Here is a 72,089-nt window from a genome sequence, read left to right on the forward strand (position 1 = left end):
TGGAAAATATACCTTTTTAAACTCTAGGCTGGGGTGCTAATTTTGTGTTGTTGTCCAGATATTCTACTTTTTCTGAATATGAAATTTGTACTTTGGCAAGAGCAGATCATGAAACTATAATCTCTGTGTTGCATAATTCCAAAAGTAAAAGTGAGAGCAAGAAGCAAAAATTAGCATTGGGTCCTCTGCTGGTGTATGTTTCATATAAGTTTCCAAATGAATGAGGTAAACAGTAGATGGGAAATTAGAAGAAACTCAGCAAAATAACCAATTTTAAATTAACTCTTGAATCAGAATTATAATCAGAATCAGAATTTACTTTATTGGCAAGGTACACTGATGTGTACTAAGAATTTGTCATGATAGCATTGGTGCAACATACAAAGACAACACAGAATACAAAAGATAAATATACGAAGATAAAATATAAAATGATAAAATATGATGCAGCATACAAGGGCAATACAAACAATAAATAGATGCTAGAATTAGAATGTCCAAACAGTCTAGTGTGAAGCTCATACCTGATTAGTAAGGATAAGTGCATGTGGAAAAAAACTGTTTAGGGTTGTTTTAGCTTTCACTGCATGAAGATGTTTGCTGGAGCAAAGTCTTTGATGCCCTGGGTGAGTCGGATCAGCTATAACCTTCCTTACACTGGACTCGTATAGGACTTCAATGTGTGGTAAGTTAGAGCCTATGATCCTTTAACAGGCTCTGAAACTAGACAGTTACAGTCATATGAAAAAGTTTGGCCAAGAAAAATACAGGAGTGGCATATGCGCAATATTGTGAGAATGGTTGCAGACAACCCACAGATTACCTCCGAAGACCTGTAAGAACATCTTGCTGCAGATGGTGTATCTGTACTCCGTTCTACAATTCAGTGCAATTTGCAAAAAAAAATCTCTATGGCAGGGTGATGAGAAAGAAGCCCTTTCTGCACTCATGCCACAAACAGAGTCGCTTGTTGTATGCAAATGCTCATTTAGACAAGCCAGATTAATTTTGGAACAAAGTGCTTTGGACTTTGGATGAGACAAAAATTGAGTTATTTGGTCATAACAAAAAGCGCTTTGCATGGCGGAAGAAGAACACCGCATTCCAAGAAAAACACTGTCAAATTTGGTGGAGGTTCCATCATGCTGTGGGGTTGTGTGGCTAGTTCAGGGGCTGGGGCCCTTGTTAAACTCGAGGGTCGGATGAATTCAACCCAATATCAACAAATTCTTCAGGATAATGTTCAAGTATCAGTCACAAAGTTGAACTTATGCAGGGGTTGGATATTCCAACAAAACAATGACCCAAAACACAGTTCAAAATCTACAAATGCATTCATGCAGAGGGAGAAGTACAATGTTTTAGAATGGCCGTCACAGTCCCCTGACTTGAATATCATCAAAAATCTATGGGATGATTAGAAACAGGCTGTCCATGCTCGGCAGCCATCAAATTTAACTGAACTGGAGAGATATTGTGTGGAAGAATGGTCAAAAATACCTCCATCCAGAATCCAGACACACATCAAAGGCTGTAGGAGGCGTCTAGAGGCTGTTATATTTACAAAAGGAGGGCTGAACTAAGTTTTGATGTAATATCTCTGTTGGGGTACCCAAATTTATGTACCTGTCTAATTTTGTTATGATGCATAGTGCATATTTTCTGTTAATCCATCCATTTTCCAACCCGCTGAATCCGAACACAGGGGTCTGCAGGGCACAAGGCAGGAACTAATCCTGGGCAGGGTGCCAACCCACTGCAGGACACACACAAACACACCAAGCACACACTAGGGCCAATTTAGAATTGCCAATCCACCTAACCTGCACATCTTTGGACCGTGGGAGGAAACCGGAGCGCCCGGAGGAAACCCACGCAGACACGGGGAGAACATGCAAACTCCACGCAGGGAAGACCCGGGAAGCGAACCCAGGTCTCCTAACTGCGAGGCAGCAGCACTACCCACTGCGCCACCATGCCGCCCTTTCTGTTAATCCAATAAACTTAATGTCACTGCTGAGATACTACTGTTTCCATAAGGCATGTCATATATTAAAAGGAAGTTGCTACTTTGAATGCTCAGCCAATGATAAACAAAAATCCAAAGAATTAAAAGTGGTTCCCAAACTTTTTCATATGAATATGTATAGATGCGGTCAGAATGGACTTGATGATGGCTGTGTAGAATTGAACCAATATTGCTTGAGGGAGATTGAATTTCCTCAGCTGACACAAAAAGAACATTCAGTGATGGTCTTTCTTAATAATGCATGTGATGTTATTGTCCTACTTAAGGTTAATTTAAATGACCCATTTGTAGCAAGTGATAGGTGAGCAGGTGACTGTTTTCTGAAATCTGTGATCATTTCAAGAGTTTTTTGAATGTTAAGGTCCAAATCATTATGGCTACACCACAATGTCAGCTATCCACCTCTTGCCTGTATATGGACTCATCATTATTTGAAGTGAGGCCTATTAATGTTATGTAATCTTCAAATTTGACAGATGACTCGCCAGAGGTACAGTCATTTGTATAAAGTGAGGAAAGTAGTGGAGAAAGGACACTGCAGTACTATAGGTTAATAGGTCAGACATATGGGTGCCCAACCACATGTACTGTTTGCTTTCTGTAACAAAGTCTGTGATCCAATAGCAGGTTGAACTAAGTGAGTTTCTTATCTAGGAGCTCTGGAATGATTGTACTGAAAGCAGTGCTAAAGTCCACAGACAAGATCCTCACATATGCCCCTGGCTTATCAAGGTGTTGGTAAATAAAGTTCAGATCTAAATTCACTGCATCATCCACAGACCCGTTGGCTCGGTGTGCAAACTGAAATGGATGCAAGAAGTCTTTTGTAGTATTCTTGATGGAATTCAGAATAAGGTGTTCAAAGGTCGACAGAAGTTAAAGATACTGGTATGTAGTCATTTAGGCCTGTGACCTTTGAATTTCTTGCTACTGGAATGATGGTGGAGGTCTTGAAGCAGGCAGGGACAGTGCACAGATCCAAAGACTGGATGAAAATGTCTTCACATACTGTAGACAACTGTTCTGCATAGTATATAATTAAACTATGTTCCCATATGTATGTTATGATTAGCAATTATTTTCTTCATGTTTTGCATTAGTATTGCTTTTCCGACCATCATTAGGAGTTTTATGGGTCACAGTGCCCAATTCTGGAATCAGCTTTTCAATTTTTATCCATTTTAGATGTACTAAAATATTTTTGTGTCTTCCTGTCACACCATTTTGACCAGTCTTGTCCATTTTTTTCTGCCTATGAGGGGTGCCTTTCTTTACCAGTGGCATAACAATGTACGCTTCTAAAAAATACTTTAGCACATGTCACTTCTTAGGAAACAACTAAAGTGAGAATGGTTGAGGAACTCTGGATGTCTCAGTTTATTCTCTTCTTTTTTTACAGGGAAGCACAGGAACTACTACCTGCCCAAAAAGGTTGCTAGAATATAACCATCCACTTCTGGTCAGTTAACTTCCACTGCTCCATATAAAAGGAGCTTTATTCAAATTGTGCAGCAGTTATGGTGACTAAAGGTAGAGGAACACAACCATGAGCTTTGCACAGGATTGTTTACGTTAACAGAGAGAATCTAATCCTATAGAACTAGGGAGGAAGTCAAGTAGGCTGTGGACTAGCCAACACTTGAAGTCACTCTTGATGAGCTTATTCTGTTCTGTTACTTTGGAAAAAAAATCTAAAGGCATGTCAGAATTAAACAAATGGAAACCTTACTTAGAAAGTTTTTTGATGGACATGTCAAAGTTTTTAGTTAGTTTCATTGAAAGTCATGTAGTTTCAGGGTTTGACAATGTGTGTTGGTTGGTGGTACTTTCACATGTGGTTACACACTATAACAGTTAATTTGACGCTGACGATACTATTGTGATTATTTAATCTGGGATCAGTAACATCCTACTGGGTATTACAAATGGGTGGTCTGGTGTTCTTGCATACATAACACAATGTAATTTGAAAACAGCTTTAAATACTCAGCAAAATATTCTTATCTGTCAGCACATTTTCAAAATGGATTGGATATTAAGCAACTCTTGATTTTTTAAGGCAGCCAATAAGACTCTGTGGTGAAGGTGCCGCACAGATATTCTTGCTAGGGCATCCCACACCATTTGTGAATTGACCTATTATTGATTTGTTAACAGGAAATTGAAAAAAGTCAAAAAGCTGCTTTGCTTCTTCACCTCACTTTGGCTTTATTCTGAGTTTAATGCCATCAGGTCCCAAAGGAATCATTTTTGAAAGGGATAAGAATTCTTGTCTGTTGTGCTCAGGCCTTCGTATTTTCACCAAGGCCGTAACCTCTGCATTTACCCTGAGTGCTTTTGAATTAAACATTGATAGCTGAACATGGATCGATAGCCCTGCACAAAAGCATGTACTACATCAAAAAAATGTCTAAATTCCAAGAAGGGCAATGGGGATGTCATGTGTTCTGAAGTACTTATTCATATGCCTAGAAAGAACTTTATTTTATTGGCTTCCCCAAAATACATGTAACTAGTTAAAAAAAATATGTCTCTGTGCAATATAACATTGTACTCATATTGTGCTAATCATAGCTCACACGTTTTCTTTGGTTTTCAAGACACCTTGCTAAATAGCACAGTTGCACCCAGAAGCAATGGTCAGATTTACCTTAAAGGAGAATACAATAATTGCAACATAAGAATAATATATATATATATACAGTAATCCCTCCTCCATCGCGGGGGTTGCGTTCCAGAGCCACCCACGAAATAAGAAAATCCGCGAAGTAGAAACCATATGTTTATATGGTTATTTTTAGATTGTCATGCTTGGGTCACAGATTTGCGCAGAAACACAGGAGGTTGTAGAGAGACAGGAACGTTATTCAAACACTGCAAACAAGCATTTGTCTCTTTTTCAAAAGTTTAAACTGTGCTCCATGACAAGACAGAGATGACAGTTGCGTCTCACAATTAAAAGAATGCAAACATATCTTCCTCTTCAAAGGAGTGTGTGTCAGGAGCACAGAATGTCACATAGATAGAGAAAACAATCTCTAGCAAATAAATCAATAGGGCTGTTTGGCTTTTAAGTATGCGAAGCACCGCGGCACAAAGCTGTTGAAGGCGGCAGCTCACACCCCCTCCGTCAGGAGCAGGAAGAGAGATAGAGAGAGACAGAGTTTGTTTTTCAGTCAAAAATCAATACGTGCCCTTCGAGCTTTTAAGTATGCGAAGCACCGTGCAGCATATCCTTTCAGGAAGCAGCTGCACAAAAGATAGCAACGTGAAGATAATCTTTCAGCATTTTTAGACGAGCGTCCGTATCGTCTAGGTGTGCGAACAGCCCCCCTGCTCAATCCCCCTACGTCAGGATCAGAGAAAGTCAGCGCAAGACAGAGAGAAAAGTAAGCAATCTAGCTTCTCAGCCATCTGCCAATAGCGTCCCTTGTCACTTGCCAGCTCTGCTTCTTTTACCTCATCCTGACACCTCTCATATGTATCCTGGTTGTGGAGGTCTGCTTTGGTTTTGTACAGATATACTGTATATATGTAAAGAAGCAGAGCTGGCAGTTCATGCCGCTACTGTACTGTATCTGCTGTGACATGAAATGGTACAGGTGCCACATGATGTACTTTGGCATCTCCACAATCCTCATTTACTTAGAGTGAGATGGGGAAAGATACTAATGTAAGGTAAGCATTCTTTGGAGAGGGCAGCAGAAGATATCTAGTTGGAGATTGTCCTTAGATTGTTCTACCATAATAGCTTGTTTTTTTCATGATTTACTATTTTTGAGAGTAATGTCTGATTCTAAACTAATATTGTTTGTTTTTATTATGTGCTTCTAATACTTATAACGGTTTTGTTTGTTTGTTTTGTCGTCCTTTTTTTGATCAACATGTCAATATTTTTCATTAGGTTCATTGAAAGTCATGTTGTTGTTATCAATGCAGGGTTTGACAATCAAGCCTTCACGTAACTTCCTGGTTTTTCAACCTTCAGCCTATCGATGGACTACAAATTCACTTTCTCCCATTTATTCTTCCAGTTCCTAAAACAATGTTCAGTTCTAGTCTCTTTTCTTGAAATACTGTAAAAGTTTTAATGCTTGACAAAATTTCCTTGACATAAAAAAAGTCAGCTGTTTTCATATAAGATGGCATCCCACACCATGACATCGGCCATTTTGTTGCCATCCCGTTTCAGAAACATTTTCTTGATAACAGTATATTTTTTGCATACCCTAGGGGTGTCCATCTCTGATCATGGAGAGCTACCATGATTACAGGTTTTCATTGTGACCATTTTCCATTAGTGGCCAGTTTATATTGCTAATTAAATTCTTTCACCTTAATTGTAATTGACTTGCTATTTTTGACTCCTCATTTGTTTCTTTTTTCTTAATTAGCAGCCATAATGAAATATAAAATGAGCCAACACATGACTAGCTAATCTGTGTCTATTATACTATATCTGAGAACAAAGGGTGAAGGTCTCAGAAATATTGGCCTACTCAGGTCCACAAAAAAAGTTGTGAAAATGTTTGCTGTACAGGATGAGAGCACCAATAAGTCATAGAATTTAAAAAAACAAGTTTAATTAACAAGACACATTGCATTTAATCAAGAATGTGATGAAATTGGTTGGAGTTTGAGGTTCCGACTTGGTCATCTGCTGGCTCATTTCACATTTCATTTTTGTTTGCCTGCCATTTAAGGAAAAAAATAATCAATTCAGAAGACAAAGCCTTCCAGGATCGGTATACCTCCAGTATACCACATATTTGAACACAATGATGTTAAGCTCCAAGTTTTACGCAGGATTATCTGATAAAAGTGATTGGATACCAAGCCATGACGTTCTGCATTCTTCATATGGCTGACATGGTAATGAACACTAATGGTGTAATGCTGCAATGGTAAGTATTCGAAAGAGGCTTTTCTACATCTAATGTCTATTCATTAAGTTTGGAGCCAATTTAAAAATTCTGTTTCTATCAAACAAAGTTCTTAATAACCTTACCCTTCTGTACATTACAGATTTTTTTAATGTCTGTTCTGCAGTAGTCAGAATAGGCTACAGTTAAAAATGTCTAAACTGTGGAATAATTTCCCTGCTTAGTGTTAGAGATGCCTCATCTCTCATGATCTTTGATTTTCAAATTATTTATTCTCTTTCAGAGTGCATTCCAGACACTTCATATTATTCATATAATATATCAGAGGTTTTGACAAGCAAGGATTCTGATGGAATCTGGTATATTTAAAAAGTTCATATTTTGGATTTCAAACCCTAAAGTTGTGTGTTCAAATCCCTCTGCTGACACTGTGCTCCAACTGGAATGCCAAAAGAAATGTAACCAACTGTATCATAAATGTTATACGTTGCCTTGAATAAAGGTGTCAGCCAAATAAATAAATGTAAATGTAAATATTTTGTGTACATTTTACCGCGTCGCCATAGCACTGCTATTTTGGAGGTTCTGTATTTGCTGCCTCCCTGGCAACAGTTCCCAGAGTGCTTTGTGACATGCTCGTTGGTCACATCATTAGAGCAATAGCTTAGAGATTGTCCTCAGAGGTTGTGGGGTATCCGAGTTTGACAGATAAACCCTGGTTCACCGTTCTAAAGGTCTCTCTGCTTTTTTTTTGACATTTGACCACGTTATTTCACAGTTCTGACATTTGGTTCCATTCTCTGACTATGATTCTTCAGGCCATTTTTTATTTTGTCTTTTACTGTCTATCATGATTCAGTTCATTTTCATTCTCAATACTTAAATCTAGTCTGGAGACTCATTACCATAGGATTTTGTATTGTTATTCAAACATACAGGGACAAACTAGACAACATAAATAGCTGACACTCAAGCATAACATCTTTTTGTAAAACGTACTGGGATAGCCAGGCTACAGAACACAAGAGAAGAAAGGGCATGTTTGGAATTGTATAATTTTGGGGCTGATTTTGTAAATAATACTTGAATAAAATATAAAAAAGGGAACACACTCTTCTGATATGTTGTATTTTCTATTAAATAAATTGAAGTTCTATACTTTAATACATTCTTTTTTGGAAAGTGGTGACATGGTGCATGTTAGTTGAACATGCAAGTAAGAATTTCACTGTAGTCTGTACACATGACAATAGTACTACAACTGCTACTATTAAAATTCTCATTCTGGCTGTTTATGAATATTCTTTAGGTCTTTGTCTAAATTAAAATTCCATTTTCTATTTGTTCTCTATTTCCTGTTGTCGCATTTTGCATCACTGCTACCCCGATCAAGCTACTCCTTCATTCCATTTGAACAAGATCTCTGACAGAGAAAGAAAATAGCATATGAATCAATACGCATGGCATCAGATTAGTGTATGTGTTTACTGCAATAATACAAGTAAGCATTGTAGTTTATTGTAGAATTGTCATGGAGGAACTGGCAAGACTGCTGGCTTACAACAATGGTCAATTTAAGTGTTTCTGCATACTACAAAAGACATTATTCTCTCAGAGCTCTGTGTTTTGTAAGAAGTGGCTCACCTTGAGTTTTTCCTCTAACTTTTTATTGCCTGCTGGTTATATAATCACATGTGCCACATTACCCTAATTTATTTTTGATTAATTTTCTCATTAAAAAAGTATTAATCCATCCATCTGTTATATTTATTTAGGGCCATGGTGGGGTGGTGGTGGTGGGGGGGGGGGGGGGGGTGTAGTAGTGTAGTAATATAGCAAACGGTGCATAGTGTTATATTTCCTTTTATTACTTTTCTGTTATTGCTATATATTTTAACATCTGCAAGCCTACATTTGAACATTGTAAACCTGTTTGCTGAGAATAGTCAAATAAAAGTGTACTCTTTTTCAATTTGTCCATGTAATGGGACTACCAAGGTAACTCCTGAAAGTATTATTACATGGACAAACCAAACAATGAGTACTCTTATTATGCAAAATCTGAATTTGTAGTTTGTTGTAGTTCTATGGAATATTATAGAATCTATATTTATAAAATGCTAAGGTCTGTCTGTCTGTCATGCAATTACTTGCAAACTACTAGGACTAGAACTTTGATCTTCGTCCTAAATCAAAAGCTTATTAACTAATCTGTTCTGGAAATTCAAAAAAATTTTAGGTAGCAGCAACCTTGGTGAAGTGACCTGTGGTTGTTCATTTATTACAGCAAACTGACCGACAAACCAAGTGACATGACAGAAAGTAAAAGAAGAGCAATAACATCTGCTGAGCATCAAGCACACCACAGAAGTTGATTAAGTGATGAACAACAAGAAAGAATAAGCACAGAAGATGCTGAAGCACATGGATGAGCAAGAAGTAATGATAAATACAGCCAGTCAGTTAGTTCTTGAAATTGAAAAAAAAATAGGTCATGGCTACTTGGTGGCCACTTTACTGGTGGGCAGAAAAGTTTATTCTAAGAAAGCCACAGTCCCTGTGAGTACATCTATTGATAATCCCTCATACGTGGTCAGAATTCATAATCAAGTGTAAGTATTATGTTTATTAATCATTAAGCATCAACCTTTAGTAAATGTAAATACAGGACTACAAAGTGACCTGTGGTCATATGTTTATGGCAAAGTGATTGGAACATCAAGTGATAACCACCATAATGACAGAAAGAATAAGAAGAGCAGCAACATCTGCTGAACACCACACAAACACTACTACTTAGCCAGATTACATTAGCGATGCGATTAATGTCACACTGTATGTTTAAATTAGCCACAAGAACTAATAAAATAAATTATGCTTTCCGGATGAACTTAAACAAGTAACTATTTAGAAAATAGTCAGAACAGCTCCTTATCTTTAACTTGGTTTTTACTTGCATTTTATTTTAGGGTTGTGGGTATATATATTTTACTAGTATTCAGTAAAATTCAGTAAAAAGTGTATTACATGCAAACATGTTTGTTATCATGTAAATGCTGATGACACACAATGATTTTCAGCAGTGAATGTGTTAATACTGTTTATCCTTATGCTTAAAAGAAATGGAAACCCTTTTAATGGGTGGGAATGCCACACATAGACATGGGATTCTGTTAGCAGTAACAAGGCCATGATTTGAATCCAGTCTCCTTGAGGTTTATGAATAACTTTTATGCCACTACATCACTAAGAGACCTAATAAAGTTCTCCAAAATTCAAAAACGTACTGATTAAATAAACCAGCATAATTACAGTTGGGTGCATATTTATGGTAAAGTACAGTCTAGACATAAGTAGGAAGCACCCTTCATAGAAACAAGTTACTTGACTCTGAAACATATCACTGAATTATGCAGTTGATTAAGGGAACCTGAATTTCTAAATGAGATATGAAACAACATGGCTAATGATTACCTAAGCAAGACTGAAGCACTGATTGCTCTTGTCTCATTACAAAATTATTCTTATATTGCTGACCTTGTAAGTGAGTGTACATCATTATAGACTCTCACAGTTCAGATTTTCTTATAAATTCATAATTAAAAGGAGCAGAATCTTTATTAATATTTGTCCATCAATATATATATTTTTTGGATCTCATTCTTGGGGTCACAAGCCAGCAGAACCTACCCCTTATTATAATAATGGCAACATTTGGATTGATCCATCAGCAAATGTGACAATGCACCATTAGTCTGAACATTTTAGATTACTGATTTAGGCCAAGTCTACGCTTATTAGAGAGACTGATATCTTATATGTTTTGAATTTTAGATTTAGTGTCATTCTTTCCACTTGTGCTTACTACCTTTCATTTTAACTGTATTATGGCTCCTTCAGCCTTGGACATAGTCTCACAGCATATTAGTGGAGTGATGTCAATGTCACAGGTTTGGACTGTTTTGATGGTGTATTGTTAGACAGCTCATAGACTGCTAGCTTATGTTTTAACTGTGGCTGACATTTTGGAATCTTTACTCTAAGCTACACGTTTGCATATAACATATGCTATAAATTATTATTTTGCCATCTTTCTCACTTTATATACTTAATGCTTTTGATTGAGGTTTCAAAGATTTGAGCCATGTCTTCAGGTAAAGAACACTACATAAAACATATTTTTGTTGAAATTTACTTTTAGGTCTGCTAAAATGGATGGGAAGTTATTTCAGTATAACTTGTTAAATGAAGTTATCTTAAAATTATTTCTCATTTCAGAATTTTTTTCTTCTTTTGATATACCTACTGTAAACAAGGCCAGTGTGAGTCAAGGTTATTATCATTAACAAGCACTGTCAACTAAAATCACTAAAAAGTTTTTTTTAACCAAATTAAAAAGCTAAAAATGCAAACTAAAGTGAAACAGAAACCACATAATTAAAAACTCACCTGACATAAAATTAAAATGAGTTCAAATGAAAATACATTGTTTCCATTCTTTAATAAACCCTTTGCCTTGAAGGATTCTGTTGAATGTCCCACCTTTTCACTAACTAGTTACGTAGCAGCCTAAACAGAATGATGGTTTTCAGCTGCCTAGATTGAACACGGACAGACAGCAAAGAATTGGTCATAAATGGGGAGGTGCTGTTTGGAAATGCGTTTGAGACACTGACATTAACAAGAACAATGGTATAATCCATTTATGAGGGGTGTTCAATAACTTATCTATTTGAGTATGAAAGAAAGTAGCAAGCATGTTGAAACAGGTCTGGGAATGTTGTGATATGTCTCAAAGTTACTCATGCTCAGTGCGAGTCTAACATTGCAAGAGACAGGATGTCAGGAGAGTCCTTGTGAGAATCAAGTAAGCTTCTTCAAAATAATGCACCAGTTCGCATGGCATGTCAATCACAGGTTGCCATCCGAAAGTGTGGGTTCCAGCAGCTGAACCATCCACCCTACAGTCCTGACCTAGCTCCCTCAGATTAATTCCTGTTCCATGTTTTGAAGAAATCTCTCTATGACCAGCGGTTTTCAAGTGATGAAAATATCAAGGCAGCTGTGATGTCCTGGTTTGAAGGTCAAACAGAAGATTTTTTTTCAAGTGTATGGAGCTTTAAGAGGACCATATTGAAAAATAAAGCAAAACTGTTTTGAAACTCTTTACTTTCCTAGTGAGGTAGATAAATTATTGAACACCCCTCGTATGTGCTAATTGGGATTGTGAAACTCAGTTCAAATGAAAGAAAGAATTTAAAAGCATGCTTAAACTGTTTTTCAGAAATGATTCAGTAGAGAGGTTGAGTATGGTGAAATGCTGGAAAATCACAAATCTACCAAAGAAGTTAAAATGACTGGATATGATGGCCAACAAACATTAAGTTTATGTGTGCAGTTGGCTGCTGCCCGGTCACCTCAGTTAAATAAATACAAATATAGAAAGCTTATGCAGGTAATGCTATTGAATTTAGCAGGCTGTGTGAATTACCCCCCTTCATATGTCTGTCCCTTTAAAAAATAAACAACATTCTTCAAATGCAGTGGGTTGGAAAATGGATGGATGGATGGTTTTACAAAATGTTTACAAGATAACTCTGTATAGAGATAGCTGAATCAAAAAGAGACTCACTGTATCTTTTATGGACATACAGTAGCTATATGTTTCTAAAATCCCATTAATAGCATGCATTCCTTAATCTTCATCAAGCAGCTAATTTTCTAAGCTAAAACAAAATCCAAACTGAAAATATTGTGTCAAAATAAGTACCGTATATACTCACGTATATGTCGGCTCTTGAAACCTGAAAAATTGATCATAAAATAAGACCCCGACTTATACACCCGTTCAAAAATGTGACACTTCATTTTTTTTTTACATCTTCTTGCCTCCTCCAATCTCGCATCAGTTTCTCAGACGCATTGAATTTTGTTGCAGCAGCGCAGTTACCAATTTCTTTTGGTACTTCAATTATGTTTAATTTAAAACCAGCTTCATATTTTCTTCTGATCGAACACTCCATCGTAGATAAGGGATGCTCTTACGATAAAGGTGTATGAGGGTGTGAGATACAAAAAACACAAATCAGTGCAAATGTTGCTTCAGAATAGTTGTGGTCATATAGGCACAATAGAGAGAGAGAGAGATAGAGGTTGAGAACACGCGCTAATACAGTGCATTGCCGCACCCACATAGAAAAATAAGGCAGTGTGCTCCGTGGTTACTCTCTCAGGTGGGCGCTAACATATCATAATCTCTTGGACCAATAGCATGAGTTTTCTGCATTTGACTTATATGACCGACATTATAAAATACCAAAAATTATATGGTAAAAATCAAGTCCCAACTTATCCGCAGGAGAACTTATCCGCGAGTATATATAATAATAATATAATAGTTAAATGTTATATAAACTACAAAACGAATGCCCCACCTAAAAATTATATTTTTTATATGTTACTTACCCTGCATAGTTTGCAGTGATGGCCATGAAAAGAGAAAAATGTAATGGTGCCCCATGCTGTACAACAACAAATGTGAAAAAAAGTCCATGAAAGGAAGAAAACAATTCTCACGTTACTCATGTCACATTATCCCCATGTCCGTCACCCAGTCATATGCTCAAAACATGTAAAACACAAGCATTTTTTCCTAACATTTTATTAAAAGTAGCATAAATTGTAAATAGGAAAGGAGATTCCCATAATCATGCATTTTTGAATTGGAGACCCGTCTCTCCCCCCTCATTCACTGATCAGCAGACCCGTCTTCAAAAGCACAGGTACTTGCTTTGCACAATGAATGGTCACATGGGATGTACTTGTGCTGACAGCATTGATCACAAGGCAGGAACCAGCAATGAAATGGGGGACCAATAAGGCTGACCTCGCTAGCATAAATTATACAAAAGGCAAAAGCGTAACACTGGTATGGCTCTGTGATTAAGTACCTAGGAGGAAAACCAAACTCATAAGGTTTCAGGTTAATTCCCCACTGTCGAAAAAAGGACCCAAAGGACATGTTTTATGAATGAATGTGTATTGGGTCCCACTAGACGGAAATAAGGGAGGGCACATTTGGCTCTATGAAGGCATACTAACTTAAGGAAATGGTTCCAGAGATTCCCTTGGAAGTGAATCTGGGTTGGGTGTAAATCTGTTTCAGCAATACTCATCAGTGGGTAGTGTGTGAGATGAGACTGTTGTATTTGAAAGGCAGGTGGAGGAGTGAGTATGGTGCAGAAAGAAGAGTAATAGAAAGAGAAAAGAAGGGTTTGGAAGTATTGTTGGCTTCCTTGTTTATTCTTCATTTAAACCTCATAATGTACTAGATATATTCTTACCATTGGAAATATTATTCAGTCTTTCTGGCTCATCTGTAGGTGAAGAATATTGTGGAAGTGACTGCACTGTTATACCACTTTATGCAATATAGCGTTAAAGAGTGTTGGAACCAAACCTGGATCAGATGCCAGCCCACTGCAGTTGAAACTCCAACACACTCAGTCCTTAAGGGTCCCTTTTGAGTCACCAGGTAGCCACACCTTTGTATCTTTTTCATCTAATCTGAGTACCAAAATTAAGCCCACAGGAACAAGCCAGTGCCAGGGCTATGAAGAAGCACAAACTAATGAATCAGCCACAGAATAAATGTGCAATAGAAAATGAAGACTTTTCTGGTGGAAAATCTTAGGCACAATTAGTTATGAGGCAACTCCACCATGCTTATAATTTTTCTTTATTACTGAAAAGCTGCATTTTGCCATTTCTGGCAATTTGTATCAAGTTGATAAGTGTGATTTGAAGAAATTATGCAATATAAAATAAAAATTCTTTGCTAATTACTTCATCAATTAAAATCCATTGAATAATTGTTTGTATAACAGATAAATTCCATTATTTCATGTAAAAAGTAAAATTGCAATGAATGTGAATGAAAGATAGCAGCACCATTGAAATTTATGTATATTTTTTATTTACAGTAAAAAGTGAGCATCAGGGTACAATTTCTTTTTCTAACAGCTATTTCTATGTTTTCACAGATACATTTTTGTAAGCACAATTTTTTGTGATTGTCATCACAACACACAAGAAACACACACTGTTTTTCCTAGTAGTCATATTTATTATATACACATAAATGCCTATGCAAATCATATCAGTGTTGTATTGCAACAACAACAGAATTTTGCCCCTAGTGTTTGGAAGCTTTTTTTGGTGTTTTATCACAAAATGAGGATAGAAAAAAAATTACTTAAGCAATTTTCTCAATGTAAAGAAATGTTATTTTTGACTTTCGGTAGAGATTTGCATATTTCAGTATCTGTAACCACTTGCACCTTCCTCAAGATCTTCATCATCATCTGTGATGTCAAAGACCCCTGTCTTGTAGTGCTTCAGCTTACTTGCCAGTGGAGAATCTGGGAATACAAAGGAAATGTTAAGACTAGAGAAATCATTGCTATATGGTGTGGTTCTGCTTTTTCTCAATGTAAAGAACAAAAAGCAAAAACAGCAAAACACAATTCAATCAAAACAGAGAACAAGTACAATATTAAGTTCTAAAGACAATCCATGACACCCAGTACTTGCCTCAACAGATTTATGACAAGAGAGCCCCATCTGAAGAGACAACAGAAAATAAAATGAAAAGGTTCAACACTGGCCTGATGTACTTACTTTAGAATTAAATGAGTGAATTCTTGCCAAATTCTGAAAAGAATTCTGAACAGCTCCTCATTAACAAAATATGTGTGTTTCAATTTGAGATAATCCATCCATCTTCCAAACCTACTTTAACCTGAACAGGGTCACAGGGTAGCTGCAGCCTATCCCAGCCAGCATAGGATACAAAGCAGGAATAACCCCTGGACAGGGTGTCAGTCCATTACAAGGTGAGCACACACACATACACACACACACACTTCAGGGGCCAATTTAGCACTGCCAGTCTACCTATCCTGCATGTATTTGGACTGTGGGAGGAAACCGAAGTGCCTAGAGGAAAACCATGCAAACATGGTTAGAACATGCAAACTCCACAAAGTGAGGACCTGCTATGTGCAAGGCACCAGCACTACCACTGTGCCACTGTGCTGCCCAATTTGAGATAATATAGAACATAACTTGTCCACAGAATAATAGAAGATGTTCTGAGATTTTTCCAGTGGAATCTCACATAAATATTTGTGTAAGTATGCAGGTTTCAACACTTTTATCTTATCTGAGATTACTCCAAATACTGCAGTTAAAGCTTTCAAGGTGATTTATATCTGAGGCTATCTAAAATTTTACCCAGAATAAACAGAGTGTAGAAAATCGTCAAAGCAGGTGACCTAGCAATACAGGCACTTGATGTCATCACTCATATGTTAGATCTTGTCATAAATCCATTTTAGACAACACATATGGAAACAATGAACAATTTTTTGTTGAATTATGGCATGCTTGGTACATACCAAACTAGAGCATATTGTAGAAATGGCTGAATTCTACTCCTTATTTGAAATTTCAATTGAAAGATCTCTTTTGCATGGTTCTATAAGGTCATCAAGGGGTAAGTTCCCTGAAATGTGTTCATATACCCTGGAGGTTCTGTCTGAATATTTGTCAAAAACTAACCAGTTTCACATCAGAGACAGATAAAGTTGAAAGTTGAGGGAACTTGGGTAACTTTCTAATTGGTTATAGAAGAAAAATGTGTGTCACTGGAAGGTTAAAGTTGAACAGAATAGTTCAAAGAAAAGCATCAATACACGTAGATGGAGATGGAGATGCATAAGTTAAAGAAGGCTGAAGCAGCTGTAATATTCGATTGGTGAATATTTACACAAAAAATATTCTTAAAGCAAAAAATGAGATGGCCTAGACATTAATTAATCACACAGTGTTTATACCACTAATGTTTTGCTAGGGATCTTTTCCTAACAAAGAATCCTGTTGGGCAGAATATATGGAAAAGTCATCTAAACCCTCCTGATACAAGCCCAACCTGTGGTTGACTCTGTGGCCATACATTTACCTAAGGTGTAAAGTTCAAAAATATATTTAATTAGGGAAATTTCTGGTCTGTGTCTGAAATTCTGAGGAGATGGCGATATCTTGTATGAGGTATGACAATTTAATTTATGAACTGGCTGTGTACTGTCGCCTGAGTGGGTAAAATTCAAATGTTTTTGTTATTTTATTTGCAAATTCATTGAACATGGACAAACAGTCAACCAACAATGCCATTTAGAAGTGCTGAAAAGTTACATGATTCTGTTTGAAGGAAAAAACAATGCTTCAAGTCATGATGCACTCAGTATTCGTGACTTCCTGGGTAATTACCAAATTGGACCATCCACCCTATTCACTTGACTTAGCCCCTTGAGATTTCTTACCCTTCCTGGAAAAAGCTGATTTAGTAAATGGGTGATGGATAATGTGTTGTGCTTTAATGTAAATTCTTAAAGTTATTAATGTGGATTATTTTGTTTTTTGATCAATATGAAAAAGTACAAACAACCCTCTACCCCAGTACAGAATGGGCACCTGTCCTATTAAGTCAGGCAAAGCAGTACTGCAGCCAAAGATGGTATCACCTGCAGACTCATGCTTCCCAAGATGTTCTGACCCCTTTGTAGCCACAAAGACCAAGTTTTGTTAATACAATTGAGTTTATGTGAACAACAGGACAGTTGCAGTTAAAGAACAGAGATTATTGCTATTTTGGTGCATTTAGTAGGATCTAGATTTGGTAAGGTTTGGTAGGTAAGTTACATGACCATGCTCCAACAAATAATGTACCAAAACATAAAGACCTTCAGTGTCTAAGACAGTGGAGGTGGAAGGTTTGTTTGTCTCACCCATACATCATTAAAAACATTCTTTAAGTTATCACTGCTTGCCACACTTTAAATAATAATTGTATTACTTGAAACAAACATTTTGCCCATGAAATAGCAATGCATAGTGGATATTATTGATGGAAGTTTTGTAATTAGAAATATCCGGTTTTATCGAAACTAAAGAGAAATAGACTAGAATAAAAATACATACTGTCTTTTCCATAATCTGAAAATCTTCAAAAGGAAACCATTTTGTAAAAAGAATTGAATTAACTGAAAATTTAAACCTACTGTTCGGATAGTTTCCTTAGAATAAAAGGATTGCAAATCAAAAATGCGGCTTTATCAGTGTGTTTATCTCAGCAATGCACTTTTCCTTCTTTAAGAATAAAAGAAAAGACACATAAGGTCATCTTCTCAAGGCAAGACTTCTCGGAATTACAAGTTCATCTGCTGCTGCAGTTCGAGATTTACGGGAGTGATAATAAGATCAATAGGCATTTCTATTGTTAGTGGCATTTTGAGCTTATGACTGATACCACTCTGATAGGTTTATAATTTCTTTATATGTCTGGGACTTAGACTGTTTTCTAAATAATGAATTTAAAATTTAAAATATGTCAAGGGATTTCTGCAATTTATTGGCTTGTTGGTAGCAATTATTCATTAAAGGCTTTTTTTTCAAATGTATGTTTTGTCTACTTTAACAACATCATGTTCACTTTAAATGTTTTTGTCTTTCATCCCCCCTAATTCAAAAAGTTAACTGATTTAGTACAAAAAGTTTTAAAATGTATTTATTTATTTATTTCAAGCTCAATGTTTGAACAATACAATTGTTTAATGGTAGCTCTTACATTTCCTGGGAATGGCTTCAAACGTGTTTTCATGATAAGGTTTTGTCAGGGCAAGTATCTCCCCTGATGGGAGGGCAGATTGCCAAATAAAGAATTGGAATCCCAGGCAAATGGCTTCTTGGCAGTGAAAGGTAACTGGGACTACCAAACACTATGCTGGCAGTGCTTCTAAATTGTGCCCTTGGAAAATAACTGTAATTGTAAAAACTCTTCTATTTGGTGAAAACAGGATATCTCATTTCTGTTCTGTAGATTTGAGGCTTGATGTTGTCTTGCAGATTATGGGGATTTTTTTTGAAAATTTGACCTTTGTCTTGTTAACCCTTCAAGGCAGAGTTTTATGTTAAGAATAGACTTAAGATACAATGTTCAGAGCTACTAAACTTCATTCATAAGTTCAAGGTATCTTATATATAAACGTCTACGTGTGGAAGTGTGTGTTTCTGTCCGGCCTGAGAAGTGAGAGTTGGAGTCGGGGTAAGGGCTCCACCTCCAAGGAAACAGACAACTCGCTTAGCCACTAATAACATAAGTGAGGCGAGCATGTCAGCAGAAACGAAACCTTAGAAGAAAGACAACATCGCTTAGCCGCTAACATCACCAAAACGGTATCCCTTTTACTTTTCCTCCCGCTGCTAATACACAAGTGATGCAAGAATTCGGTAAAATGAAACCTCTGAAGAATGACAAAGTCACTTAGCCGCTAACATCAGCAAAACGGTATCCCTTTTACTTTTATGCTGCTAATTCACAAGCGATGTGAGCACGTCTGCAAAACAAATCCTCCTAGGAGAGAGATGCCCAGAGTAGTTCCTTTCAATTACCTGACATCTCTACATTTCAGTTTATTTTCTAAAGATTTCACTAGTTTCTAGTACTCCGGGTTTTTTACAACATAGGCTAACACGATTAATTTATGAAATATTTTGAAAGAATTAAGTCATATATAAAATAGAATGTTATTACATATAATAGTACAATACATAAAGATGTTCTTATAGCATATTACAAAATCATGTAGCAATGTAAAACTTACAGATTATTGTGCAAGGTTTATGGCTAATTGCTGTTCATTTGTTTTAAACATAACATTTTTAAAAGAAGTACTCAATATAAGGTTAAACTCTAATGTACGTTAAAGTCTGCCATGATTCTGATGGCATTTCAATAATTTGAATTAGGGATTTGTTTCACCGTTAACAGCAACAATCAGATGTAAAAGAGGAAAATGTACAAACTGAAATACCCGCTCTCAAGGTAAATTTGAAAGGGTAACTTAGTAATTGAGAACACACAGATGATTTTTGAAAATTTCCAATGCTTGTTATTTTTTTTAATTGTTAAATTTATAAAAATTCAAACATTTGTACAGCACACTATTCTTGAAAACTGAACTTTCCAGACAAATATCTTTGAAAAAAAGTGCCCCAAATTTCAAATAAACCAGTCCACTGGGAGCTGAGTTAAGCAATAGGTGCTTTTTCATTTTATGAGAACACGTCTGAAAAAGAAACAAGATCACAAACAAAAATATAGAGAGACAAATATTTGTGTCCATCCATAGACTAGAAAGAATGTCATATTCTACCAGACTCACCAAACTCAATCTTTTCAGTTATGAGTAAAGAATGCTTTGTGCCTACCTATTCTACATACTAAAATGCTAAAAGATATTAGCGTAATGATTTTAGAAGATGTTTTGCCCAAATTTTGAGGCTACAAATTTTTGTGCAGCTTACAGCAAAAACACAGCTACCACATTGCTCTGGAAAATTGTTGTAAAAGCTATGGTTCTTGCAAGACAGGTCATAAGACAGATACAGGTAGTGCAGTGCAGTGGTTAAGTTGTTGGACAGTAAACCCTGAGGTTGCGGGTTCAAATCCTGCTACTGACACTGTGATAATCACTGTGTGATTAACTTACAAGTCAGTTGACCTGCCTGTGCTCCAATTGGAAAACCAAAAAGAAATGTAACTGTTTGTATTATAAAATATTGTAAGTCGCCTTGGAGAAAGGCATCAGCCAAATAAGTAAATGTAAATAAATTGATTGAAATATGTGTAACAAACCAGTTTTTGTTGAGAAAATTATACTACTGACAAAACAGCCTTTCTAAATCAGCCAAAATCATGTAAATAATGTTTTTTTAACTAAAATATTGAAGCATTTTGTTTGTTGTCAGCATCTTCATGTTGTGAATGTTGCAAATGAGAATAAATATGAAATCTTTACAATTTTTAATTGCACACTGATAAAATTAAAAGTGGGTTACAAACACTTCCAAAACATTGTTTCTATAAACCTTTACATTTTTTCAATATGTAATTTTGACATGATGCTCATAAGCTCTGTAATCACAGTAACAATGATAGGGATTTGTTCCTTCATCCATTTTATTATCCTACCTTAGCCACTACAAGGTCTTAGGGAGTGGGTGCCTAATTGGGTAGCATCAGGGACAATGGAGAAGCCAGTCTTAGGTGGACACATCACACTTACCAAGTTGCCACTTAACATAACATGCAAAACTTTTAGGATGTGGGAGGAACCCATAGGTAAAGAAGAAAAAACTTAAAGATATGTGGATAATGTGTAAAAAGGCGTAAAAATTGAACGTAAATCCTTGGAAAGGTAAGGATAGCCAGATTTTGCAAATGTACCTTATGCCTACAAATCACAGTCATAATTACAGGCCTATAAACCTATTCACGTTCTGTATCTTCCTTGTCTAGACATAGGGGATGGAGCCTCCACAATTCTATAAACACAACATGATAACAGAAACATCATACAAAAATAACAATGGAAAAAGACATCAGTTTCAATGACCAGGATGAAAAGGAGGCACAGCATCACCCCTTCACTGACCCAACTACACTGTCTTCTGCAAAAACTGAGTCATCTTTAAAAGTCTGCTGTCAACTTACAACAATGTAATATCCAACAATCCATAACACATGTAGTAAATGTTTACTCCAAACAAATGTGATAATCATGAGACTATAAAGTAGGCTATTCCTTCAATATTTAAAAAGACAAGAGAGACCCTTTCTTTTATGTGAATGAGGAAAAAATAATTTAAAAAGATGACAAGCTTGTATTTTAAAAAGGACAAAAGGCAGGAAGATCAGGAGATAAAAGGCTAGGCAAATGAGTTATCAATGTATGAAGAGATAGTCTGAACCAAAGGATCAGAACTACTACAAAAAACTAACCAAAATGGAAGATAAAAGTCAAAGTCAAATAGTACAAACAGAGACCAAAAAGCAAAAAAAGTGAAAGTAGAAAACACAATTTGAAAACTGTGAGTTTTGTTTGTTACCCCAATACAAAGATAACGTGATTACCGTACTACATGTGGAGATATCACACACCACACATTACAATGTCACTCACATGACTGGTGGTGGATGCAGGAAGGATAAACAAATTTGCAGTTTCCCTGCACAATAAACACAGAACATTTGACATCAACTGAAAAGTCAAAAAGCCATTGTATTATAAAATTTAGAATGAAATCACACAAATGTGATATACAGAATATAACAAAGGGCTCAGTAGGCTGGAAGTCTTGAACTGACACACTGAAGCTAGCTTTCAGAAAATACCATGCTTGACAATGCATGTGTATGGATCAACTCAGCCCTGTTTGGTGTACTGAAGTTGTCGAGGTAGACAGGTGTCCTCAATTGGGTCCATAGGGATAAAAGATAATGTCATACATGTTAATAAAGTGGGATTTTATGCAATGTCTACTTCATCTCATGTTTCATGCAGGGTTCCTCCCCTGACTGAGATTCAAAGTCTTGTTTTGGCTCTTTTTCATGCCATTTGTTTATTTAATTGTTACTTTTGGTTATTATCTGCTGTGTTGTCTATGCCTGTGTTATGTTTTATGTGTTCTGTGGGTGGTCCCCCAAGCGATGGGGCTCACCTGCTAAACAATGCCAGGAGCTGCCTTCTGTTCTATACATCCATAGGGTCTCCCACAGTTTCTGGCAGTTCATTTAGAATATGCTACGGAGTTTTGGTGAGTTCTATGTTTTTGCTGTGCCTTGTGCCTATTGTGATCGAAGGGATTTTTTTGACCTTTTACTTTTCGATTGCATTGCAGTTTTAGGCAACTCCTTTATGCCTTTTGTATTCATTGAGACCTTCACATCGAGAATTTTTGTAGAAATAAAATCTTTATACTTTTAAAAAGTTTCTGTGTTTGCCCATTTATCTAGCCAAGTTTTGGTGATATTGCCCCTCTAGATAGTATTTTTGGGACCAACACTACTACTTCACCACAATATTTAGTGAGGTTATGCAGACACACTAATGAGGCTCAGGAACCATCAAGAACATGACTTTTTTACTTTTTGGGTATACATTCTGTAATTCTTTACAGTTGTGTTTAGCTGAGTTCTTCAGAAGGTCTTGAGGAGATGTTAATTCAACTCATTTGTGGCCACTGAGGCTTTACATCAAAAAAACAAATGAAAATTGAAAGTCTGCCCATAAAATTTTACATCAGCTGTCAGAGTAATTACATCTATTCTAAATGAATTTGTGTCCACTGTACTAATGACTTGGGCATGCTGTCAAGCAATTCTTTCCTTCCATGGCAATAGACTTGCTTATTGCATGAATATGGCTTGGTTCCTCATTCAAGGTTGATTTCTACCTTGAAACTGATGCTTGCTAGTATAGGCCTGCTGAAGAGAATTGAATGGGTTTAGAAAGAGATGGATATCGTGATTTGAAGCCCAGATATTTCAGAAGTGTTCATTTTCTGAACTTAGTTAATCTAAATTCAATGCAGCAGGAAAAGGAAAGAGTGAGGTGTCATGCCTTTAAAATCATTCCAAATTAGCTCTGATTAAAGTTAATTGATTATGTTTGGCATTCATGTGATGTTCATGTGTTACCTGAAACAAAATACTTTCAAATTAAAAAATAAAACACTGTGTTTTAAAAAATCTTTTTTAATATCCCACTGTGAATTTAATATAATAAAACTTCCCAAACAACAACAAAACCTTGGAAGGCCTCTGCTGCCGTTTTTCACAAACTTACCCATATCAATTATCTGAAGGTTTGCAGAGGCAGAAACCTCTCCATATTTGTTCTTGGCAAAACAGGTGTAGATGCCTTCATCTTCTTTTCGAATCTTCTGTATTTGCAGCCAGCCAGTGATTTCAAAGCGCTGTGGTCCACCTCTGGCCTAAAAAAAATAACACAATTAAAAGAATTATAAAGTGCAATTAAGCTTCAATATTGTTGTTTTTCTGTTTTAATGGTGTATATTTTGTAGTCTGTCACATGTGTGGCTTTTCCGCAACTCAAACAAAGAGTTAATATTGGGTTTCTATTGAAGGTAACAGGGAATCGTTTTTTTTCTCCATCCTTCTTTTGATGTCTGCGTACAAAAAACATACATCTATTTCCAAATATTCTTACTCGTTACATATTTTTGGAGAACTGCACTCTATCATGTTGGCTTGAGGCACAAAGCAAGACTCAAGCCTGAACAGGACGGTAGTCCATATACACTGCCATTCACTTATATTAAGTTAGTCTAGAGTTACAAATTATTCTAACACATATGTCTTTGGGATTTGGAAATGAAACTGGAGTACACAGGGAAAATCTATGCATGAACATATAGTGCCCAGGCTGAGAGTTTATCCTCAGTCCCTGGAGGTGTTGCACTGTGCTATCTGCATCTCAGCTTAAAGTCTTACATCAGCAGCCTGAGTTGCCTGGCCATTTGGTTTTCTCTTCTCTTATCTTGCTTAATTTTAATGACACAGCTAAATAGAACTTCATTATTATTATTTACTAGCATATTTCAAACTAACAATTAGACAAAATATATTAAGAATGTTCTAAAACAAGCCCCAGGCACTTGTAAAAAGCAGCATTTTTTTTTTACTGTTTAGCAGTTTATTAAGACAATACCTTAGGCAGTTTCGGAGTAGCAGCACACCTGTTCATCTTTATGGGTGTTTGGAATTTCTTTTTAATTCCCTGTTTGCTTTGACTGACCCTGTCAGAATTACCTGCACAGCCATATGGGAATCATCTGCTGGCAAAAAGATGCTCTGTCCTTCCTTCCGCCATTCAACAAATGCCATTGGGTAAGAAGAAACCTCACAGCCAAAGATGACATCACTTCCTTCTACATTTATGATATCACGAGGTGGTGTCGAAATTAAGGGTGCTGTAGAAAAAGACGAGAAGAATTGAGCTGTGTGCATCTTAAAACATACTGTGTGAGTATACTCACACGCACTCATATATAGTACAAATATTTTAATTTCATTTTTAACTGTTACCATTTAGTCAATCAGTCATTTTCTAACAGGGTCACAGAGGGTGCTGGAGCTTATCCCAGCCAGCACAGGGCGCAAGGCAGGAACAAACCCCAGATAAGGTGCCAGTCCATCGCACGCACACATACAATACACAAACCTCAACCAACACACTAGCACCAATTTATTATTGCCAATCCACCTAACTTAGACTCTTTAACAAAAGTAAAATAAATATTTCAATTACTTTCAGTTTGTTTCTGACTACGATCTTGAATATAATATGAAGCTCAGATCACTATGCTACACAACAAGATTAGAACCACTGCAAAGAACAGCAATAAATCACGTCCATGTTCTGCCCAATCTAGTAATTTTTAAACCTTCTTAATCTTATTGCATTAGAGTGTTAGTATATTTTTTATGATAAGCACTTGGATAAATTTAAAAAGTAAAGGCAATTTGAAAATTATACTCTATTCACAACAGATAGAAACTGACACAATATTACACATTTGCATTGTTCAACAATAGTGCAATCCTGCATAGGAGCGTCCATGTTCATTTGATGTTGGCTTTAACAAGACTAATGGCAGAGTGCTGTGCTGTGCACGTTCAAACTACTCATATGCCATCGTGAATGTGTTGTATTGTGGCAGCTTCTATTCATCGTGGTAACAAAAGTAATTTCCCAATTGCTTTTATTTTTTGATTTACCCTTATATTTTAGTTGTTACAAGAATTACTTCAATGAGACGCCATCTTATTCATTTGTTTCATGGGCACCATTACTTTGTGTTTTGTCATGGCTGCGGCCATATTATTGTTGGACACTATGCATCTTTGCTACCACTTGATCAGTCTTCGTTTGGACATTTACTTCTGTGCATCTTCTTATTTAAGCTTAACACCACACTGTTTCAAGCGTTTCCATCCTGGATTGAAAACAAAACGTTTTTTGAATTTTTATTTTGCTTCAGAAGTTAGGGAAAGGCATTTTAGACTAGTGATTTAAGTTAACATTTTTTGGATTTTGTATTGAGGCTTACTGTTCAACCCCTGCTGATTCACAGCCATTTTCTATCCGTTTTCCCATCTTTCATTCTCTGTAAGCGATTTGCTTTCCCATAAAGCACAACAGTATGGCACAAAGGTACTAGTCAAGTGCAGGGCATACACACACATACACCTATCTCACTCATACCACTCGTACAATTAACTTTAACTTGTGAAACGTGGATGGAAAACTAGAATACCAGGGAATGACACATGCAGGCAATGTGCGCATGTGCAGACTTCCAAATAGTCAGTGGCTGAGCCAGGTTTTAAATGCAGTGTTTTGGATATGTAAAGTAACTGCAATAAACTGTCCAAATGTGACACCCAATTTAGATGCAATTTTATTTGGGTTTTTTTTTTTCAATTTTAAAATAATTTTTTTCAGCATATTTTACTCTTATTTATTTGATTGAGTTGTGATCTGTTATAATATTTTGTTTCTAAATAAACAAAATATAATACCATCCATCCATCCATTATCCAACCCGCTATATCCTAACTATAGGATCACGGGGGTCTGCTGGAGCCAGTCCCAGCCAATACAGGGTGCAAGGCAGGAAACAAACCCCAGGCAGGGCGCCAGCCCACCGCAGAATTTAATACCTTATTATTTTACATAAATGCATCAAGAATACTTTGTCAAAAAAGAACTGTGGAGTTTTAGGGCAGCAACACTAATCAGTGTGCCCACCTAGTGAGCTTCACTCTGATAAGCTGATAGAACCAAATGTATTTAGTCTTAACATGAGACTTTTACATGGTGCATTGAAAATGTTCTAAGGCATTGCAGTTTTATGCATCATAATACTAATGCAATACAATACAATACAATTTATTTTTGTATAGCCCAAAATCACACAATACAGTAAGTGCCGCAATGGGCTTAAACAGGCTCTGCCTCTTGACAGCTCTCCAGCCTTGACTCTCTAAGAAGACAAGGAAAAAGGAAAGAAACCTTGGAAAAGGCAGTTCAAAAAGAGACCCCTTTCCAGGTATGTTGGGCGTGCAGTGGGTGTCAAAAAGAAGATAATGCATAAACTACTTTAATGACAGAAAGGAAGCGTTTCATTACACGATGGTAATCTAAATCAAGCTTCCCGGTTACGTTGCTGATGGATTGATAAAAACTGGCTGGAGGAATTATAAGCTAGCAAGTAGTTAATTTGTGGTATTTCTTACATTCTTGTGTTTTGCAGAATTCCCTTCTCTCTATTTCAAGTACTATGTCTGCTCTGTAATGTCACTTCCCAATACTCTTTCAGGAATTGTTTTTGGTGTCACTTCTCCCCATCTCACTTATGAACTAATTTCTTATGTTTAAAAGAGCTTGTCTTTGTTTTCATGTTCTTATTCCCACTTAATGTGTTGTTATGTCAGGGTTTGGTTGGCTTTAGCTGCATTCCTTACTTAGTTCAACCCTTCTGAAGTATGCCATTCTAAATTAACTTTCTATTTAAAAAAAAAGCAATGTATATATTCTCTTTTCTTTCATTACACCAAAGTTAAAACAGATGAAATGAAAGAGTGTTTAAGTTCAATAATAGGACAAGTGGGACAGGATAAGCACAGGATCTTATCTTGTTTGACATGCTGTCATAAAAATGCAGGTTAGTGCTCCATTAAATGCTGCAATGCCAGACTGTTTTGTCTGCTGCATCAGAAGAGCTTCCTCAACAAGCTCTTTTATTTATGTAAAATGTTTTCGCTTGGCTACAAAATTTTATTTTTCCTCATTTTGTGATAATATCATTTTGAAAGAAGCCTTTTAAAGCATTTTGTCAGGTACTTGAGCTTTGTTCAACCTATTCAAGAGTGACTCAAAGCCAGTAGTCAAATATGTGAGACCACATTTAGATGTGGCTGCTATCTCTTGACTGATGTTATGTGGATTTATTATTTGAGTGTTTGATCATTTGCTGGATGTGTCTGATGTCGGTTTAAGATCTGTTTTTGTGAGAAGAAACTAATTAACTTTACCAGTCCTCTAATGCACAGCATATTAACTACGAATATAGAATGGTACTTTGAATTCAGTGTGCCTTCTTTTGTATGTATAGTATGGCTAAAACCGTCCTTTCTAATGTTTAAAAAAATTATCCTAGAATGTATTAGCACAAACATTTCCAAAACTACTAAAATGATTTGCATTCAATAGTTTTTATTGCAAAAAATGACAGTCCTATCTGGGAAAGACATTCAGCAAGGTCAGGATATCACATTCAAAACCAGGTTTAAGGGTAAATACTTAATGCTTTCACAGCAAAATATTAGCAAAAGATCACCAATGAAATGTTGACTTTGTTCATCTTTAAGAATTCCAGTAATTATCGTCATGCCAAATATAATGCAGTCTAACAGCCTAAAGACAAAGTCATGTCCGAATAAATTTATTATGAATTTAAGACTTTTACTTGATGTTAAAAGTAACCATTTCATCAGCAGACAAAGCCACTACCAATTCAAATTACCTGAAAAGTAATTTTGGCTAGTAGTTGCCAAATATTCGATTACATTACATTATGTGGGCCATTATAAGCCAAGATTTGTGTAGTTTAAAATAAATTCAATGGTAACTTTGAAAAGAGGTTTTGTATCACTGAGTATGAAAGTTTTTTATTTTCATTGTGGCTTATTAGTCATTGGTTACTGTAGCTTGCTTCAGCGTTCCCTATGCATGAGAGAATATTGTCTATTACACATCATAAATTAAACACAACTGTTTAGGCCCTTAGATAAATTTAATGCAGCAAAGTCAAGGTAAGTGACGAACATTAAAGAAAAGAATTCTCAAGATGGAACTCGGGCAAAGGGGTCGTGAGTATCCAGAGCAAACTACTGAGTAATATAGTTAAACATGATATACACGGATGACTGGCACAAGAAAGCTTTTGGCTAAGTAAAGATGCCCAATGGACGGAGTTGTTTTCATTTGTTTCTTGTTTATTGTATCTGATCATAAGCAGTTAACATGGAGATGCTCTTTATTAGAGAATCCTTTTGATCCACTTGATGGAATGAATTCAGCACATTTGCATCCTGTTTGCTTATCTGGCTAATTATTAGGTTGTACCACCTTCTCACATATCATATTGAAACATACTACCTTTTGCTTAATATTTAATATATTTTGATATCCTGGCCATCTGTTTTGGTTAAAAGATTAAGGTTCTTTATGGTCATATGCACAGAAAAACATTAAGCCACCATGGGCAATGAAATGTTTTGAAACTAATCTCAGTCAGCTATTAAACATGCATAGGAATATTAACATGGGACAGAGGTAATAGACATTAAATGGCAAAATACAATTGCAATATATGATAATATATATAAATACTAGTAGAGTGAGTAAATAATAAGTAAATAATTAAATCAAATTAAACCAGTATGGTACTGTAACCATAAATCTTACACAGTTACTGCCATGTGTAAAATACTGCATTAAGAAAATTGCATAAGACAGCTGTTATTTCACAGTTAGAATAAGTACAAGTATTGCCCCGAAAATACCCTTAAAACAAATGCAGGTAGTTAAATGACAACAAGTCATGTATTCAGTTTTACTGAGGAGCCTGATAACCTGTGGCTAAAGGAAGTGCCTACCAGGTTAAACAGATTGTATGCTGGGTGGCTGAAGTCGTTAATAATCCTCAGAGCTTTCCTTTGGCAGCATGTCTGGTAAATGTCCTGCTTAGCTTGCAGCTCCCTACCAGTAATGCGTTCCACAGTCCTTACCACCCTTTGACGGGCCTTTGTGGCTCTGAAGCAAGCAGTTGTCAAACCTTATGTAATATAGATGGACAGAATGTGCTTTACAGTATACCTGTTTAAGTTTGTAAGAGTATCATGTGTGGAAGACAGATGGCGCTATAATGTGCTAACCCGACACAGGTAGACGCTAGAGGCACAAGTCCAAAAAACACACGTGAATTTATTTATATACCATGTCCCCAACAGCCCAATCACACACTTTCCTTTCTTATTTTCTCTTTATCTCTCAGTCCTTTTCTTTTCACCTCCACTCCTCTTCAGCAAGCTTCGTCCTCCTCCTCCCAACTCTGGCTCCAGGAGTAACGATTGCTGGCTCCTTTTATAACGCCCCTGGAAATGATCCAGGTACTCGTTGACCTACTTCTGGCAGCACTTCCGGTTGTGATGGAAAACCCACCCAAGAGAGCCCAGCAGCTGTTGCAACACCCCCTGGCGGCACCCTTGGATCCCAACAGGGCTGTAACCAACTCCAACGCCCCTGAAGCCTTGCGGTAGTTTGAGGCACTGCTGCATCCCAGGGGGGCTGCGATCTAGCGGTCCGGGGAAGGTAACACTCTGAATAGGATGACTCCCCTGGTTCTTCCCGCGTGGAGGCATCCCAGCCGGGCAAGGGTCCCGGCCATCCTCCACACCTGGTTTCAAACAAATTTCTTTAAGGAAACTAAGGTGCTGGCTTGCAGTCCTGATCATTTTTGTGTGTGCAAAGACCAAGTCAGATTACCTGTAATACATATGCCAAGAAACCTGAAGCAATTCACCATTTCTACTTTCGTACCATGAATGTACATGGGAGTGTAGACAAATCTCTTCTGCTTCATGTACTCCACAAACATTTCTTGGATTTTATTCATATTGAAAGAGAATTTGTTATTCTGGCACCACTTCTCAAGGGTTTTGAATGACTTGTGTATTTTAAATGAAGTTGTAACTATATAAGGAGGATAGAAGTCTGGAACAATTTTATTATTAGCTTTCAATGCATTGTCACAATTAATGGCCTCACTGTTCACAGTTATGCTGACAGTGGTCTTCTTGTCAGCTGCAAGCAGTGTGTCATTCCACTGATTTATGCTTCCTCTGATACTCTAAATGTTCTGTTCAAAGTAATGTTGTAGATCTTCTTTGTGATACACACAATAAGCGTACTAGAAGATCTACCTTAAAAACTGGTATCAAGTGCACATGAACACCATAAAATCTTGTTTCACTGTATGTTATATATGGGTGTACATATTAAAGTGGGATGTCTGGCTGGGTCAAGGACTGAAGGCTATAGTGTCAGTTCAGAACAGTGGCAGGGCCTTATGAGGGTCTGACAATGGAGAAAAGTAGGCTCTGAGGGTGAAGATATTTGTCATTGCGCCAGGAAAGAAAAAGGAAACTGCCTTACTACATTCAAAGAGAATTCCATGGAAGTAGTTACTCCAGGGATATAGAAAGAGGAGAATGTCAATGGGGATGAAAGATATTTCAACACATGCCAATAGGTGACAGCAAAGAGGTTCAATAAACCAAAGTGGACCTCTGCTGTTTATATACACAACCGGTCAAAAGTTTTAGATCATCTCCATTTATCCAGTTATCAAGTCCATTGAATAAGTTGAAATCAAACAAATGTAAGTGGTTAAAAAAAAAGTTTAGGTTGCCAAAAACTAAAAAATAATGCAATTTCCAGAGTTATACAAAAAGACCTTTTTGGAGAACAAATAATAGGTTAATAATTTACATCTTTTCGGCAGCATAGAAGTTAATTAAGCCTTGAATGTTAATCCAAACAATTCCTACATGTGTCCCAACATTTGCTGATTACTTACAAAAGTAGTGCTGGAACAAACTGTGTTGCTGTACCCTCTGAAACATAATTTTTGCAATATTGCCCCATATATTACTATCATAATGGCAAGGAAAAAGCAATTCACAGAGACAGACAGACCATTAAACCCGTTAAAAGTGTAGTTCTTTCCTTTTGAAAAATTGCAAACAAAGCCACTGTGTCAATGAGAGCAGTTTCCTGCAACCTCAAAAGGAACTTGGAAACTGGAGGACCCTGAGAGGAACAGGTCTGAAAGACCCAAAGCCACAATAAAATCAAAAGGCAGCTTTCTGAGAGTCAATAGCTTGCATGATAGGCACATCACAGGATTACAGATTTAAGCATAGCTTAACTGTAGTTGTAGTAAGCAAATGTGACTTTCAAATGTGGAGAGAAGGAGAGAACAGGTTTGATAGGTCAAATGGCACTAAAAAGCTATTGCTAAAATTACTAAATAAGAAAAAGAGGTTTGCCTGGGCCATGAACCACCTCCAATCTGGTTGCACAACTCACTCCTTTGCTTCCGCCCTCACCCAAGATGTCACACACACATATTGATATAATATACTGTATATACTGTCACACACGTGCAAGTAGGAGGAGGCTGTATGGACCAAGTGAGGGTAATTCCACACCAGGCCGGGTGGCGCGGTGGCACTAAACCTTCTTATGTTATCTTGCCATACCAAACACAAGAAATCCTGCCTGATTCATCCCTAAAGACGTCACTTCCGGTTCTGGCACCCAGAAGCATGTCACTTCTGGTTCCGTCTCATCACTTACGGTCTTTGCATTTAAAGCCACCATCTTAACAACAGTTATTCAGTCTTGTTTTGGACTCCATCGAAGACATCCATCAATCCATCCATTTTCCAAACCGCTGAATCCGAACTCAGGGTCACGGGGGTCTACTGGAGCCAATCCCAGCCAACACAGGGCACAAGGCAGGAACCAATCCTGGGCAGGGTGCCAACCCACCATAGGACACACACAAACACACCCACACACCCACACACCAAGCACACACTAGGGCCAATTTAGAATCGCCAAACCACCTAACCTGCATGTCTTTGGACTGTGGGAGGAAACTGGAGCGCCCGGAGGAAACCCACGCAGACACGGGGAGAACATGCAAACTCCACGCAGGGAGGACCCGGGAAGCGAACCCAGGTCTCCTAACTGGGAGGCAGCAGTGCTACCACTGCGCCACCGTGCCGCCCCCATCAAAGACATATTTGTACTAATTTTCAAAACCCATTGCAGCCAGGGATATTGTACGGGTGGCTGCCCCAAACCTTTTTAAGTGTGTCGAGTCTAATCGTTTCACAATACTTTATATATGCATTGTCACGCACATGCGTTTAGGAGACAATTTAAGGGATTTGGTGATGGTAATTACTTGCCAGACCAGGGGGAGACGCTGTGTACTAATGCTACCACTTGAAGCATATCTTTACTTCTATTTCATAGTTCTAGGCAGTTTGTTTTCTGTAGAAATTCATTAATTTATTTTCCCCAATAGTCAGAGTCTTCAGTTACAGAGTAATGGGGATTGTGGAAGAGAGGTGAAAAAGAGAGTGCAGGCAGAGTGGAATGGGTGGAGAAGAGTGTCAGGAGTGATTTGTGACAGACGGGTATCAGCAAGAGTGAAAGGGAAGGTCTACAGGACAGTAGTGAGACCAGCTTTGTTAGATGGGTTGGAGACAGTGGCACTGACCAGAAAGCAGGAGACAGAGCTGGAGATGGCAGAGTTAAAGATGCTAAGATTTTCATTGGGTGTGACGAGGATGGACAGGATTAGAAATGAGGATAATAGAGGGTCAGCTTAGGTTGGATGGTTGGGAGACAAAGTCAGAGAGGCGAGATTGCGTTGGTTTGAACATGTGGAGAGGAGAGATGCTGAGTATATTGGGAGAAGAATGCTAAGGATAGAGCTGCCAGGCAGGAGAAAAAGAGGAAGGCCTAAGAGGAGGTTTATGGATGTGGTGAGAGAGGACATGTAGGTGATGGGTGTAACAGAACAAGATGCAGAGGACAGAAAGATATGGAAGAAGATGATCTACTGTGGCAACCCCTAATGGGAGCAGCCACTAGAAGAAGAAGAAGTCAGAGTCTTCAGTGACAGCATCAGGAGGAAACTAGGAACCAACCCTGGAAATGGTGCAAATCCAATTCTGGATACGGTGGCAGTCCGTTGCAGAGCAATAATACATTCACCCAAAATTATTAAATGCCAATGCAGATTTGCCAAGTAACCTAACCTGCATGTCTTTGGGAATATTAAAGGAAAACCAAAGTCCTTGATAGGAAAGCTCTGCAGACACAGAGACAATGTACAAGCCCCACATATACTATGACCAGTTTAGGATTCATATCCAGTCTCTCAGATCATTGAGGCAGCAGCCCTAATGTTAATTACATATATATATATATAAAATGGTGATGGCAGTTACATGCTAGACCAGGGATTGGCACTATGTTCTAATGCCTTCTCTTCTCCTCTTCTCTTCACCTCTGACATTTGCTTCCCAAAAATCCACCCCAGGCCCACTTCTACCTAAATAGTGAATTTCTGTCTAAACAGTCAGTTCTGAAGTCAGGGGCAGCCCTATTTTGGGTAAAGCCACAGCAGAGTAAAGCTCAAACTTCTGGGCATCTATCTCACTTCCTGACATCTTAAAATTTCAACACATTCCCCATTCATCCATTCTGAGACTATGTTGTAGATCTTTAATGGTCAGGAGGTTTTTTTTCAATCATATTGCCAGGCTGACATGGCCTCATTTATTCTCTACCATGGCATTTGCTGGGCCACCTACCTTCTAACATACTGGGATGACATAGTATCACTCATTCCTCTGAAAACTCTTTTTTTTTTCATTAGAACTCTATGAACAGCTGACAGAGTCTAATGGCCCTTAGTGGCAGCTACCTGTCCAACAAGCTGATGCCGCCATGTCAATGAGGGTCTCTCATTCTCTCTGTCTCTCTCTTTATGTCTGTCACTCATCAACTTTCAAGGCAAACACAAACAATTATAAAGGAACAAGTGGAGCGTGTTTTTGTTGCTGAGATCACATGCAGGTGAATGAAAGTGAGATGTGCTCTGCTGTAAATTAATAATGTTATTTTAATAATGCTGTGTATACAAGGAGTTTAAACCAAATGTACAAGTTTAGTATATTCTGGTCAAAGAGATATTTAGAATAAAATTCCCATCCATCCATCTTCTTAACCCACTTGTCCAGGACTAGGTCGCAGGGGAGCTGAAGCCTATCCCAGCAATCATTGGGCACTAGGTAGAAACAACTCCTGGACAGGGTGCCAGTCTATTGTAGGCTAAAATCCAAATATATATATATAGGTGCTGTATTAAAAGTACTGTATATAAATTAAAATTAAGTTTCAGTCAATGTATGAGCATTACTGCAATGATAATAATTTTTGACTTGATATACTTTGTTAATCCCCAAGGGGAAATTATCTTTTTGCATGACCTTATGGGAGTCAGAGTGCAGGGTCAGACATTGTACAGCAACCCAGGAGCAATTTTCAGGTTAAGGGCCTTGTTCAAGGGCCTAATGGAGTAATGAGATTTGAACTGGCAATTTTCTAGATATCAGCGCAGATCCTTAGCCACAAAGCTACCACTCTGTCCCATATTATTAATAATAATGCATTTTATTTATATAGCTCCTTTCCCATGCTCGAAGTACTTTAATGTAATCAAGGCTACAAATGTGGATGTGTAAAACACAGCTTTATTATCCATGTTATCATGACACTGAACTGTGGTATTTTTAATTCCAACTGTCATATTTAATTTATGTGGGTTGTAAGATAATTTTGGAATAAAATACATAGTCTAAACAAGGTTTAGTTATAATTCAGCATGTAACAGTACAGTCTTTTTAGACACTAATAAATACAGTGTATATGATCTCATTTTTTTATGATATTATTGCAAATACTACATATTGCAGTCTGTCAATGAATGTGAAAATAATCAATGTTTGCAGCATAATCAGATAAATCAAGCCATACATTTTTCAGCTTAATGTAAGAAAGGTTGCAGTTTTCTATACGGGATTGCAGCCTTTATATAACAAGTAAAACAATTTATAATACTTGTGCACACACAAAGCCGGATAAACATCTGTGAAAGACAGAATAATAAAATCTAAAAGTTAAGCAAAATCTGTAATACAAAGTATTTAGACCCAACTCTTAACAGTTGAAAGTAGAAGTCAAGATGGCTGTCACCTAGAATAGAATAAAAGCAATGGGGCAATTAGCAGTCACATGCAAGTGTGGACAGTCTTTCAGTGGTGTTTTGGGGTCACTGTGTCAGTTCTTTCAGCTTATTTTCACAACTGAGAATCTGTAAGCATCTGACATCGTGGATGATATATTACCAGTTGTTGTGCTAATGCACTTTATATTAATGGCTTTTTGAACTAGGGTCAGATTTTGAAGTCATTGTTAACTTCTGGATATATCAATAGCTGTCTATTGTTGTGCACTTATGTCCTCTATTTAGGTCAACAGTCTATCTAGTTTTTTATGCAACTAAGCTCTAACAATCTCTTAGTTTGCAAAGACACAAAATATGCAGGGTCCTCGTAAATCTAACACTAGCATGCAACATTTTAGTGAACGTTTTAATTGGTATTCATTTTTACTTGTTTGCATATATTTAGAACACTTAACCTCTCCATTTTTTATACAAGATGTTGGCTCATTACATGCTCAGACTCAAATATAATTCAGTTGTACTTTACATTTTACAGACTATATACATAGGAATCACAAACTGTGAGATTAACTATTATGGCCGCCTCTCAGCTCCTGTTTGAAACTGTTTTCAGTTCTTGTGCAGACCACTGTCTGTGTAGAGTCTGCTAATTCTTCCGATACTCTGGGTACTTCTGATATTCCCAATATATGTGTTAGATTAATTGATGTGTGTAAACTGAGTGTGAGTGTACTTGGTTATAGACAAATAGGTTTGATTCCTGCCTTCTGCCTGTTGCTTTCAGACTTTCCAGCATCTCCCAATAATCATTTAAAAGTAAAACCCATTTTTAAAAATGGGTTTACGAGTAAAATACAGTATATACAGTCTTGAACAAGCGTCTCAGGGCACCGAAGAAAATTATTTTTAAAGTCATTATCTGTACAGTAAGTGCATAATGCAACATTAGAAAAACATACATAAACACTATCACAGTAAAACTAGCAAGCCTTCAGTCAGTATTTCAGATGGCTTCCTCTGAAATGCAAAACTGTACCACTTCACCTAGGTGCACTGCTATATAGTTTTGTCAAGTAGTCTTCTTCCAAGCAGAAGGATGTCCCGTAACTCTTCTTTTCTCTTTGACTGCACTTTGTTCTTTACCCTATTCCATTTATTGCACATATCTTCTTGATATGTTGAGGTCAGACGGCCAGCATAATCTTGTTAATGTTTCTCATGCATTTGTGTCTGAGGGACACCTCCAAAGCTCATCACAGGTACATATACACAGTAATACCCCACTGGGGCAAGAGGGGGTGCTGCTGCTGACAGACTTGTCTCTCTCTTTCCTTCTTCAGCCCAGGGAAGAGGGTAACTAGCCACATGGAACCAGAAGAAAAAAGGAGACGCCCCGCAGATGTCAGTGGGTAGCTGCTGCCTTGCAGTTAGGAGACCCAAGTTCACTTCTTCCCAGGTCCTCTCTGCGTGGAGTTTGCATGTTCTCCCCGTGTCCGTGTGGGTTTCCTCCAGGTGCTTTTGTTTCCTCCCACAGTCCAAAGACATGCAGGTTAGGTGCATTGGCGATTCTAAATTGTCCCTAGTGTGTGCTTGGTGTGTGTGTGTGTGTGCCCTGCGATGGGTTGGCACCCTGCCCGAGGTTTGTTCCTGCCTTGCGCTTTGTGTTGGCTGGGACTGGCTCCAGCAGACTCCTGTGACCCTATAGTTAGGATATAGCGTGTTGGATAATGGATGGTTGGAATCAGGATGCCAGTAAATGGATGGATTGACTCTTTCCTTTTAAACTCTTTAAACAGGTTATTTGCAGAATACTGGTGCTGAATATATCCATTGCTTTTTGTTAAATATATGTGTTTATTTTTTAAAATAGAAATTCAAAATATTTCCACAAATCCCCATTTATGTTATTGTTCCATACTGTATTTTACAGTTTCTTTCTTTTCATTCCTTTCTTTTCTTTAGCAACTCAACTTTTTATATTAAGATTATTATTACCTTAACAATAGAATTTTTTTAGAAATCTATTACTTAGCCCACTGCTCTTCATTAGTTTTCAATTCAATTTATGTTTCTAATTAGTTTTATTTGTTTTCTGTTATGTTTTCACTTTTTTGAATTATTTATTTGAACACAGCATGATTCAGTAATAAATGCCTATTGTGAACGCTTGGTTCCTTGTCATGCCTTGTGTTGACTCTGGCTTTGTGAAGGTGCTATACAAATATTGTTTGTAAGAGAGTGCTGGGTAAAATGGTGCTAATTTCACAACACACAGAATCCTTCTTAACATCTGTGAAATCAAGCAGGGTTGCTGTAATCTCGCACTCTTGTAAGGACTATTGCTTTCAAAGGGCTTTCATTTGTTGCATTCTCTGAGGTGTCGAGAGCAATCTGAGTTGTTCATATGTAAAGTTTCACATGGAGATACATGTGGGGTAGTTTATCTCAACTCATCACAGATACATATTTCCATCATCTCTGTCTACAAGGCTAATCATTCAGGTCATTTACAGCTACATAGTAGTGTCACACCCTGAGACCCAGCAGGGTCTGTAATCCTGAGGCACCTATGCATTGATCAGCAGGCTAGAAACTCACGTAGTGTGAAACCAGTCTCATGCTAGCAAACTACTAATTTGATTTTCTTCTGTCATTAGTGACAATTTAATATTTATGTGGCTAAAAGACTTAAAGTTAAAATGTACAGCAAGCAAATCAGTAGAACATACTGTAGTACATAATTTTCTTGTTTTCTCTGCTCGGATATTGGGTGCAACTGACTAATTCTTGTTTTATTTTTATTTTCATAAATATATTGTTTGTCTTGGTATGTTCAATGGTTTTTAAAAAGAATTTCAATTTACACTTTTAGCCACATCTATCTATCTATCTATCTATCTATCTATCTATCTATCTATCTATCTATCTATCTATCTATCTATCTATGTTATGTTATGTGCATTTGGGTTGCAGAATTATTACTTTTGTAATGATGAACTTTTTTTCTTTTACCTAATTTTAATCAGAAAGAAATTTTGTATAATACTTTTGTGCTATACAGTATTGCAATGCAAAGATTTGCAGTTCATTTTGTATTTGTATAAGGTTGTGATACGTATGCATTTAACTAATTATGTTTTTCTTAATGTACACAAACGGGCATGCCAAAGCTGTTCTTTTTGCCAAATCCATTTTTCCTTTAGAATTTTTGAACTATATAAGGAACAATAACATCAGCAAAGGAGTATAGGTAATATAAAGCTTGATGACACTTTCATTCAATTATTTGTGGTAAAGCATGGAAATCAAAAACCTGAGACATATGTGGAAGCTCAAAAGTGAAAAGAAATTAAATTGGATAGTCCTTCTTATTTGTGTGGCACATAAGTAAACTTAACTTTTGAATATTTCTTACCTAAGTGTATTTTGTTTAAACTTTTTAGGTATGTACTGAGAAACACCTATCACTGTAAATCTGAAAATTTGTAATGTTCAGTTACCTCAAATGTTATAGAATTAGGTCTAACAGTTTGTACTCATGTAGTTTACAAATGGTAATTTCAACTAATAACCAAGTAAATACTTTGCACAGAAAACAGACACCCATTGATAAGCTTTAACTGTGAATAATTGGTTCATACAGGCTTGGTTGCTGCCTTGTTTGCAATGTTGCTGGGATTAGTCTCCAGCTCCCTACAACCCTCTAATTTAGGTTAAGTAGGTTTAAAAAAGTGATGGATTAACAGCAGAGTTTACACTTTGTATTATTCACACAAGGCATACTCTATTTGAAGGTGTAAATATGTGATAAGAAATAAAAAACACAGTATACTATTTTCCCTAAACACAATACTACTATAATTAACCTTTCTGGTTAATGTACACAAGAAGGCTCACTCACATCAGACAAATTCATATACCACAGGAGCAAACGAACATTCCTGGTGATAGACCACACAGACACAGGTAGAACATGCAAGCTCTACTGTGGCAGGAAGGCAATCAAAACCAGTGAGGCAGAAATACTCAGCACATCAAGCCATTCAAGATATGGGAATGAAAACTGATCATATAACAAATGACTGCTCTTTCATTAAATCACATTATACATGATACGTACATTTTACTAACTCATCACTATTTCTTTTGCTGCATAATGTATTTCAAATATTCCAGCATAAATTTCACTCCTAACTGTTAAGTAAAATTACTTTTCATAAATATTGCTTAGGTTAAGTATAAGTACTACAACATTATATAAACGTAATAAATAATATATAATATCTCACCTGTTTTGCAGGGCCCTTTGTGAGATATTGTCAGGTTTTCTCTTTTAGTCTGCTGGATTTTAGCTTCTCGTAGCTTGCAGATGTTCTCATAGGTTTTCCCATCTGTTCCACAGATGATCTCTTGATTGGTGCACACACACTGTGGAACAGGGACCTCTCCAGCAGAGAGATCTTCATCTTGGATCTCGCACTCCAGATCTTCCCCACATCTCCCATAGAAATTGCTTGAGGCATCAAGGTCACAAAGTTGGCCCTCTGCATTTCCACACTCCCAGCAGCATCCACAGTGATCACGCACTAGTCCAGCTGGGCATCCCACAGGAGGTCGACACAACTCGACCTGGCATTTTGGGCACTCCTCAGCTTCTTCCAGCAGCCGTTGCCATTCCAGATGCTGGAACCTTTCAACTGGAATGCTGTGTGCAACAGCCAGTGCAATAACCCCTACAATGAACATCCTGCCAACCATTTTCTGTCCAAAAAAAAAAAACCACTTGGGAGAACAGTACAAAAAATAAGAAGAAACCTTTTACTACTCCTTTGTTTTCCTAAAGCATAAAGTTTTAATTGCTATTATTAACTCTATGAATACAGTTAAAAAAGAATACAACTCTAACATGAGATTACCTGAACTGTCGTTGCAAGAGCCTCTCTGAGTGTTCTTTACCTTGCTCTCTAGGAAGAAACTTTTTTTTTTTTCAAATCTTAAAAGCAAGTCAGTTGGTCAATCAGTTTTCTTCATTGCAAAGTTCTTCACATTTCCTTGCATGCAAACCTATAATCGTTTCCTCTCCTGGACAACTATGCCTAATAATAAATGGTTTCTTCTCAAAAGTAATCCTAATCAGTGCTGTTTCAAAAGCAAAAAAGAGCCAAATGAATAAAGAAAAGCCTTCCCTGTCCAGGTGCTGTACTTTAAATTGGGGGTAAAGGCTGAAGTGAGATTTGTGGGAGGAGGCAAGTTTTCCTTCTGTCCAATAGAGTCTTTTGTTAATAGCCCTTTGTTTAAACAGCTAACAACAATGTGCCTCAAAACAGCTCTTTTTTTATGGAAATGTACCCCTCCACACTCACACATACTACTTCACCTCACCCACCATAAGCAAACGAAGAAGTCAAACTTTAGCAATTCAAGAATTAACTGTTTGCTTTTTTGACAGGTTAGAAAAGGCCATTATTGGAGATGAGCCTTAGAATGTAAATTTGAATAGATAGATAGATAGATAGATAGATAGATAGATAGATAGATAGATAGATAGATAGATAGATAGATAGATAGATAGATAGATAGATAGATAGATAGATAGATAGATAGATGTGGCTAAAAGTGTAAATTGAAATTCTTTTTAAAAACCATTGAACATACCAAGACAAACAATACATTTATGAAAATAAAAATAAAGCAAGAATTAGTCAGTTGCACCCAATATCCGAGCAGAGAAAGCAAGAAAATTATGTACAGTATGTTCTACTGATTTGTTTGCTGTACATTTTAACTTTAAGTCTTTTAATTTAATATATATAAATTTAATATTGGGAGAGCTATTTCTGTAGTCAGAAAGGCTGTCTGCTACTCTTATCTTAGTAGATAAAAAGTTAACGGCAATATATGTCAAAATGTGAAACAATTAAATGTGAACAACACAAATATTTCACGAATTATGCAAAAAATAAATAGCTATAAGAAGAAGATGATTGCATCCAGTATTAGTTAAGGCCATGGAGAACATAAAACATAAATAATTTGAAATTTCTCTTAAGCGTTTTTCCAATGACTTTCAATATCTATATTTAAAGTTGGACAGTTGATCCTCAATTGAGGAAGGAATGAGTTTTTGTAACATTTTAACTGCTAGGCGTTTATGAATATGAATATTTTTTAGGCTTCAATGTTTGACATCTTAATCTTATTTTTTTGCAAGTTAAAAAAATCTAATAAAACATGCTTTTCATACTAAGTTTGAAAGTAATCTGCCTTATTAAACAAGATATTGAATTGCCAATAGCTTTTTCAAAAGAAGCTATCAGTAATGGGGACGGTGTTTGAGAATCAGAGTTTATTATGTGCTAATGCTGGGATGGCGATTGAAATATTTTAAAAAGGAATAATAATAAGTGAGGTGTTTTGAAATGGGTGCCTGAGGATTTTTATTTATTTATTTATTTTTGGAATGAAGTTTGAGAGAATGTATTAATATTTGCTAGATTACCCTGAAACAACAGTAAAAATGCACATGTTCCATGCTATTAAGTACAGTCATTAGCAAAAGGTCATTCATTCACACTTGTGTGTTCAATGAAAAGCACTTCAGCGTCTGCTCAAAGATAATCAAAGCTCTTGTTCTTAATTTGCATGAGCATTGTAATTAGATTGCTAATAAAAATCCTAATGAACCTGAAAGTAGACTCTGTAGATTCTTGGACTAGTAAGAATTGATCGTTCTGATGATATTATTGATAGCAAACAGATCTGGTGGAAACAGCCTTGATAACGAAAAGAAGGTTAAAATAATAACACTAAATAATTAATTTACCTACTAATTCTTTATTCACATAATTAGGAAGTAATAGTTATAATATTTCAGCCTTGAGCTGGATTAAGCAGGTTCTTTCATGGAAGTGTGGTGGTCAGTACTGCTGCCTCACAGATCCAGAAATCCCAAGCCTGGACACTGCCTGTGTGGTGTCCATACATTTTTCATGTCTCTGCATGGGTTTTCTCCCTCACCCTAAAGATGAGCATTTTAGGTTAATCAGCATCCATAGACTGACCAGCATGAATGTGTCCTGCAGTGGTCTAGAGTCCTGTTCAAGGTTGGTTTCCACATTACATCTGATACTACCAGGGTAGAATTAGACTTTCTGCAACTCAGAAATGAAAAGTTTCAGTTTAAAAAATACAAATACAATAATCAAGCACTTTAAATGTGTTTCTAAATAAACTCACACTACTGTACATAACGGGGCTCAAGGCAGTGCACTCAAACGCCCCAATAGGCAGTGGCAATAAAAGGTTCTTCCTTGAGCTCGGTTGGCTATGGTGCCTGTTTTTTGCTGCGCCTTACGTAGAGTTCAGTGCCTGCGAGGATCCAATATGGATTAATGTTTATGAGTGACTAGCTTTCGCATTGTCTTTCGCATATAAATTGTTCACTAAACAATTCTGCACTTGAACTAAACAGTCAAACCTGGGGCCAAAGTCAGTGGAAAACACTAAGCCATTATTCACTACAAGGTTGAAATAGAATGAAATTCCTTGTACTGTACTTCCACCATTTCTTGTTTTATTAAGCTTGCTGAATGCTTTTTAGTGACTTTATGAGAGTGACTGTTTTAAAAGATACATTGAAAAATAAAGATTTAAGACTAGATAACTGCTGTGTTTATTGCAAGCGGTATCACAGCAGGATAACTCATTTTTTGTATAATAACCAACATAATTGTTTTACTGAATACATGAAAAATCAAGCAAAACAAATTGTTTTAATTAAACCTTAATATCTATGAAAATCACATCTACTGACAAAAGCAGTGCTAACAACGTGGGGTGCTGTCAGATGAAAACCATTGCAATATACATTTTAATATACATTTTTGATATAAATTAACATTTTTTACAAATAGCCAACTTCATAAATGTGACTAAACATTTTAAGGGCTGCATTTGTGTAAAGTTTTGTGCACTACTGAATACTGGCAAACTTATTTATAGAAATTATAATCCATATATATGAAAGTAAAGTTCGATGTTGCGTATTTAATTACACTTAAAATAATAAAAAATATTAATCTATTTGTAAAAGCTCACACATTGCATTTCTCTCACAGTACACTTTCCCTAAATTCGAGTACACATAATGTACAATAACAAAATACTCATTAATCCTTTCTTCAAACCTCTATTTTCATTTCAGAGCTGACAAAGAATTGCAGCCTGTCCTTCAGAATTAGAAGCTGAAGCTACCTACCATCTAATAACAGTGGTCTGCAAACAATGTTAAAAAGAGTCAAATTTAGAACGTGAACATTGTAAATCTTAATAAAAATATGAATTTATGGTGAATGTAATGGAAGTGAATGTAAATTAAAATATTAAAGTTGATCATTACTATAAAACCGTTTGTCCATAACTTATTTATGAAAATACTCCATGATCAAACCTGATTTAACCATTTTGAGGGTAGCTGAAGCACGTTCCAGCAGCACTGTCCACAAGGCAGACACCAGCATTGTTCTGGGTTCCAGTCCTTCTCAGGCAGAAATGAATGCATCATGGGAACAAACAGGTGTCGCATTTAGGGTTCAGTCCTGCCTTGTGCTTAGCATGTTGGGATTTGCTCCACCTCAACAAAACTCCACCACTGGCATTGGCAACTTTAGATACTCAATAGATAGGGGGTGGAGTGGGCACATGGAGTCCTTTGGAATAATGCATTGGAGGTCTGGCCATTGATGGACTACAAAAGGCTCAGGAATGTTCGCAGCTACCACAGAGCACTGTGTCTTGGTAGCCCCATGACTTTGCAGAATCATCTCTGATCCTCAAAGCAATTTCAGATCTTGTTATAAATGATCTTAGAACATGGGGCTGAGCAAGGGCTTGTTGGTGGAAAGATTTGAGGCCAAATTACAGAGCGTTAGAGAAAGACTGAGGGACTGAATATAAAGATGGTTGTGCTATGGAAGAGGTGGGTATTTGTGCAAACCTTCATACCCAGTAGATGGTGTTTAAAATGTACTGTATATTGGAAGGCCCAAAGCCGCAATAAGGATTTGTTTACAATATTTACTTCAATAAATTTTCTTCACTATGTTCTTATTCCTCCTTGTGAATAAACACAATATTTGTTCATATTTTGCCCCCATTGTTGTTTCTCTTGGCAGTAAGGTAACTGCATTAGCATCACCTCCTTGCTGCAGAGTGATTAACCATGAGTATGCTGTCCATTTTACTTTTTCATTGCCTTTGTGAACTCTTGAAGAACTTCTAATAGACTTGGGTTCTTCATTTTTATAAGGTAAAAGCTTTGTTGGTTGCAGACAGGCATTACCTTAACTTGAAAAAAACAAAAAAAACAAACTTTGAACTAAAATGTTTTGTAGCTTTTTAACCTTTACATATTTAACTATTTTGATATTCTTCCTGAACATAGGCACGCTCAGATATATACTGTATATACAAATGTAGTTGAGATTTTTGAGGTTTTTATTCAAACACTTTTATTAGCTGACTCGACATTTAAAAGGTAAATTTCTGGCTACCCATATATTAAAAGAAAATTGCTACATTGGACAGTACTATATTCAAGCAAATTGAAGGCTAATACCAGGCCAGAGTCAGTCTAGTAACTCCAACTATGTGTAGACGTGACATCCCAGACGCGTAATTACAGCTTATTGCCTCTTGATGTTAACTCACAGGTGATAATAGCTTGTGAACGCCGAAAAAGCCCAAGGCATTTACTGCCATTCTTGGTACAGGAAACATAGCTCACTCTGCTGAGGGCTTTATCTGTACTACTCTGTCTCACTTTAAAAAGAGTATTTAGCTGAGCAGGGTGTGAAATAAATGAATGCTTTAACAAGATCTCTGTTCAAAACAGTTGTCACACATGTAGATGTTATCATAGGACGAGATATTTTTAAGAGCTCCCTGTGCAAGCTTCTGTATTTAATGCATGCAGAAGCAAGAATAAAAGACTTGATGGCTTGCACTTTTCTCCCTATTAACAATTGTAGAGCAATGCAATGTAATTCTGTGTGGGCCATGCAGCATAGTTAAGCTTTTTTCTACACACACATTTAAAGTTCTCTTAACATGAATATAAACAGCAATCCCCAAAAAATAGCTAAGGCTTTACCAATTAAAAAATTACTTGTCAGCATGTTTTAAAAAAAGAAAATTGAAACTTTGCGATACAGATAATGATTAAGGTATATACTGTATCTATCTATATATATATAAAAGTCAAAGTATATGTGTGTGTATGTATGTATATTTTAGCATCACTTCCGAACAGCTGGAGCGATTTTCATGAAACTTGGTATACATGTTTCTCACTGGTCAACTAAAAATACTGTAGGGTGAAATCAACCCTAACCCACTCCCTTCTGGGTAGGGTGGGGGTGACCTTGTGGTCTTGTATGCATGTTATTATCCAGTTGACATGACCACCAGAGGGCGAACTGAAACATTCTTTATGTTTGAGTACCACTGCGCCCCTGTTGCTTTTGAAATTAAATATAGTTGGCCGGTTCTGAGCGTCAACTGGATAATAACATACATAGAAGACCACAAGACAAGCACATTAGTGAGTCTTCATTATTTGTTATTTTATTTTTACATTTAAAGTTGTTTTTTTTATCATATTTTTGTCAAACAATTAAAAAAAAAACACTTTATTTTCCTCCTGGGCAACACTGGGTATTTCGGGTAGCAGGATATATAGTATGTGCTAAGGTGAATGGACTGGGATCCCGACTGGGACAGAGAATGAAACCTTACCGTGCCGGGATGCCATAATTAAAGGAGAGTGTGGGAGGATGTGCAGCCCAGCTGGAATAGTTAGCTTTCCTTATCCCAGTCGAGGTAAAAATATAATGAATGAACTGGGCAAACATGGATTCCAGAGGCAGTTCATTCCACCACACAATGCATGACAATGTACCTCCAGGCTTGTTCCAGTTAGGACTCCCGCAGGGAGATGGAGCATAGAAGAAGAGCCCAGGCAGTCTTTGGATGCCGCAAGAGGGCACTGCTGGGAGAAGACTGGTCTGGTTTACATATGACCTGAAAGTACTCAGGATGATCACTGCTGCAACACTGGAAGCATTCCCAGATCCGGTGTTAGGAATCAGGTGTTAGAGTTGGGAGGCAGTGGGAAAAACTGACCTGGAGGGCAGAAGAAGAGAAAGGAAGAATTTACTGGTGTGTTATTGTGGTATTTTGGCTGTGTTGATCATTGAAAGGTGTTGGAAGAAATATAAAACCTTTATTTTAAGACCAGAGTCATGTGAATTGATATTGTGTCTATGGGTTGGGACTCAGTGGAAGCTGGTCACTAAAACCATATTTTTTCCAGTTTTGACTACTTACCATCAGAGACTAACAATTACCATACATTTCAAAAATTTTTACTGAAAAGCAAACTTTTACATCAATTTACAAATGAAATGTAATGCATTACTTTAATCGTTATTTGAACAAGAAATCTTGCTTTTAATGTATATAGATGCTTTCATACAACACACCTTGACAAGGCACTGAATGACACAATTCAAAATAAATATTGCAAACAATAAAAATATAAAATAAATCAGAAGTTTATAAGCATAAGGCTAAGCACAGCCAAGTAAATTTGAACAGAATATTCATTTGAACAAATTAGATTGTTAAACAATACAATAGCATTAGCATTAGTACAGTGGGTGCATAAATATCAGCATTACTGAGCAACTGGCTGTAGAATCTCACAATGCTGTGTGCCTCTTGCTGTCTTTCTTAAGTGCACTACCTTTTATCTTCATAAGAAATTTGCTGGGTTTGCCTAGACCATTTTCTCAAGGATTCTGTAAACAATGTGTAAACTTAGGTTTTGTAACTTGTTTAAGTGGGACATGCCCTCTTGTCCTTCATCTTCTCCTATCAAGCACTTTGGTGTGTTCATAATGCTACAAATGCAGCACCACTTATACATGGTAATCTTTGTACATGTCTCTTGTTTTACCTTACCTATATTGTTTTATTCATAGTATTTCAAACTGAAAATCAGACATGTTTAAGAACTGTATCAGGAGCAAACGTGCAAACACAGAACCCGAGAGGCTCCCCTGATGATTGCATCATATTTTGAGCATTCTCTTTTTACCTCTACTCTCTGCTTCCTCTCGGTTAATCAGCTTGCAATTCAAATGTGTATGCGGCTACTAACACCTTAGGTCTCTATTCCAGGCATAATCTTCTGCAGAAAACAGTGTAAGAGGGTTTTGAAAGTCTAAATCAACTATGTCATATGTTTTATTGTGGTCTCAAACCCTTCTGTCTGTTCAGCAAAGTTCAAAATTCCCCTTTGACCAAATCTGTTTAATTTTATCTCTGCTTTCTTTTACAAGAGTTTTAATATTTTAGTAACAGTTTACAGTTGAGTACAGTACCAAAGAATAACTAGGATGGCATTGTGGCATGGCGTGCCACCTCAGAGATCCTGAACACACCAATGTGTTGTGTGCAGTTTGCACATTCCCTGTCCAGGACTGTTTTATGTCTTTCTAGGATACGCTCTGACCCTCTGTAACTCTAGAATGAATTAAGTAGATTTGGGAATGCAATTATGGCTTTAAAGTGTACTCATAATTAAGAATCTTTTTGTAAGTTGTAATTTTTCATTGATGCATTTATTGCTTTTCCAAAAAAGTTTAACTTTAGGCAAGTAAAATGTTTTATTGGTGTTACAGTAATCCCTCCTTCATCGCGGGGGTTGCGTTCCAGAGCCACCCGCGAAATAAGAAAATCCGCGAAGTAGAAACCATATGTTTATATGGTTATTTTTAGATTGTCATGCTTGGGTCACAGATTTGCGCAGAAACACAGGAGGTTGTAGAGAGACAGGAACGTTATTCAAACACTGCAAACAAACATTTGTCTCTTTTTCAAAAGTTTAAACTGTGCTCCATGACAAGACAGAGATGACAGTTCAGTCTCACAATTAAAAGAATGCAAACATATCTTCCTCTTCAAAGGAGCAAACAAATCAATAGGGCTGTTTGGCTTTTAAGTATGCGAAGCACCGCGGCACAAAGCTGTTGAAGGCGGCAGCTCACACCCCCTCAGTCAGGAGCAGAGAGAGAAAGAGAGAGATAGAGAGAGAGATAGAGAGAGACAGATAAAAAAAATCAATACGTGCCCTTCGTGCTTTTAAGTATGCGAAGCACCGTGCAGCATGTCTTTTCAGGAAGCTGCACAAAATATAGCAAAGTGAAGATAATCTTTCAGCATTTTTAGACGAGCGTCCGTATCGTCTAGGTGTGCGAACAGCCCCCCTGCTCAATCCCCCTACGTCAGGATCAGAAAAAGTCAGCGCAAGAGAGACAGAGAAAAGTAAGCTGGGTAGCTTCTCAGCCATCTGCCAATAGCGTCCCTTGTATGAAATCAACTGGGCAAACCAACTGAGGAAGCATGTACCAGAAATTAAAAGACCCATTGTCCGCAGAAACCCGCGAAGCAGCGAAAAATCCGCGATATATATTTAAATATGCTTACATATAAAATCCGCGATGGAGTGAAGCCGCGAAAGGCGAAGCGCGATATAGCGAGGGATTACTGTATTTCATAACAGATTGTAATAAAAATGGGTATTGTGTGATTTATAAATGCCCTGCCTAATGAATCTAATATGCTTTTTTCTACCCATTTTAATTTCATACGCAAGTAAAAATCTTCATGTTGAACTTCAATTTTGGATAAAAATTTAAATATCAAAATTATAACCGATGGAATGGTCCTTACAGATGACACTGCAGTTGTGACCCACTGGGCTGGCTACTTTGAGCAGTTTTTCAAAGCTGATCCTCCGGCTAGGATGTTGGATATCTCTGGGTCCACAGTTCTTGAGGCTGATCCTCCAATTACCTGTGAACCACCCAATCTCACTGAGATTGCACAGGTGGTGAACCAGCTGAGGGGGCGAAAGGCTGCAGAGATCTGTGGTATCCGGGGTGAACTTCTCCAGGCTGGTGGTAAGACTGTCCTCCTGGCATTGCAAGCAATCTTTGCTTCCATTTGGGAGACTGGCATCATTCCAACTGACTGGAAAACGGAACTTGTCATCCCTATCTAGAAAGGGAAGGGTGATCGCCTGGATTGCAGCAACTACATGGGGATAACACTGCTCTCGTTGCCGGGTAAGGTCCTTGCTAGGGTCATCCTCAATAGGATCCGTGATCACTTGCTCACCTACTAGTGACCGGAACAGTCTGGTTTTATGCCTAAGAAGTCTACCATCAACTGCATCCTGGCACTGAGGGTTCTCATGGAGCGCAAACGCGAATATCAACAGAGTTTCTTTGCAGCCTTTGTTGATTTTCGCAAAGCGTTCGACTCAGTTGATCGAGCTGCCCTGTGGGACATCCTGAGGATTCGCGGGATCCCCTCGAGGTTGCTGGATATCATGGCCGGCCTGTACACTGGTACTGTGAGTGCTGTGCAGAGTTGAGGCAGGACCTGTACGTTTTTCCCAGTTGATTCTGGGGTTCGTCTGGGGTGTGTTCTTGCTCATACTCTGTTCAATGCTTGTATGTACTGGGTGTTGGGCAAGGTCGTGGGGTCTAGCGGCTGTGGGCCATCTGTTGGTGAAGAAAGGTTCACGGATCTTGACTTTGCTGATGATGCTGTGATCTTCGCGGAGTCAATGGAGGCTCTGATCGTGGCGCTCAAGAGATTAAGCGACGAGTCTGAGTGTCTGGGCTTGCGAGTGTCCTGGATAAAAACCAAGATCCAGGCCTTTAATGACCTCTTGGGCACAGCCATCAGCAGTGTGTCTGTTTGCGGAGAAAGTGTTGACCTTGTTGAGAGGTTTACTTACCTTGGAAGTGACATTCATATCTCTGGTGACTCTTCCTATGAAGTCAGTAGACGGATTGGGAGAAAATGGGGGGCCATGCGGTCACTGGAAAGGGGTGTGTGGTGCTCCCGATATCTATGCAAAAGGACGAAGGTCCAAGTCTTTAGAGTCCTGGTGCTTCCTGTCTTGCTATATGGTTGCGAGACATGGACGCTATCCAGTGACCTGAGACAAAGACTGGACTCCTTTGGTACTTTGTCTCTCCTTGGGTACCGCTGGTTTGACTTTGTGTCGAATGAGCAGTTGTTCATGTAGTTCTGAATGAGGCACATTACCTGCATTGTGAGGGAGCGTCAATTACAGCACTACGGCCATGTGGCACATTTCCCCGAGGGTGATCCAGCTCGTAAGATCCTCATTGTTGGGGACCCGAGTGGCAGGACCAGACCAAGGGGTCGCCCACGTAACACCTGGCTGTGGCAGATAGAGGGTCATTTCCGGAGGGTGGGACTGGACTGCGTGACTGTCTGGGCGGTTGCAAACTGGAATCCCGAGTTGTTTCGTTGTGTAGTGGGTGCGGCAATGCACTGTACCAGTGCATACTCCCCACTTGAAACTTAAAAGGAGAGCATCTTTCCATAGGTCATGTTTAGTGAAATCTTTGAACATAAATACAGTCACAAAACCTACACATTGTGAAATTAGTACACTGAAATTCTGAGCGAAACAGCATGTGAAATAGACACAGAATCACAAAACACTGGATATTACATGGATATTGCAGCAGAACAAATTATTTCAGTTCAAGATTCAGTTCATGAGTGAAGTACAATAAATGGAAACGGAAAGTCATCTGTAGAGCTTAGTTTAGACAGGGAAGAGAAACCAAAGCTATAGAAAAACGGCAGTGACCTGTTAATGAAAGATTTCACCATTCCTCACTCTTTCTGTCCATCCATCCATTTTCTGCTCCTTGTCTGGGTCCAAGTTGTGATGATACCAGTCTAAGCAATGATGCCCTGATCTCCCTCTTCCCCGCCACCTCCTCCAACTCCTCATGGGGGAATACAGAGGTGTTCCCAATCTAGCTGAGACATATAATTTATCCGGCTTGCCCTGGGTCTGCCCCATAGTTTCGTCCTGGTTAGGCATGCCTAAAACACCTAGTGAGGCATCCAGGAAACCTCCTAATTAGACATACCAAACCTTCTCAGCTTGTTCCTTTCAATATGGAGTAGCAGAAGATCTGCTTTAAGCTTCTCTCAAATGTCTGTGCCGTTCACCTTACGTCCAAGGCTAAGCCCAGACACCCTACGAAAGAAACTCATTTCTGTTGCCTGTACCTGTGATCTTGTTCTTTCAGTCACTACCCAAAGCTTATGTCAACAAGTGAGTGTAGGAACTTAGACTGACTGGAAAATCAAGAGCTTCCTTCTTCACCACAACTAACTGATGCAATGTCTGCATAACTGTGCATGCTGCTTTGATCCATCTGCTGCTGTCCTGCTCTCTTCTACCTTTGCTCATGAACAAGATCCTTGAAAAACTTAAACACCTCCACTTGATGCAATACCTCACCCCCAACCCAGAGGGAGCACACTATTCCTTTCCAGCTGAAAACCATGACCTCAGACTTAGGGATGCTTACCTCATTTTGGCTTCTTCACATTGCAAACTGCCTTGGTGCATTTCTAAGGTCACAGCCTGATGAAGCTAGCAGGACCACATCATCTACAAAAAGCAGAGATATGACCATGAGGTCACAGAATTGGACACCCTCCACTGCTTGGCTGAGCCTACAAATTTTGTCCATAAAAAATGTGAACAAAATCAGTGACGAAGGACAGCCCTGGTGGAGTCCGACACACACCAGAAATGAGTCTGACTTACTGCCAGCAATACAAACTAAGCTTTCACTTTGGTTGTAGAGGGACCAAATAGCCCACAACAGCATGCCCTATATCCCATAATTCCAAAGCAACTCCAACAGGACACCCTGAGGGACATGGTGGTATGCCAATTCCACAAAACACAAGTAAAACACATTTACCCACATTTGTCCTTGTGAGTACAAAAAGCTGGTCTAATGTTCTGAAATAACATCTGTACTGTTGCTCCTGAATATGAGGCTCAATCAACAGCTTCCTTGGAGCTTAAAAATAGAAAATACCCTCCAGTCCCTTTTCTTAAAGATGGAGGCCACTGCCCAAGTTTGCCAAACTAGAGGTGTGTGATGTCCATGACCATCATGCAATGATGAAGAGGCAAGTCATGCAAGACAGTCCAACAATCCACAGAGCCTTTAAGAACTCATGGTGAATATCAGACACCCCCTGCCACCAAGGAGTTTTTTAGCCACTTCAGCGACTTCAGCTGCAGTAATGAGTGGGTCCTCTTCCAAGTCCCCTGACACTGGTTCCTCAAAGGAAGACGTGTTGGTGGGATTTAGGAGGTCATTGAAGTGCTCCTTCCACCACCCAATGTCAGCAGCACTTGATTCCTGCTATAAACTGAATGGGCAAAGCACTGCTTCTCCTTCCAGAGTCACCTGACAATTTACTACAATTGCTTTGGCCTCACAGAAGTCTCCAGCTCTGGAGAGTGTTTTCAAAAGTATGCGTTTTCGTTGGTTAGAAATGCCAGTGTAGTGTGGATGAAAACAGAGACAAATGTCTATGTTTTTAAATGAAAACATAGTGTAGATAAGCCTAAGAATGAACGTGTACTGTAATGGACTGCTGCCCTGTACAGGGATGGCTCCTGCCTTTTGTCCAGTGATGCCAAGATAGGATCCAGATCTGTTGCAATCTGGCATTGGTATAAATGAATTGAAATAAGTAATGAACAGATATTTGGAAATGTGTACAGCACTCTGAGATTTTAAGTTAAACTATTACACTGGTCAACAAGCATTTTGCTACTGGGATTCTTTCACCTGTACTTTAACAAATTTCACTTGCTGACTCCAAATCTGAAAACTGTTTTCGTCCAGCATGTCCCATTTTTTAGTTATGATGTTCCAGGTCTTGGACCACTAGGGTGACTGGACGGTAAAGGCGATACATTTCAGCATTTAAGAAATAAGTTTGGTCAAAATTAAGGAAGGTGTTTTTGTTGACCTTGAAATCCGTGAACTGATGCTTGACGATGAATTCAAAATGAAACTGAAGCCAACTGAATCAGCACCCTCATTCATGCAGGTTGTCCAGAATTTTCTTGACGATCACAGAGCAGAGAATTATGCTGAGCTTGTGGAGAATATACTGAAAGAATGCCAGAATGTCACTGGATGTGCATTTTTTACATTCTCATCTCGACTTTTTTCCACCAAACTTAAGCGATGTCAGAGATGAGCATGGGGAAAGATTTCATCAAGATACAAAGGTGATGGAAGACCAATATCAGGGAAAATTTACTCCGAGCATGATGGGTGACTACTGTTGGTTCATGCAAAGTGAGTCGGATGTGCAGTACAAGCACAAAAGCTTTTGCCTCAGACAATTTTGAGCACACTGACCTCACTTTTATATTGAGGTAAATTGACATAAACATGTTTTAAAGTGTCTCTGGTATCGTCTTCTGGTTTGTTTTCAAAATAAACACATTCAAACAATTTTGGTGTGACAGACTCTAGATATTGTGTTGATATATTATTTTAATATTCAAAAGTGTCAAAATGGCAATGATGTGTATCTCAGAAATCTGATGTGCTAGCTTAATTCCAATTTCGTATATGAAATCAGTGTAAAAAACTTAATAGAGAGCTGGTCTGAAGTTCCCAGTAGCAAACAAAGAATATTTTTTTGTAGACCAGTGTTATTTTTATTATTAATTGGAATTGGAAGATATAGCAGTAATCAAAAGCAAAGCACATTGCATTATTTATTTAGACATGACATGGAAAAGGCCTTTCATTAATCTTGTAGATATAATCTACTGTCAGTGGCAGTAATCTAAGAAACTGGACTACAAAATGCCTAATTGGCAGGAAACAAGAAGCACACATAAGAGGTAAATGTACCCCATGGGGTGAAGTCATTTGTTAAGTCTCCTGGTGAATTATGCAAAGAAAGTTACGCTTTCTAATGTATATGAGATCCAGATATAGTGAGCGAATTTGCAGGTGATACCAAAATGGGAGGGATATCAAAAATCATGCAAGAAGCACAGAGCCGCTGCTGCCATCTACACTGGTTACTAAGCTATTTCATTATAAATGTATTAAAGCATTATATTTATAATAACTTGTTTTAAAGTCTGATGAATGTGAGACAACAAGTAATATAAGTAAAGTTGAAATTTGTATGGGTACGTTATACTATTATATTCTACTAAGACACTCTATACTGTATAGTGGCATATTCATCTTTAAATAGTGCACATCATTACTGAAATGTTTTGTCATTCATATGAAAATTGTAATGTTTACCTATCTGAAACATATTCGAACGTCACTTTAGATGTGAACACAATTACTGCAAGTTCAAAATAGCAAATTATGCAGCAGCTAAAAAATCATTTACATTGTAGTGTATAGGGTTCAAATTAATAATTTAGTAACTGATCACTACTCTGAAATGGTGACAATTCATTTTAAAAATTATAGCTATATTCCACATCCTTGAGAACATAAATCTTTGCAGCTATTCACTGTGCCCTTAAGGTGATCTAAAAGAAGGCTTAGGGGGCTTTGAAACTCTCCAGGGTCCTTGCATTAACATATCAGCCTATCTGCTGTATATCCCACTTTTTGCAAATGAGCCATTTTGTATTTGGAGTGTGTGTTTGCTCACTTTCTGGTTGGTGCCATTCTTTTAACCTACTTACAGAGCTTTATTTGAAGTAATTTGCAGGCTTAATGAAATCCAAACACGATGATGACTGTCACATTTCAATTAACAGAGGACGCAAATACAAGTGCCTGTTAGCACGGAAAGAGTAAATCATTTTAACATGTAGACAGGTCTTTTTCATTGATATTAGCTTAATTGACACTCGCTTCTAGGTGTTTTCAGTTTATTTAAAGGCTATCCTGTGCTTTTATCCTGTGCTGCTGTATATTTTACTTGTTTATTTATACACAAAATACATTACAGTTGAAAGTTAAGTAATTGTGTTCAGCATTCAAAGTTCATAAATGACTGAAATATGCGTGAGACATCAATGACTGAAAGGGCTGTTTTGGAAATAGTAGCTAGGCAGTGTAATCTTGCAGATTAGTTTTAAAAAAAGCATACAATGCTTCGTAAATTAATTTGTTTGCAAGAGATTCCTAGTTAAGAACTGCTGTTTTATGACTGCTTGCTCGGTATATTTTATTACATGACCTGTTGGCCACTTTCTTTTTTCATCCTTAGAGTCATATCTTTAATGTCTTTAATTGAGAATTTTCCGCAAATGTTTTATTTAATTTAGCAAACACAGGGAATGCCAAGGGCGGCACGGTACTGCAGTGGTAGCGCTGCTGCTTCACAGTAAGGAGACCTGGGTTCGCTTCCTGGGTCCTACCTGCATGGAGTTTGCGTGTTGTCTGCATGGGTTTGTTCCGGGTGCTGAGGTTTCTTCCCACAGTGCAGACATGCAGGTTAGGTGCATTGGTGATCCTAAATTGTCCTTGGTGTGTGTGTGTGCCCTGCAGTGGGCTGGCACCCTGCCCAGGGTTTGTTCCTGCCTTGCACCCTGTGCTGGCTGGGATTGGCTCCAGCACACCTCAATGACCCTGTGTTAAGATATAGCGGGTTGGACAATGACTGACTGATAGGGAATGTCATTACAAATATAAACATAGCTCAGCAGCTGTAGCATTAATGTCCATGATGTTCTCTGCAATGGCTAATTTTGCGGTATACAACAAATATGCAAATATTAATGTTTCAGAATTTCCAAGGAAACATCATAAATATATGTTCAGCATGGCACTGGTCTTATTTTTGCATAATTCTAGACATAAGGGAAAAAGTAAGAGATATTACCTATATTACAAGCTTGCAGAATTTCACCCGTGGGTCCAGACCAATAAAACACTCCCTTACATAGAGTTTCATATTTCCCAAAGTTACAGCCATATAGTGTAATAAACCATCTGACAGTATAGGGGTACCCATGAGTAAAATTATTAGCTTAATAGTTTAAGGAAAAGTTGGGCTTACAGTTTAGAATATTTTCAAACATATATAGGCAGTGAAGGCTAGAGGAAGAAGTGGAACATTGACATACTGTGACAGTGGTAACATGAGGATGATATTAGTTCTTACGGGGAACTCACTAAACTATAAAACAGTATATTGGAGAACACAGGTATAGACAAACAGAACGGGGTCTATTTCTAGTTTTCTACAGAAGTATGAACAAGCACTATTGAGACACATTACATGTGCATCAGAATGATTCGTTATACTTTTACAAACAATTTAGATTTCATTATTGCTATAGATGTTGATATTTAAAAGGTAATTTTTTCTTCCCTAAAAGAAACACTTATTTGTCATCATTTATACTTGATCTGTTCCTGCTCTGGCCCATAAATAACATAATGTTATCAAAGCTGCTTAATCCAGATCAGGGATATGAGGGTTGGGGCCTATTCGGGCAGGCACTGGATGAAAAGCAGGAAACCACCCTAGACATCTTGTCATTTACTAGAATGGTCGGCTCAAACACACTCAAGCCAAATTGGGAATTACGAAGTACTATAAATGTTAAAATCAGCACGGTGCGTTATCTAGATTACAGCTGTACATTAAAATTCATCGAGGCGCTCCAAACTAACTCTTAAGAACAGTATAGATCTTTAAAACTAACAATCAGTATTAACGTTACTGCCCTTCTAAAGACCTGCTCAAAAGTAAAAGAACGTTAAAGTATTTTAGTATTTAGTAAGATCGAGAAAAAATAATACATTTATATATGGCATAGTAAGCAGAATTGCTAAGTGAAATGTTCTATTTCAGGTTAAATAAATAATTCAATTTCTAACATGCATCCATTCTGCATCCATTCTGCCAGAACCAGGAAGTATGACCATATAACCTCCTTCACAAATGAAGTGTATGTGTAAAATACTGTAAAATTACACATCTTCTATAACTCTCAGTGCGATTTTTTCTGCTGTGGTGTGCTGGACTGGTAACATCACTTCAAGAGAGGCCCACTGAATCAACAAGTTGTGTTAAGGAATGCACTCTGGACCCCCTGGGGGTATAGCAAAGGAGACAATGAAAACAAAACTGAGTGTCGTTATGAACAAAGCCAACAAATTAGTCAGCAGAAGTGTGTCAAGAAACTCTACAGGTGCTCCTTTATACCAACAGCAATACGCCTGCATAATGCCTCACTGGGACTGAGACAGCCAAGTCAGAAGTTTCTTTTTAAATTTTCTTAATTTTTAGTCATTCTGGTGTATATTCAGACCATAGTTTATGTGTATACTATATATCTATTTATCTATCTATTTATGAATTTACTTATTTAAAGAGCTTCTATAAAAAATCAGTTTCCCCCTGAGGACAAATAAAGTTCTATCTGTCTATATATCTATCTTAGAAAATTTTAGATACATTTAAAGAATAAATATATTGCAATATCTATTTTAGTTTTTATATAAATTATATTAATGTTTATAGATATTAGGTATATTTAGAAGATATACTGTATTACAGTTTTTTCAAATTATTTTAAAATTCTTGTTATAATCTACTGTAAGAAATATTTCAAAATATATATTACAATATGGCATATTTTAAAACATGTATAATTGTCAATTTTGCATATGGTATACCTGCATAGTTCAAAAATATAACTATATTACAATGCCATTGAAAGCACAAGTTAAAAGATGCCTCATCCTGTATAGTTTACAGTCTTGTGTATCGTGGAGCAAATCACATTGTGACGCTGCAGACATTATAAACCCATCACTCGTCTAGAAGTGGTACTAGCAGTACTGTAATAACAGTATTGTCAAGTGTACAGAGTACAGTGAAATTCATGCTTTTAATGACTAGGAACACACAACAATAGTACAAGTTAGCAATAACACTGTAACCTGCAAAGTCCATGCCCAACAATTCTACATACTCAATCCAAAAATTAATTGATTTTTTTTCTTAGTTACATTTATTTTATTTTGCGCATACAAATACTTCGACAAACATGTATGCTAAGGTATTTTCAATGACAAGATATAATCTCAAAATGAAATAGAAAAAGTCTACTTACTATCAAGCTTGAGAATTTACAAGTAAGCAAACAAGCAAGGAAAGGTTTACTTCATAATGCAACACTGCTGTGTTTCCTTTCTCTGTCTCAGCTTACGCATGCTGTTGTAGCCTCCTATTTGAACCACTTAAAGTGAGTTACAGGGAGTTCAAAATAAAGTGCATGAAAGGCTGTGTTTATCTTTTTTTCTATACAATTAAGTAGATAAGCCAAAAAGAGAATGTTGTGTAAGAAAGTTGGCTCTGGAAAAAAAAACAAAACATTATATTGCATATCTCATACTCTATCTTTATTTGGTAAAATGTGTTGTGGGAAATATATATTTCATTTGTAAAGCGGACACTAAACAATGTCAAAGTGTTGGGGCACCACCCTAGTGACCCTGATAATTGAAATAAAGCAACTATGAAGAACATGTCTTTTCAAACTGTAGCTCAGAACTGAATTGAACTCAAAATGGTCAAACTTCCGGTCATATGTGTCCCAGGAAACAAAGGGGCAGGTCCAGAAAGGTGAATAACAGGAGAGACATCAGTGGTAGAACAGCCATCAATCTTCCACTCTGTAGTGCAAAGAAGAGAGAAGGCATTAGAATAAAGCGCCAACCCCTGGTTCGGCAGGTAATTACCATCACCAAAGCCCTTAAACTGTCTCCCATATGCATACATGTAACACACTGCAACAGAATCATAAAAATATAATTGTTAACAAAATATTGATATTATTTGTTATAGAATGATGCAGCCACGTTTTTTTCTAGTATATTGTAAAATATTTGGTGCTGATTTTAAGTTAACTTTAGGGCAAATATCCATCCATCCATCCATTTTCCAACCCGTTGAATCCGAACACAGGGTCACGGGGGTCTGCTGGAGCCAATCCCAGCCAACACAGGGCACAAGGCAGGGAACCAATCCTGGGCAGGGTGCCAACCCCCCACAGGACACACACAATCACACCCACAGCACACACTAGGGTCAATTTAGAATTGCCAATCCACCTAACTTGCATGTCTTTGGACTGTGGGAGGAAACCGGAGCGCCCGGAGGAAACCCACGCAGACACGGGGAGAACATGCAAACTCCACGCAGGGAGGACCCTGGAAGCGAACCTGGGTCTCCTAACTGCGAGGCAGCAGCGCTACCACTGCGCCACCGTGCCGCCCTACTAGGGCAAATATGAAAATCATTATCCTAACATCCTTCCAACCATCCATCCATCATCCTAACCTGCTTATACAGGTCAGGGTTGTGGGGTAGCTGGAAACTATGCCAGCAAACAACTTATTGCAGGGTGACATTATTCTGATGCTCCTAACATAATTCTATGTATAATGCTTTGTTTTTGTGAGGCTAACCTTGGAATAAAGTATGTGTAAAATAATAACAATAAGAAGAAGACGAAGAATATGTAAGGCTTTAAATGAATGATTTCAAACAGTACATTACAACTGCAAAGTGCAGATCTTCTAAAATTTTAAGGATAAATAGAGGAGGTCAAGCCTTTAGTGACAGGACACCAAATCTTTGGATGAATCTGCCTGCACATGTAAGGAAAACAACTGAATTCCATTTTCCTTTTAGTATAATGTTTTGGCCCTTGGTGCCACTGCTACTTTAGAACTTCTAGGAACTACTTCTCCTATGTGTGAGACATCAGCTATAAAAATTTAGGTATCGACAATTAGTGATACAGCACCGTATTATGCTTCAGTAACAGACTTCAGATTGCCGTGTATTATGTTTTAGGATGGTCTGAAAGGGTGGGCCACCGCATCAGCTGTATATTAACTTTGTTATTAATGACTATTTTCTCCAGAAAAATTGTTAACTGGAATATCAGATTTGTTGTCTTCAATTGCCAGTTCATCATATTCTTAATTTATAGGATCTTTTGTAAGTGTGATTTCAAAAACTTTTTAATCAAAATGCAATGATTATTATTATTAATTACCTTGATATAGTATGTGCACTTTTACAGTATATGCAAGTATAACATGAATATTTTCTCTATGTCTGCAGTATTATCTTTGTAAAGGTACATGAGTTTACGCAGCCTTCCCTCAGTAACAAGCACTATATAAGAATAAACTGAAATCAATTTAGAAATATCCACAGAGTAGCATCTAGCCACTATGACATGCATTTTGGTGGTCCGCACTGGACATTCTTAAAATGGTGCCTTACTTGTGTCTATGTCATGCATCTTTCAATCTCAAGAATGCCCTAAGATATGAGTAACTAAATCAAACAAGTAAGAGTAAAGTGCACATTTCTACTTTGTCAGTTTAGAAATAATTTAACTCAAATTAAGCTTTCAGTGGTGCATCCTCAAAAAGCAATTTCAGAGATGCCTTGATTAAAAACAAGTGATTCAATACTGCTGTGGAAACTGTAAGGCCAGTGCAGGGAGCCAGATTATCATTTAGAGATATTTCTAAATTTATTAAAAGGTATCTTTTAAAAAGATTTTCAGATGCAATTAAGTTATGTGGAAGTCAATTTGGGATACTGTATCTTTACATACAATTTAAAGAAATGATTCCATTTTTTATTGCAATGAATTACAGATATCTTGAAATCATTTAAAAGCATCTTTAAATGACAATTTTCCCTAGGATATTTAATTCATGCTATTATTAAAAATGTAATTCAATTTTAGCCATATAATGATATTTTTATTTAATGTACAGTATATATAGTGTCTATTTAAACCACTTCTACACATTTGACAACAATTTCAGATATTTATGTCACTTCCAGTTCATTTAAAGTTTGGGATCAGCATAACTGTCTGCTTTATTGTGCACGTGTGACTTGTACACACGTACAAAGAGGACTATTTCATTTATGTTAGGTAGAATGCCCAGAGGGGACTGGGCGGTCTCGTGATCTGGAACCCCTGCAGATTTTTTTTTTTTCTTGTTTTTTTTGTCCTCCCTGGCCATTGGACCTTACTCTTTTTCTATGTTAACTAATGCTGTCTTTTTTAATTTCTTATTTTGTCCTTTATTTTTCTTTTCTTCACTATGTAAAGCACTATGAGCTACTTTTTTGTATGAAAATGTGCTATATAAATAAATGTTGCTGTTGTTGTTGTAATCTGTTTCAAAAACATAAAAAGGGTGTTGTGGATGCTAAACCGACAGAATGAAGTTGCTTTCATCTAGCAGAAAAGAAGTTACAGTATATTTTGGCTGTTATGGCACTGCAAGTCCAAATGGGTGTGTTTTATTTGTAAAATGGCTTGGAGAAGAAAGGGAGTAGTGCAGGTGAACAGAACATCAGTAAAAGAATAAAGGATCCATCCATCCATCCTCTTCCGCTTATCCGAAGTCGGGTCGTGGGGGCAGCAGCTTGAGCAGAGATACCCAGACTCCCCTCTCCCCGGCCACTTCTTCTAGCTCTTCTGGGAGAATTCCGAGGCGTTCTCAGGCCAGCCGGGAGACACAGTCCCTCCAGTGTGTCTTGGGTCTTCCCCGGGGACTTCTCCCGGTTGGACGTGCCCGAAACACCTCACCAGGGAGGCGTCCAGGAGGCATCCTGATCAGATGCCCGAGCCACCTCACCTGACTCTTCTCGATGCGGAGGAGCAGCGGCTCCTCTGAGCCCCTCCCGGATGACTGATCTTCTCACCCTATCTTTAAGGGAGTACATAAATAAATAAATAAAGAAAGAAAGAATAAAGGATGAAAAAAGGAAAAAAAATAAAATGACCAAAAGCTGCCAAGCTTGTTTTGTGTTAAGGTTGTTTCTCTGTTTTGAATTATTTTATGTTATATATAAAGCTTGTAGTTTACCCCTACTCCCTTGTTTGTTCTCTGTTCACATTTTTCAATTTATTTCACTTATATCCAGGTCCTTTTCCCATACATTATGTCCTTAGGACTTTCAAATGTGACCTGAAAACCCCTTTTAAAGCATCTTCTGCTTTTCACTACTTTTGCCATTTCACTCCCTTTTTGTGCTTTTCCCTTTTTGCAAGTTTGTTGGTAATAGACCATTTATGTTGTGCTCTTTTTTGATTTTTTAAATCTTTTTTTTGGTGCAATCACATATACAGTAATGTGTAAAGCGATAGAAAATTTGTCTGTTTGTCTGCATGAAACAAAGCAGCCCCCCATGGACAGATTTTATTGAAATGTACCACACCTATTGTGCAACAAAATTTGACAAGACAGTTCAGTTTTTATTGAGATATGTTGAACAGATCAAGCTGTACACAGTTTTAAAATTTCAAAATCTCCCCTTGAAAAGCATCGGTAAATCTACAAACTTGTCTATCTAAAAATGGAGAACTTTTGTACAACTTCAGCTATGAATTACTTTATTGTTTCAATTTTTACACCAACTAGTAAACTTCATAGATTTTCCTCTTTTTCACCTCTGACAGCTGCTACTGATGGCAAACAGATCCCCAGTACCAGTTAATGAAACACCAGCAGACAGCGTGCATGGGTAGGAAGTTGCTATCACTGGCTGCTCATGCATGTGGGACAGCAATCCTCTGTCAGCAACCTTGACATAGCATGCATGGAAACCTCTGCATTGTCAAATTGTTTCTGCTTTTTGAAACCGTCCTCAAGACCTGACCACAAGCAGAAGAGAACCAGAACATCACCATTTCAAACTTCCTGAAGCTTTTAGTTAAAAGAGGTAAATTAAATGATTTTCCTAATGGTAAAAGTATAAAATTTAATTGTTTCCACATCAAACACTATGAAGAATCCTATGTGTTCGTTTGTGGGCATACATGCTACACAGGTGTCCTGGTGTGGGACTTTGAAAATATGGTCATCCTATACTTTACCATCAGAGAGCCACATTCACCAGGCATCCATAAGAGTCAGTCGCCGTAATAAAGATTGCCTTTTGCTTCTGTTATTCCCCAGGATTTGTCATAACTGAATACCTTTGCAAGCCTCATTTCATGACTAGCCAGACATGCTCAAGCCAAGAAAGAATAAATGAAAGGATTTTTATTTTAAGTTATGTTAATTGCCAACTGCAAATTGTTACTGTGTATGAATATGGTGTGTGTGTGTGTGTGTGTGTTTGAGAGTGAGAGTGGCCCCTGTGATGGATTAGAGTTCCTTCCAAGCCAGTTTTCAGGACTTTTACCCAATTCTGGTATGACAGCCATTGGCCACTGTAGCCCAGAAATAGATTGACAAGGTTCTAGAACCTACTTACTGAACTCACTCAAGTGACTGCAATAGTGCCTACATAGTCCTCAAGTGCAACTGAGTGTTACACCATTTGTACATTGTTTTTCAGTTTTACTGGATTCTTTTTTTAATATTAATATTTAGAATTCACTTTTGTATTTTTAAATGGTACTACCTGGGAGAGCTAACAGCAAAAAAGGGAAAAGGAGATATGCCAAAATCAGCATCAGGGTCAAGCCCAAGTCAAAAATAAGGAGGACAGAAACTAAATAACCTAAGCCCAAAATGTTTTCCAAAATTCCTAAGTCAAAAATGCCTCCAAAGCCTAGAAAACCACAAAATCATCAGGAAATGTATTGTTTTAGTTTCTGGACTCTTGGACAGTTATCATTAGTGTACCGCTGATATAAATACTGTCGTAGCCATGACATCATCCCATGTGATGTCTAGTAACCCCTCCCTATTGCTGCACTTAGTGAAACATAGTGCTGAAACCCCACAGTCTCAGGGACCAGGGTTCAACTCCTTCCTTGGCCCCCCCTTCACAGTGTTTTCACAGTTGTCCAATGTCTGTGTGGTTGTTGTGTCTCAGCAATCGCAGTGCATAATGTTAATAACTATTTGAGACATAAAGTACCATCATGGGAGAACATAAAATAATAAACAGTCCAAATGTACATGTTGTAAACATGATGCTCTACTTATATGAAACTGAAACTAAACAGTTTCAAAATGTTAAGAACAAAAAATGATCTCTCCTAAAGAAATAAATTCAAAACAATAAATAAAAATGAACACACCTAGTATCTTTACTGACTCACAAGAGACAGTTAAAGAAAAATGAAAAGGTCAGAACTGAGAGTCAACTAGATATTTCATCAAAGCCAATAATACAATCAAAAAAAACAAAGGATTTGTTAACCAGAAAGTCAAAAGAACGTTTTTTCGAACAGTAATCTTGGGGAAACTTGTCAAACTCGGATATCCCAGAACTACTGCGGACATCATTTATTCTGCAACCTGGAAGACATCACAAATGAGTGCACTATGAGGAATTCCGTGGTGTAGGATTTCCTTTTAGACAGCCAAAATCACAGCATAAAATGGCAGAGCTCATCAGAAAAAAGGCACCTCGATAAAAATGAACTTTATTAATGCAGCAAGATACATCAAAAGAGCCTTTAAATTCAAATTCTCTGTGTGTCACACCCCATATTCTATTAAAACAGTAGCTGACTAGGAGTTGAACAAACAATGTGTAAACTGCAAAGATTATAATAATAACTAATTAATGACATGAATGTATAATTTTTTTTTAAGTTTTTGAAATAAAGTTGCATTTTCAATTTTTTGTTTTGGTACTATTCCTTTATTTAAAAAAAGATCTTAAAAGTCAAGGTTTTGCTTGTTTAGGCCAGGGGTTTGGTGGTTCCTTTCTCCCTATTTGAGATTTTTCAGGCCTTAGGCTTTTTTTTTTTTTTGAGATTTTCTAGATTGGTACTGACTAAAATCATAATAGTTGGGTAATTATCCATAGCTACACTTTTATTTTTTGAAAAACATTTCTTCAATCCACATGAGGATACTTTGCGAGATGGGTGCAGCCTCAACCACATACAAATAACTGAAAAACTCAGTTCTATAACAAAGATATATATAATTGATATAGGGATAAGCAGTATTGCTGCACTTAGTGCAACATAGTGCTGAAACCCCACAGTCTCAGGGACAAGGGTTCAACTCCTTACTTGGCCCCCAATTCACAGTGTTTTCACAGTTGTCCAACGTCTGTGTGGTTTTTTCACCAGGCATGTATGTTAATTTGATTGGCGTCTCTAAGTGCCCCATATGTGTTATCTGTAATGGACGCATGTCCCATCAAGGGCTGAGCTTTGCCTTGGTCTTGTTGCTGCTAGCATAGGCTATGGCATCTCGTAGTCCTATTTTAGGAATGAATGAATGAATAATTCTGCAGTAATCCTTCCAATCATCACGTACTAGACCCCATTTGTCAAATTCCAGGGTCACAGGGAGACATAGTTCATGATCTCAGAATGAGGTGCCAGTCCATCACATATTTAATGCGTTCAACTTAGTTTAACTTCTTTTTCTATGTGTGCTTTCATTTTACATATTTAATACATTGCAAAAAATTACCAAAACACCAAGCAATCATTACCTATAAATTTTCAAATATATGTTAGCAAATAATAAAATTGTTAGAAAAACCAGCATATCCTGTATTTATGTGAAAGCACTCAAATTTCTATATCTCTTCAATAGCATTCTATTAAGTGTAAGTAATATTAACATTAGTATTGAAATTTATTAATGCAAATTTAAACAATAATACAGTATTAACAAAATATCTAACTTAATACATTGAAAAGATTAATATAACTTTCAGCTAACTTTTAGTGCTTCATTAAAAAATAACCATTATTTTAAACAACAATATTATTATTGTAAATAATTACTTTCCAATATACAACTGAATATAGCTGAAAATGCCTTCATCTTTGTTGATCCCATCATAACGAATGTAGCTCTTATGGTGACTTTTAGATATTAAGACAAAAGAAGACTAAATATGTATATAAACAAAGCTCCTTTACTAAGCAGATCCCCAAGAGGCTTTCTGAATGATGTTTTTATTTTGCTTTTCTTGTTGTTAGTTCCACTGTGTTCTCTTTTTAGTGAAGGGGAAAGAAATTCCATTAAGATTGATGGGCTTTTTTAACAGATTGCCTCTCTATATAAAATGGGCCCTTTATGCTGGGAAAACAAGATCATTTAATAATCATATACAAGAAGACAAAAGGAAAAAAAATTGCCATCCAGACAGCCATTCTGGAAAAGAAATGTTCCCTTAGAAAACAGAATTATGAGGCAGCCATCGCGGAGCCTTGAAAATGGCAATTATTTTATTACATCATGGGAGAGAGGAAGTCATACGTGGAGATAATTCAAAGCAGAAGATGTTAAAAGCAATAAAAGGGTATTAGTGTTTGAATGCTCGTAGTATTGTGGTAAGTGCTAACAGGGGAGAAGCGTGCTCCACCTTAGGGAGCTTTCATGGTGGGTCTGATAATATGAAAGAGATGATTTATTGCAGCGTGTGGAGAACATAAATCCTTTTAAGATTCTTGGATTTCTGTTTACCTCTTTATCTCTCAAATGTCATCATTTGAATTGAAATGTCTAACCTTTCACATTAAAGATGGGAAATCAGTTCACCTGCATCTTCTGCTGTGGCCCAGACACAAACCTTTTTACACTCATTTTATTCCTTAATATGGCATTTTTGAAAGCCAGCAATGCTGCTGCAAATTCACTTGATCACTGATACACAACATTTCCTTCTAGTTGGCAACCCACCATATAAATTCTACTGTCCACTGGCAAGAAATTCAATTTAGTTTCAAATAATTTCTTTACTTTGTAATGCTGAAGGTGTGTTCTCACTGTAAAGAACAATATTATTAGCTTTGATGCATTTCTGCTTCCCTGGTTCAGTTCCATTCGGTGGTGTCTTCTGCTTATTGTTTGCATATCCATTTCCTCCAGTATCACCATCTTCCTTTCACAGTTTAAAGTCATAAAGTTAGGTTTATAATGATTCTAATTTATAACAATCTAGACAAGAACAGGCCATTCAGCCCAACAAACTTGCCAGTCCTATCCACTTAAATCTTCTAAAATAACATCAAGTCGAGTTTTGAATTTCCCTAAAGTCCTACGGTCTTCCACACTACTTGGTAACTTATTTCAAGTGTCTATGGTTGTTTGTGTAAAGAAAAACTTCCTAATGTTTGTGTGAAATTTACCATTAACAAGTGCCCAACTGTGTCTCTATGTTCTTGATGAACTAATTTTAAACTCACAGTCTCGATCCACTGGACTAATTCCTTTCATAATTTTAAACACTTCAATCATGTCACCTCTTAGTCTCCTTTTTCTTAAACTGTATAGGCTCAGCTCGTTTAATCTTTTCTCACAACTCATTCCCTGTAGCCCTGGAATCAGCCTAGTCGTTCTTCTCTAGGCCTTTTCTAGTCCTTTTTGTAGCCCAGAGACCAAAACTGCACACAGTACTCCAGATGAGGCCTCACCAGTGCATTATAAAGCTTGAGCAGAATCTCCTTGGACTTGTACTCTACACATCGTGCTATATAACCTAACATTCTATTTGCCTTCGTAATGTCTACTGGAAAACATTGCCTGTTTACAACAATTTTTGCTTAACAAATAAAAGTGACAACACATTTAAAATTGCTTATAGAATTTCATAAGCCATATTCCTTTTGCTGCGGTGGGTTGGCACCCTGCTCGGGATTGGTTCCTGCCTTGTGCCCTGTGTTGGCTGGGATTGGCTCCAACCGACCCCCGTGACCCTGTGTTCGGATTCAGCGGGTTGGAAAATGGATGGATGGATGGATATTCCTTTTGTAAAAGAAAGAAAATAAGAAAAACAAAACTAAAAAATTAGGGTTAATTATGATTAAAATGCAGAGCTTCAACATGTTGCCATTAAAATGAATTGTCAAGAATCCATCTGCATGCATATATTCATAAAGTATTGAGGGCATACTAAAGCCATATTCTAGGACAAGAGTGTCAATATTGTTTCACATTTCATTGGAGCAGACATGTCAGATGTAGTGAGTATGTGCATATACTGTTAATGCGTGTGCTCTGCACCTACTGGTTTCCAGTCTACAGCTGTCTACTGTGGTACATCTTCCTCCGCAGAAATGATGGGTCAAAAGATGAACACAAATTGAAATCAATCAGCTTAGTAGCATTGTTTCTAATCTATTTTAGGTTAATAATATCTGCCTGCCAGTATCAATTACTTGAGCCCGTACATTTGTTCAAATTTCCAGGATGGTTTTAACTAAAATCAATGAATCAGTATGGTTGGTTCTACAGATCCAAACAAATCTGTATTTATTTTAATGAACTAAATATACTAAACACTGTTTCAGCTAAACCTTGTTCCATAATACAATATATTGATACATTTATTGTATGCTTATTTAATGTTCACGAAGCCCTGTAGAGGTTATTTATGAATTTCATATTAGAGATTCCTTTTAATAGTTACTGATTTACTAAAACATTTTTTCTATTCTTTTGTAATAAATGTATTTAATTCCAAATAAAGGGCAATAACAAGTATGCTGATGTAGGAATCAGAAAGCTAGATGCTCACTATAACAAGGTTAAAAAATTGCGAGGCCTAACTTCAATGGTTTACATCAAGAGCCTAAGGATGATGTAACTTGTCATCTGATAGCGCTTTTTAGATTTATAGGCATGTCAGCAAATACTGATGTCCAGTTTGCAGCCTGTGTAAGTAGACAGACTGACACAAATTAAATCTTACTGTGATTACCTTTGGGATTCTGTGGATATCACAACCTGTCAGTAACTAGTCTATCCTGTTAAAACCTACTCGAGCTCCTTAACCAGCCTCCATATGTGACTTGATTGAGTTTGTCTGGGATTACCAAATAATAATGTGTTCTGTCAGTGAAAAGGCACATAAACCTATTAATTAAAAACCAGGAGATGTGTGTAAAAAACAAAACAAAATGAAAAAGGTATAAAGCAAAACAAAAGCAATGCCCAATAGGAGAGACAATAATCGTGGTCAAGAGAACAAGAAGTTCAAATCTGAAAATACATGCAAGAAAAGAGCACAATGATAAACTTTGAATACTTCAGAGATTTGGTATTCACAGATTGTATTAGGATTTGCACTCATAGCCATCCTTTAATCTTGTTGTGTCAATTAGGCTTGTAATTGGACCTAACGACAGAAATGAACAGAGGTGGCATTTGAGGACCTAACATCATACTAAATCATGACAAAATGTAAACAGTTAGCTGTGGTACTAATTGGGGTTTCCTTACTTCATAAGGGAGGGAGATAGTAAAAGATGCCGTCATCCCAATTTGATGAAACCTGTACAAATAAAACACCAATACAACCACAGAACATAAGGACAAGAGCAATCCTAGAGAGTTATCAGCTTTCCCAAACAGTCCACAAAAAACTGATTTAACAAAAACTAATTTAGATGAGGTCACCAAGTTTGTGTAGAACATTTTTAAGATGAGAAGATCATGCATATCACAGCTTGTTGATGAGTACTATTAAGCAATCTGGTAGTCCTGGACTTGATTTACCAAAGCTGTTTAACAGACTAAAGCAGAGTATACAGATTTTGAGGGATCAAAAAAGACAAGACATTTTTAAATATTGTTTAATTCTCTGCTATAGTTTTGTAATGCTCCTCCTTGTCTTCTACCCAAGCTCTGTACAATATCAGGATAGAATTAGATGGAGAACCTGCACAAACATCCAAACAATACTACTTATATTATAGGCAGGCATTGAGTTACACACTTTAAATCTAAAATATCAACAAAAATGTACAGTAAGTAGAACACTTCATAAGACACCAACCACTAGCCACAAACTGTAAAATTTTATGTCCGAACCATCCAGTAAAATGACAGACACCATCATTGACAGTTGATTTATAATTTACTTAAGCAAAATTTAAAAAGGTTATCTCTTATCTGGAGGTTTTTGATTTTCTACAGCAAGCTATACAGCTAGCAAATGTGTTGACATGACTATGATACTCACAAACACAGGATTTGAATTTTCAGGATTGAATTAAAGCCATTGCTAGTGGCCTGCTGACTTTAGAGCCTGGAGGTGAATTAGGGCAAGGGCTCAACTGACTGGTAGACAATGCAGCGTAAGACTAGACAGACAAGGAAGGAGAGAATGGGCAGACAGTGGGCGGGAGGTTGAAACCCGCCCACTGGTATTCAACCAAGAGAGAGAGAGAGAGATGCTATACAGTAAGGCCTATTGGGGTAGTTTAGATTTGTATACAGTACATTGTGCTTGCCAGTTGTTTAAACCTTTCCTACATGTTTTATGGAATAAGTATTAATGTGCTGGCAGATTATTTCTGGTGTAGATAGCCATAAGGAGTGTACTAAAGGTGTAAAATACTCATATAGCATATATATATATATATATATATATATATATATATATATATATATATATATATATATATATATATATATATATATATATTGTCACAGATGGCCGGGGTTCTTGTATGGCCGGGATGCCTCTTCACTGTATGGACTGGGGAAGCAAGCCTGCCAGAACAGTACCTTCCCCGGAACGCTAGATGGCAGCCTCCCTGGGTTGTAGCAGTGCCTAAGACTCCCTCAGGGCTTCATGGGAGTTTGGTGCAGCCCTGTTGGGATCCGTGGGCGCCACCAGGGGGTACTGTTGCTGCTGCTGAGCCCTACAAAGTAGCTCTTCTGCCACACTCGGAAGTGCTGCTGGAATTAGGTCTTCAAGCACCTGGAGCACTTCCGGGTGTGTTATAAAAGGAGCCAGCAGCCACTACTCCAGGAGCCAGAGTCGGGAGGAAAGGGACTAAGCTTGCCGGAGATGAGTGGAGGAGAAAAAAAAAAGTATTGTGATTGAGATAGTGCTTATTGGGACTGGTGTTGTGCCTGTGGGAATGGGGAAGATGTTTCTCACAGGTGAAGAAAAAAGAAAAATAAAACATTTATTTGTTTTATCAGTGTGCCTCCTGCATCTTTCAGTGTTAGGTTGAGTGCTGGTAGGTGTTGACTTGGCCTGCAAATTCTCTAGATCTTAGTCTGATCAAGCATCTATGGGATTTTTTTGAAAAATGAGTTCAATCCATTGAGACCACCCCTTGCCACTCACAGGACTTAATACAACTGCTGCTAACCATTGTATATCTTGAGAGATTTTGTGGAGTTCATGCCTCGACGTGTCAGAGATTGTTTTGGTGGCATGAGGGGGCTCTACACAATTTTAGGTGGGTGGCTTTAATGTTGTGGCTAATTGGTGTATATTTTAGGACTTTTGGAGAATTAATCAATTAGATAACCCAGTGTATAGAATGAAAGAAATTGTGTTTTTATCTACTGTATTTCAAATATATTTAACAGCAAAAATTTCTATGGTTTTATAAGTTTGTCAGC

At 37.4% G+C, this 72,089-nt stretch overlaps 1 protein-coding gene across 1 annotated transcript; it reads right to left on the bottom strand.

The window, feature by feature from the left end:
* Window positions 1–14,872: 14,872 nt before the first annotated feature.
* Window positions 14,873–40,999, bottom strand: kazald2 (Kazal-type serine peptidase inhibitor domain 2). The gene is made up of 4 exons (XM_028801529.2): window positions 40,086–40,999; window positions 24,647–24,807; window positions 23,661–23,808; window positions 14,873–15,332 (listed from the first exon to the last, which is right to left on the bottom strand). The coding sequence occupies exons 1-4, from the start codon at window positions 40,552–40,554 to the stop codon at window positions 15,229–15,231; spliced, it is 882 nt and encodes a 293-aa protein (XP_028657362.2). The 5' UTR covers window positions 40,555–40,999; the 3' UTR covers window positions 14,873–15,228.
* Window positions 41,000–72,089: the final 31,090 nt, after the last annotated feature.

Source organism: Erpetoichthys calabaricus, chromosome 5 (assembly GCF_900747795.2).
Source record: "Erpetoichthys calabaricus chromosome 5, fErpCal1.3, whole genome shotgun sequence".
Lineage (NCBI taxonomy): Eukaryota > Metazoa > Chordata > Cladistia > Polypteriformes > Polypteridae > Erpetoichthys > Erpetoichthys calabaricus.

Bases quoted from the DNA above. Each gene is read 5' to 3' on its own strand.
- kazald2 (XM_028801529.2), bottom strand. From the start codon at position 40,554: ATGGTTGGCAGGATGTTCATTGTAGGGGTTATTGCACTGGCTGTTGCA. The intron at 23,809-24,646 runs GTAATTCTGACA...TATTTTTTTTAG, and splicing joins ATTCCCATATGGCTGTGCAG to GCCAGAGGTGGACCACAGCG. The intron at 15,333-23,660 runs GTAAGTTTGTGA...TTGTATTCCCAG, and splicing joins CCTTCAGATAATTGATATGG to ATTCTCCACTGGCAAGTAAG.